The 72089-nt window shown below is 37.0% G+C and overlaps 8 protein-coding genes and 1 pseudogene across 8 annotated transcripts; all 9 read right to left on the reverse strand.

Moving 5' to 3' along the window:
- Positions 1 to 13182: 13182 nt before the first annotated feature.
- Positions 13183 to 13808, reverse strand: LOC111093552 (keratin-associated protein 21-1-like). The gene has a single exon (XM_038581136.1). The coding sequence runs from the start codon at positions 13771 to 13773 to the stop codon at positions 13492 to 13494; it is 282 nt and encodes a 93-aa protein (XP_038437064.1). The 5' UTR covers positions 13774 to 13808; the 3' UTR covers positions 13183 to 13491.
- A 3390-nt stretch (positions 13809 to 17198) lies between these two features.
- LOC119867015 (keratin-associated protein 6-2-like) lies at positions 17199 to 17864 on the reverse strand. Its single transcript, XM_038581137.1, has one exon. The coding sequence runs from the start codon at positions 17827 to 17829 to the stop codon at positions 17488 to 17490; it is 342 nt and encodes a 113-aa protein (XP_038437065.1). The 5' UTR covers positions 17830 to 17864; the 3' UTR covers positions 17199 to 17487.
- A 3634-nt stretch (positions 17865 to 21498) lies between these two features.
- Positions 21499 to 22126, reverse strand: LOC111093544 (keratin-associated protein 21-2-like). Its single transcript, XM_038581138.1, has one exon. It carries the CDS (start codon positions 22087 to 22089, stop codon positions 21808 to 21810), a length of 282 nt encoding a protein of 93 aa, XP_038437066.1. The 5' UTR covers positions 22090 to 22126; the 3' UTR covers positions 21499 to 21807.
- A 3972-nt stretch (positions 22127 to 26098) lies between these two features.
- On the reverse strand, positions 26099 to 26810 carry LOC119867016 (keratin-associated protein 6-2-like). The gene has a single exon (XM_038581139.1). The coding sequence runs from the start codon at positions 26771 to 26773 to the stop codon at positions 26396 to 26398; it is 378 nt and encodes a 125-aa protein (XP_038437067.1). The 5' UTR covers positions 26774 to 26810; the 3' UTR covers positions 26099 to 26395.
- Positions 26811 to 30506: 3696 nt separating this feature from the next.
- LOC111093547 (keratin-associated protein 21-2-like) lies at positions 30507 to 31140 on the reverse strand. Its single transcript, XM_038581140.1, has one exon. The coding sequence runs from the start codon at positions 31103 to 31105 to the stop codon at positions 30812 to 30814; it is 294 nt and encodes a 97-aa protein (XP_038437068.1). The 5' UTR covers positions 31106 to 31140; the 3' UTR covers positions 30507 to 30811.
- Positions 31141 to 34682: 3542 nt separating this feature from the next.
- LOC119867017 (keratin-associated protein 21-1-like) lies at positions 34683 to 35270 on the reverse strand. The gene has a single exon (XM_038581141.1). The coding sequence runs from the start codon at positions 35253 to 35255 to the stop codon at positions 34944 to 34946; it is 312 nt and encodes a 103-aa protein (XP_038437069.1). The 5' UTR covers positions 35256 to 35270; the 3' UTR covers positions 34683 to 34943.
- Positions 35271 to 38743: 3473 nt separating this feature from the next.
- LOC111093568 (keratin-associated protein 21-1-like) lies at positions 38744 to 39304 on the reverse strand. The gene has a single exon (XM_038581142.1). The coding sequence runs from the start codon at positions 39302 to 39304 to the stop codon at positions 38999 to 39001; it is 306 nt and encodes a 101-aa protein (XP_038437070.1). The 3' UTR covers positions 38744 to 38998.
- A 3317-nt stretch (positions 39305 to 42621) lies between these two features.
- LOC111093530 (keratin-associated protein 6-2-like) lies at positions 42622 to 43647 on the reverse strand. Its single transcript, XM_038581143.1, has one exon. It carries the CDS (start codon positions 43172 to 43174, stop codon positions 42869 to 42871), a length of 306 nt encoding a protein of 101 aa, XP_038437071.1. The 5' UTR covers positions 43175 to 43647; the 3' UTR covers positions 42622 to 42868.
- A 20776-nt stretch (positions 43648 to 64423) lies between these two features.
- Positions 64424 to 65140, reverse strand: LOC106558088 (annotated as a pseudogene).
- Between the last annotated feature and the right edge of the window lie 6949 nt (positions 65141 to 72089).

A 72089-nucleotide genomic window follows, 5' to 3' on the forward strand; every position in this document is an offset into this window, starting at 1 on the left:
TCCCCAGCACTTGTTTACCTGTTTTCACACATCCCCCATCTACCTCCCCTCTGGTACCATCACTTTGTTCTTTGTTAAGAGTCTGTTTCTTGGTCTCTCTCTCTCTCTCTCTCTCTTCTCTATTTGTTTTACTTCTGCACAGTGAAGGAAACAATCAACAAAACTAAAAGACAACCTGCTGAATGGGAGAAGATATTTGTAAATGACATATCCAGTAAAAGGCTAGTATCTAAAATATATAAAGTATATTAGTATATAAAATATATAAAGAACTTAGACAACTCAATGCCCAAAAAATAAATAATCCAATTGAAAATTGGAAGAAAAATGAACAGACAGTACTCTAAAGAAGACATACAGATGGCCAACAGACACATGAAAAGATGCTCAACGTCACTCAACAGGGAAGTACTGATAACAATGAGATACTACCTGACATTTGTCAAAATCAGCAAGTATTGGTGAGGATGTGAAGAAAAAGGAACCCTCATGTATTGTTGGTAGGAATGCAAACTGGTACTACCTTGTCCAGGTTTAGCTTCTGCTGATACTAGAGCCTTACTTTGCTAACCTGGTTACTATTACCATACCTCCACCTTGTCTCTCTCCTATAGGATAAAATATTAAAATACATTCATCCCTGGTCATCTCTGGCCATCTTCCAAACCTATAAGAGTTGTGTTGTTTTTTTTTTTTTCACTTGTTTCCTATCATTAAGACCATTACCACTTTTTTTCAGTGACTCTGACTCTGTGCCTTGCAGGAATCATTTAAATTACAGGATCAACACTTTAAAAAAAAAAAAAAAACAGAATAAGAAGTGGTAAGGGTCAGACAGATCTAACGGCTCCTATGTGTTTTAATCTTTCTGTAACATCCAAAATATGTAGCAATATAGCCCATCCTCAGACACCCTCAGAGCTGAATAACCTCTCTGGCACCAAAATCCATTTTTGTCTCTTAAGTTTAGAAAACTGTCACAAAAAAGAAAAGAAAAGAAAAGAAAACTGTCACATGTTGAGAAGTTAGCCTCCTTGTAATTCCACACATGTTCATCTAATTTTGATTCTGGAACCAGGAAACCAATATTAATCTATCTTCCATGTAATAAATGTTTTAAAATATGGGGAAAAATAGTGCTCTCAACACAAAGTGCTGTGAGGTACACACTTGTGATACTCCCCCTCATAGCCTCTTTCTCCCTTCCTTTCAGTCTCTGAACTGCCCTTGCAAATTTTGAAGTCCAAACCAGAGAAAATACCCCCTTCAATTATTCCAATAACCTCCAAACTAGACACTCTCCTTCCTTTCTTCCATAGTCCAATGCACACACACAGAAACTATGAATATGTTGATATGAAAGATGATAAAGAAGCAGAAAAGGAATAAAGAAGTTGCAAACCCAAGAACAAATGGCTAGGCAAACCAATATGCATCTTAAAATAAAATCCAAACAAATCTTAACACCTCATAATACAAGGCTTTTTTGGTGATCTGGCCCCTACTTACCTCTCCAGCCTAGATTCTTTCTGCTTTCCTGTTCCTGGACCTCTTTACAGTCCCTAAGCATACTAAACTATCTGTTGAGAGCTTTGCACCTGTTCTCCCATCTGCCTCCAACTCTCTTTTCCTTTTTTAAAAAGTTTTTATTTATTTATTCATGAGAGACACAGAGAGGCAGAGACATAGAGGGAGAAGCAGGCTCCTCGCAGGGAGCCCAATGCAGGACTTGATCCTTGGACCTGGAATCACAACCTGAGCAGAAGGCAGATGCTCAACCGCTGATCCACCCAGGCATCCCTGCCTCCAATTTTCTTCCCCCTGTTCTAACATCTACCCATTTGCCAAATACCAGCTTAGCTGTCACTTCTTTAGACATTTAACTTGATTTTCCTATCTGAAACTGCACCATATGATTTTTTTAAATGAACTTTACATTTTATTTTATTAAGTAGGCTCCATGCCCAACATAGGGCTTGAACTCACAACCCCAAAATCAAGTAACATGCTCTACCAATTAAGCTACCTAGACACCCCTGGAATCTACATTTTAGAGCAGTTTTATGCTCACAGCAAAGTCAAGTAGAAGCTCAGGTAACATAGTGGTTGTCTAGCCTTCGAGGGAGACCACAAATACTAACATTGGTGATGAATCTGGCCCAAAGACACAATAACTTACAGGAGCACATGAAATTTGTTTATTGAAAAAATATTATTTTCTCCAGGTATGAAGTTTTTATGCTCTTGGACAATACAAAGCCATGAAATAGGATAAGCAAGAATTTATATTTTGAACATGACCAAAAATCAAATCTTCTGTCTTCTGGTAACATAATGGAAACATTCATAATTCTTCAATAACAAGTTCTTTGAAGTATACACAGGTATTTTATTTTATTTTATTTTTTATAAATTTATTTTTTATTGGTGTTCAATTTGCCAACATATAGAATAACACCCAGTGCTCATCCCATCAAGTGCCCACCTCAGTGCCTGTCACCCAGTCACCCCCATGCCCCACCCACCTCTCCTTCCACCACCCCTAGTTCGTTTCCCAGAGTTAAGAGTCTCTCGTGTTCTGTCTCCCTTTCTGATATTTCCCACTCATTTTTTCTTCTTTCCCCTTTATTCCCTTTCACTATTCTTTATATTCCCCAAATGAATGAGACCATATAATGTTTGTCCTTCTCCGATTGACTTATTTCACTCAACATAATACCCTCCAGTTCCATCCACTTTGAAGCAAATGGTGGGTATTTGTCATTTCTAATGGCTGAGTAATATTCCACTGTATACATAAACCACATCTTCTTTATCCATTCACCTTTTGATGGACACTGAGGCTCCTTCCACAGTTTGGCTATTGTGGACATTTCTGCTAGAAACATCGGGGTGCAGGTGTCCTGGCATTTCACTGCATCTGTATGTTTGGGGTAAATCCCCAGCATTGCAATTGCTGGGTTGTAGGGCAGGTCTATTTTTAACTCTGGGGAACCTCCACACGGTTTTCCAGAGTGGCTGCACCAGTTCACATTCCCACCAACAGTGTAGGAGGGTTCCCCTTTCTCCACATCCTCTCCAACATTTGTGGTTTCCTGCTTTGTTAATTTTCCCCATTCTCACTGGTGTGAGGTGGGATCTCATTGTGGTTTTGATTTGTATTTCCCTGATGGCCAGTGATGCGGATCATTTTCTCATGTGCTTGCTGGCTATGTCTATGTCTTCCTCTGTGAGATTTCTGTTTATGTCTTTTGCCCATTTCATGATTGGATTGTTTGTTTCTTTGGTGTTGAGTTTAATAAGTTCTTTATAGATCTTGGAAACTAGTCCTTTATCTGATACGTCATTTGCAAATATCTTCTCCCATTCTGTAGATTGTCTTTGAGTTTTGTTGACGGTATCTTTTGCTGTGCAAAAGCTTCTTATCTACACACAGGTATTTTAAATGAGCCAAGTATTATACTCTCCAGTTTTATTGAGAAACCATATTCATTTTTGTCACCCAGGCCTTGTCTTGAGCCAATGACAAATTTGTAAAGAAAGTTTCCAAATTACTCAATCATCTCAGCACATGATTCCAAAGACATATTTTATATAATAAGAGTCTGTGGAGGGTAGAAAAGTTTGTTTGGAAATGCAACTATTAAAATGAGCTTGACTAATTTCCTTGACTTACTAATTAATAATTACTGCATAGGGGATTTAATTAGAACCCAATTCTGCCCTATACAGAAACTTATTTTATGTTATAGAATTCCTATGAATCCAAATACCTATGAATGACGTTCTGATGGCATATTTTTACCTCAGGAGGCATTCCTCAATAAATTTTTATCAACTTTAAGTGTTCATTTAGTTCAAGCCAGAACCACACACATACATACAGATATCCTTTTTGATAAGATTGTTGAAATTTTTGCAAATCTCAAATTTCCTTCAGAAATTTTAATCTATTTTATCCCAATAAAAATGTGAAAGATGTAGATAGCTTATAATATAAAGAAGTTAGGAAACTTACTAAAAGTCTCCTAGCTGATACATTATTGAAGATCAAGTATCTGCTCTTTGTTACACTACATAAAGTGTCCCTTCCCAATCATTGGAGGCTTGAATACTTGCTGTAACAAGCAAGGAGTTCACTGTTTCTTACAGTGACCCATTTCATTGTGAAATTACTCTGTTATACAATCCCCACATGCTTCAGAGTCTCTTATTATTTCCTGTATCACTTTGGGTCTTAGATAAAATTTTATTTCAATGTTATGTTCATTGAGTGTGTCTGCTGTTGCCGCTCACCCTTTCATTCACCTTCTCTCCAGAGGGGTCTATCTTTGGTACCCATTGTTAGGACTCCTTTCTAATCTTTATTGATAGACAGAAATGATATATAGTTCACCCAAATCAACCACATCTCTTACCAGATAATTTAGAGAGCAGTAGAGGAAGCCTGTTGTAAATTATCACAAAAAATAGCATCTTAGGAAAACATCCACTTACTGTTTCCAGTCTGAGTGGGTCAGGAATCTGAGCCCAGCCTAACTGGGATCTTTGTTCAGGGCCTCATGATATGGCTGATATAAAGGTATCAGCCATCCTTTCTGTATAATGTAACTAGAGCTGTCAGGTTTAGCAGGTATGTCCCAAATGTTGAATGAAACATATTTATACTACAAAGTTATCTGGTTTTCATCTAAATTCAAATTTATCTATCTTGAGTTTTAGCCACCAATCTCAAACAACATAATCACAGGAAGGATATTCCATTCATCTTTGCCAAGGTAAGAGTCAAGTTACAAGTCCTGCTCACATTGAAAAGGGGGAAGCATACAAGGATGCATGTCATCAGAGGTCACCTTAGAATTCAGCCTACCCAAGCCTGTGAATTTATTCCTTTAGCCCAACTAGTGATTACATTTCTTCCAGGCTTGATGATATCTATTACAATAAGGTTCCAAGATATGGACACTTTCTGAAATGTATTACATCTTTTCACCCTGTCCAAAGGCTATTTCCCCTTATAATGGACCAACTTCTACCCATCTTTCATATTTCAGCTAGAAGTTTGTCTGTCTTTCATAAATATGCCTGACTCTTTGTTATTAGTCTTGGCCTCTCTTCTGGTTTTTTACTCTGTGTTTCTGAAACACTCTGTTATAATTGTATTATAGCAATATTCTGATCTTTGAAGCTTGTGTGTTTGCGTGTGTGTGTGTGTATGTGTGTCTTTATCAGACTTTTAGAAAACAGGGATAAATATTTTAGTTCTCTGTTCACAGCACATGGTGAAATGTCCCTTCTTAAGAGCTCAACAAATGTTTGATGATTAAAAATACTCATTCCTCTAATTCATAAGAAGTGATTCCATTTCTTCAAGGAGAATAATCTGTCCATTCATCCTCTTGGGTCCTTCCTCTTTCCAAGCCTGCAATTTCTTTCAAGATTTAAGGGATACTAGGAACATTAAATTTATTTAATCATGGATGGTTGAATTTTGGCTCCAATATTAACAGTCTTTCTACATTCCCAATGAAGATAGGATTTCTCAATCCAAAACATATTATACCTGGCTTCTCCTCCTAGATATAGCAACAAAAAAGTTTCTGGTTTTATATTTTCCTGGTGTCAGCATCACCATTTTCACAATCGGGCTTCAAAGCTCAAATCCATTCCTAATCTATAGCATCCTAGAATAGAAGAGGAAATGGATATGTAAAACTGGTTAATTCCACACCTTCCCTAAAGTAACCCTAGTAATAGGTGATTCTGCTGGGTTTTAGATCCATCCAGTGACAGAGCATCTAATGTGGAAATCACTCTTGTTTCACATAGTGTCACATAAAAAGAACCCTTGTGTTAAGAAATCAGAATATGGTCATGAATATATATAGTCATAAATCAGAATGGAAACCAGACATACATAATTGGAATGCACACTTGAGCATGAGCCTGTCAATCTCTGAAGAGGTCACAGAAATAATAGACAAAATGTACATTAATAGCATGTCTGGCACAAAAGGTACACAAACTTGTAAGGAGCAGTTAAATAGGTTTATTTGGAAATCACCACAATATAGAAACATAGAATAAGAAAGTAATGGGTTTAACCTTGGACTACGGCCATGATAAGGTCTTCCTCCTTCCAGAAACATCATAGAGTAACTCAGGAGCCCTGACTACAAAGAAGACTTTCAAGAAGATAATCAGTTTTCTGCAGACTCTGACTACGCTTTTTAATTGGATCTGATGGGACATTGAAACAAAAAGAGCCTTGGAATAATCCTCTTAGAAGAAAAGGTGTATTTCAGTTATGCTGTAGCAGAAAGATGAATAGAATAACACCTTCTGTAGGAAAATGGCCTGCATCCACAGCAGGCAGAGCCATATCCACAGCCATATCCACAGCCAGAGCTAGAGCTGTATCCACAGCCACAGCCAGAGCCATAGCCACAGCCACAGCCACAGCTATCACATGAGTTTCTAGAATAGTTGCAACACATGGTGGCAAGAAATGGAGGTTCAGCAGCTCTTTAGAATAGCAGATGGCAGTTTCTGAAGCCTGAATATCATTTCTTGCTCTGAGACCTTTATATACTGATAGAAATGAGTAGAACACATTGTCTTCTTACCACAGCAATTTTCATTTTTATAAAGCTCATCATTCTAAGGACAATTTTTTTTTCAGGCAGTTATGTCCAGGATTTGTTCCTCACTAGTCATGAGAATTATAAGAAAACAGATGTAACCTACATATTGAATAAGTATGTTTGTGGAATGTAATCAAACCCAATCTAAATTTTTCACTCTAAGGGGCACTAACCCTCCTGCAATTCCAGGTAAACACACAGGCACTGAGAGATGCTCTAGCATCTCCTGGGGTTCGACAGGAAAACACCCTGGCTGGAGGTGAGAGGCAAACAGCAGGTGTATAAGGTGAAACGTTCTCAAGTTATATCTACAAGAAAGTGGATGAAGCTCACTGTGGTGATGAGAAGATCTAAATTGGTGCAAATTAGGAGTCTGATGCAATATGCTAAAATAAAAGCAACCATGATTTTCACCAATACAACATAATCTACTCTATTTAAGACATTTTTCAGAATGATACTTTCTTTGAAACACCTGCAACTTACATCACCAAAGTTTTATCTCCTCCAAATCCTACGGATTCTTCAAAGCACAGCTTAGACTATACCTTATATAGGAAGCATTCCTGGACATTGAAAACAAGTATTAGGCATAATTCCTCTGGTTTTCCATGGCTTCTCTGTACTATGATACTGAATGTTATATTAGCACACACTGTTTTAATTATCTGATTCCCTCAGTCAATTGTGAGTTATTTAAGACCAATAACTTTGTCTTTATTTTATGTGAACATAAAGAACTAGGCAAGGAGATCAAAGCTCCTTCCCTCCTTCCTGCTCTTTCCACATCCCTAGCATCCAAAGGGCCACAGCAGAGGGGCTGCAGCCCCTAGGACCTGGCCATACCCTTGCAGGGGGGCACAGTCATGGTGGCTGGGGGAGGTGCCGGGCCACTTCTCATGGGGCCAGATTCAGTAACTGTTGAATGACGGTCTGAGATTTCATCCACCCGTAAAAATGGTTCTTTTATTGATTTGCACTTTTAGTCCAAAGTGGTTAAAGAACATGCTTTGTATGATTTGAGTCCTACTAAATTTATTGAGATTTGTTTTATGGTGTAACAACTGATCAATCCTGGAGAATGTTCCATGGGCACTTGGGAAGAAAGTGTGTTCTGCTATTGTTGTGTAGAGTGTTTTAGAGATTCTGTTAAATCTAATTGGTTTCCAGTTTTGTTCACATCTTCTGTTCTCTGTTTAGTTATTCTGTTATTAAAAGTGAGGTATCAAAGCAAAAAAAAAAGGTTCTTTTAATGTATAGGATGTCATATAAGAAAAAATAATAAGAATAACAATTATTAACATTTATATTTCCTTCCACAGCTTTTGAGATATACTCACATTTATCACTTCATCTGATTCTGACTAAAACAACATAAAGTAGGACATTGTGCTGTGTATTTTCATATACATTACAAATGGGAAAAGGGAGGCTGAGGATAGTTAAGTCTTGCCCAAGAACTATGAGTTTTTAGGGGTAAAGTTGAATTTTTTCAATCTCCCCTTATAACATATAAGCTAGGGCAGGACCTGTGAATTATTTTTCATGAATTATTTTTTCCAGTAGTTTCTCAAATGTAAAATATTCATATTTTCTGGCTAAAATCACCAATATTTTACACTTCCATCATCTGGATTTTCTTTCTTTGTGATCTTCACCTCACAGCCACAGCAGACAACTCAGCCCTCTCTCAAACCTGCTCCATGACCCCTCTTAAGCATCACACTGCAGTACTAGAGCTGCCTCTCAGCATCTGCAATCTGTCTACTGAGAGTACAATCTTGGTAATATTCTGTAAATTAGAATTTAAGTAGAAATGATGATAGCTTTTCTAGACATCTCCAATTTTAGTCTATAGTGTAAAAGCACCTGGACCTACAAATCCCGTGTCACAATTAAAACCTCAGATTCTAATTGCCTTCTAATTATGACTCTCCTAATTTCACAGATCTTTCCACTAAACTATATTCAATATTGGCTCCATTCCTACAAACTCCATGACCCCTCCACATTTCACATCACCTGCTTTCTTTCTAAGATATCTTTGACATGACTGTTTTTCCCTTCATTGTTCCATTGAGTCTTTTTCCTGACAGTGACTGAACAGTGCAACTAAATTTTACAAGAATTTTTGAAAACCTACTTCATGCATATTCCAGAGCAGAGAATATTGAATAAAAAGTAGATATCAAAAGCTCAATGATGAGCTCTGTGCTTTAAAAACTCTGGGGAGGGACATATGTATGTGTGGTTCAGTGGTTGAGCATCTGCCTTTGGCTCAGGGTATGATCCCAGTGTCCTGGGATCCAGTCCCACATGAGGCTCCCCATAGGGAGCCTGCTTCTCCCTCTACTTATGTCTCTGCCTCTCTCTCCGTGTCTCTTATTAATAAATAAACAAAATCTTAAAAAAAATCTGGGGAGCCTGAATCATCATTTCCATTGTACCATTCTCTATCCTACCACCTCATGCTACATGAAAGATTAGACTATTTTCAATTTTGCTCTTCCTTACCCATTCACTTTTCAATATACTGCAGCCAATACCTACTATTATCACTTCCCCATTAAAAAAAGCTTTTTTTCATGATAGATCCCATACTATCTGCCAAATCTAATGGAAACTTCTCTAGTAATTAATAGAATTTGGTGATAAAATAAAAAGCAGGACCCAATTATCAGAAAATAAACTACTTCACTAAAACTCATTAATTTATTATGAAAAATACATTGACAAACACTGTTAATTTACTTGGTATCAGAACATTTGTTAGGGTTCATAACTATGGAATACATGTATGATAAATGTACAAAACATCTAACTTGGGAGTGTACCTATGTATTTGACATGAGAAAATTAAGATGAAGGATTATGAAATTCTGGAATTATCAAAATATTGCCAGTATAATAAAAATAATATGTAAGGCTGAGCCATAAAAATTTTTGTTATGATTGTGTCAGCAATTCATATGGAGCAACCTAATAATAAATATAATAACAAAAATCTACTGAGTTCTCACAGTGGTAGGGTTTTGCATATTTTATTTGTTTTGTACTCTCAACAATCCTGACCTAGCACTATTTTATCATTTTACCTCTGAATATCCAGAGACTCAGTGGAGTTAAATGAGTTAACTAATGTACCATGATCACACAGCTAATAGCTGATGAGGATTACACCAGAGGACAAGTAGTGTGACTCTGGAACCTAGACTTTTAATCACTATCTTCATAATTTTCTTCCTAGAGTGGAGTCATTGGGATGACCTGGAGGGAATGATATCTTGCAGAAGGAGAGTGTAGTTAAATAAAATGGGTCATGTACAGGGAAACATAGGTCAATTTAACATAGGCTCTAAAGATTTTTGGACATAAAGCAATATTGTAACCTGTCATCAATTTCTATGGTTTGTTTTCAGGCTCATAAATAATACATCCATATTGTAAAATTTTCAAAAAATATATTCTCAATAACAAGAGGGATGTGGACAGTGGTCTGCTGTTATTTGTTTAATGACCTCTGCTGAAGGTAGGGAGTCGGAATTGCCAATTTCCATGGTGTAAATATTCTTAGGATGACTAATTTCAAATTAACTGGCTTACAAAATTCCTGAAAGTTTATAACATCTTTTAATACTTTAATAAATTAACTTCCATGTTTACAACTTCAACATGGCATTTCTTTTGTGTATGGTATAAGGTAGGTATCTATCTTTTCTTTAATCCCATTTATTGAATAAACTGTTTAAGATAATCAATTTGCTATCTCAGATGAAAACTTTTATTAGGCAGCCTCTGAAGTTTTTAGCACTGGCTATTGTGTTCTTACTGTCTCAGAATAATCTATTCCTTATACCTGGATAACAGATTGTTGTGACCTTTATAAAACTAAACTGTACAATAGAAATGTATCATGAAACACATAAAATTTAGAATTTTCCAGTAGTCACATTTGGAAAAGATAAAACAGATGAATCGACTTTATAGCATATTCTATTTAACTTTATATATTGTGGTAATATTTTGGATATATTATCAATATTTTTAATTATTTGATATAGTTTTCATTACTTTTTATACTAAGTTTTTGAAATCTAGTGTGTATTTTATACTTACGATGTGTTTCATTTTGGACTAGCCACATTTCAAGTGCTCAGTGCCATATCTGTCTAGTGGCTACCATGTTAAACAATGCAACTAAAAGAGAATTTCAGAATTCCCATAGGGGAGTCATGCTGATTATAAGTTCTCCAATAGAGGTTGCCACTTAAAACGTAAATAAGTTGGCAGTTACTATTTTTTTTTTAATACCTCTTCCTTGAATTTTATTTTCCAGCTCATGTAACAGACCAATTTTCAGTCATCCCTTATGGCTCTTCTTATATGTCATTCTCCTTTAGAAGCTATTTCTAACTCTTTTGGAGTCTTCTCTTTCTGTCATGACGCATTTTGGTTTCCCCCTCGAATTCTTTCTCAGGAGCCCTGTAACACCTATAAACATATATACTATAATGGGAATGTGTGATTTACTATTTTGTACCCAAGGAACATTTTTAATTGTTGAAAGAAAGAATTACGTGTTTTGGGCTTCTATCTGCAACGCCAAACATAACATGAAGCTAGAACATGGATGTTAAGGTTTTTTTAAATGACCATAACAACAAATGAATGATTTTAAAACTTAGTACCTTGATAATATGCAATAGCTCTTCAAAGAAAAAGATTTTGTGTTCCTTCATGAAGAATTTTAAAAACTTAAATCATTTCCTGACTACAGAAAGTATTCAGTTTTATTGTGATCCATATGTGAAACTGTATTTTCACTTTTCCCAGCCTTCATCCACCAATGAGACATACATAACACACACATATTTTCTCTAATTTTATCATAATGAACTCTCTTTTAACATTATCATCATTTCCTCATTTCACTTGGCTGAAAGTCACAATTGTTTTCTAAGACAGTAATGATATTGGAGGTTTAAACATAAATGTTAAATTATGAAGATTCTTTTCTGGAATATAAATTACCTTTTACATGCTTAATAAATAGTAGTCTTGGATTGTTAAAAAATGCCTTCGAAAACAAAGGTCATTGTGAAAAAGAGTATATTTTCAGCCAATAATTATTAGAATTGCCTTCTCTGTAAGAATAACAGATTTACCCGAAGCAGTCATTCCTTATCTCTAAGAAGGAATGTTCCATCTGTGAAAAGTGTTCAACTCTTACAAGAGCTTCCATTTCATCATCAGTAAGACACATTATATCCTGGGTATAACCTCGCTGCAAGCTGGACTTTGATGGCAGAATCATCTTCCTTGAAAACAGCCATTCTGTGGAGTCTCCGAGATCTAGAGATCTCAGGACTCAGATTTGGTGCAGTGACCTTCATCATGAAGATGAGACAGTAAGTCATTTTTCACTGCCCATGAAAACTGATCCTGAGAAAACATTCTTTGTTGTCTGATCCAATGTTAGAGATCTGGAAAGTCACATGAGGAAAGGACACTGAACTCAGAACCCACATGGCAGTAGGATCTCAAATCCGAAAGTAGACTTGGCCGTTCATCCGATTTTTATATCTGCACCAATTAAGGCACTAGAGAACACCATTAAGCATAAGCACCTTTCTCATTTCCACTAAAAATTGTGGCACCACTGATCATCCCCAAAACATAATGAATTTCTCTTCTTCCTTTACCCTTACTACCTACTGTCTTTTCTAGTTTTTCTTGCAATGAGCACCAGTTCATTTGACTGAAAATGTCAAAATACCTATTTGAACCCTAACTCCAATGCTTCAACATTTACTCTTCCCCAGGAAGCTGCCATATTCCTTCCATAGCAATTATGTCTAAATGTATCTCAATTAATGCTTTTTTTATTATCACCTTTTAGAATATAAACATTCTGAGAGCAAGAAAGTGGCCTACAATTTTGATACTATGTCTTCAGTGTGTAAGGGAGTACCCTTACAAAAACACCCAAAACTATTTGTCAAACAAGTGGCTTAAATCAATTACCTCAAATTCAATATATGCAAACAAATATATACTTCCATCAAAATGCATGATATGCTACCATATTTTTCCTCTAATTTATCCTTTGCTTAGTTCTTCATGTGTCACCTGAGTGTTCTTCTAATTTCTCGTTAATCCTGAAAAATTTCACTTCCATGCTATTCATTTATCCATTTAGCACTCAGGACACCCCTCTTCTCCCTTGGACTTCTGTCACAACCTCCCAAATAGGTATCATTCCTTCTTCTCTTTCTCCTCCGGCTCCATTCTAGACATAGTGTAATTCCAGGGCAGAGTTCTGAAATACTGTGTGATTGCTGTAGGGTTATGAGTACCTGACAATGGGGGAATAAGAAATAGGTGGAGAAGACATTATCTCTGATGCACTTATGACAAGAAATGCTTGTATTATATCAAGGAAGAACCCCCTAATTCATAAAATATGTTGTCAGCCCAATTTACAAGAGAAGTCCTAAAACCTCAAAAAAAAAGTAATTCATAAACAAGAACACAGAGATCAGTTAGAAACAAAGAACCATTTTTATTGACAATAAGTGATTTCCCCAACTGTGAGATGTTAGGATTGCTTGCACACAACAAACACAATCCAGATTAAGAGAGTATAGAACATTTGGAAATGGTCAGATGATACCACATAGATTCAAGCCATGAGATGCCATATTAAAAAAAAAATGTTCACTGGAGGAAAAAGGCTCTGTCAAGTATGCCATTTCCTAGGCATAGAAATCTTGGATTTGGAGGCTTGAATCAGGCATCTCACTAAATGCATCCTTTCAGAAACAAACAGGGCTTGGAGAGTGATGGTCTAGCAGCAAGAAGAATAACATCTTCTGTAGCAAAGGGGTCGGTAGCCCCAGCAGCCAGAGCCATATCCACACCCAGAGCTGAAGCCTCTTCCACAGCCCCATCCTGAGCCATAGCCACAGCCACAACCATAACCTGAGCCATAGCCACAGCCACAGCCATAGTCTGAGCCATAGCCACAGCCATAGCCAGTTCTATAACCACAGCCAGAATAGGGGCCGCATCCATAGCCATAGCCGCATCCGCAGCCATAGCCACAGGAGTTCCCGTAGTTGCAACACATGTTGTCAGGAGAAGAGAATTCGGGTGGTTTGCAAGTGGATGTGGTAAAGTATGGTCCCTACTTGCCTTGGACCTTTATATACTGTTGGTAATTGGCAGAGCATGCCATTCATTCCCTGACTTACCCAAACAAATATGAAAGCAACTTTCATGTGACAGTCACTGTCAACAATCAATAATGTCTTGGGAAAAGTGAGCTCATTATTTGGAGTCTCCCGTTTTATTTAAAGAGCAGCAATTTAATTCCCTCTGCCAAAGAATTGTCTCAGAATCATGTGCTCTACATACCACTGAGACCCAACTTCAAACCTCCTATCATTTAATGTAACTGATATGACAAGATTGGGGAAATTTAGGACAATTTTGTGCCTCTTGATCTCTCCTCTTGCCCAAAAAAATCTACCTCTGCCCATAGAGAAGAAAATAACTCCCATCTCCTTTCTGGAATCATTTCAACATTTTACCAGGCTTCTTGCACCCAGATACCTACTGCAGATACCTACTAGCTCCTTGTGGTTCAAGCCAGGGAAAATGCTAGTATCAGGACAGAGGATAGTCCTCAACAACATTGAAACATTTGATAGAAAATATCAGATTAGAATCTTTAGTTTGTAACTTGGTAGAAATAAATTATTTTCTCTCTTTACTGATGTCTAATTCCAAATATTTCCTTTCTTTTCATCTAAACCAAGCATCCAAACATTCCATTACCAGACATGCAGCCAATGAAGAGGGAGGAGGAGGAGAAGGAAGGTATTACATGACCTTTTTTTTTTTAATGATTTTTTGCTTATCTTGTTTGTCTAGGTTTTACCTATGCCCATTGTCTGAAACAGGCAGATCCAAAATTTAAATTAATTTTTACCATAAAACTATGACATCTGACTCAGAAGTACAAACTCAGGAAGATCATTCCTTCTACTCTACACTCAAATTTCGACAGTGAAATCAGTGCCATCTATTCCTTTCTGAAAGCCTTCAACAGGGATTTTCATAATTCTACTGAAATCCTTTTTTGAGAACTTTCATTATTAGACATTTTTCCTTCAGTTGAATGTATTATGACTATTTTTTCTATACTTGGATGCTGGTCTATCTGATCATTGTTAGGTTTCATCTCTAAAAAAAGCTAAAAAAAATACATCCTACTATATTTGTTCCTTATTTTCTCTTTTTCTGTCATTCTTGATATTCAAAACTATAAATTTTAATGCATAAGTTCTCTAGAATAGACCCATTACTTTTCAAGCATCCACCTTCCAATCAAAATAGCCCTGAACAATTGAAAATGTTTTCTACCTTTATTGCATTGTTTGTAGTACCTCTCCATTCAGATCTCTGGGTATTGAACCATGATGGCCCCCAAAAATCTCTTACTCTGTGCATCCCTGAATCACCACTTAGTTCTGAGTACCCAGTACATAGTTTGATGTCTATCAATATTTCCCCTATAAAAATAGATACATTAAAACAAATATATGTTCAAGAATCAGTGTGCCCCTTGGAAGCTATAAGATATTTGGATACATTCTCACAATGTTCTGATTTCATTGAAGTAGAAAGTCTCAAATGTTCTTTGACTAAAATAGTCTCAAATTTCACATTTCGAAGATGTGTGTTACTTTATGAAGGTATTTTTCCAGATGCATTAATTATCTTATATGCCTAATAAATGAATGGATATATAAATTAACAATATTGGTGCTTAATGGATGATGTTCTTCCCTCGTTCACAAAGCCTTCAAGGACAGGGATCATAATACAACAATGAGTTGATTTTCAAAAACTGTAATTATACAAATTTCATTCTCCTCTTAGTAGGATTTCCCCACCTCAGATTTACCCAGAGTACAGTCCTCACATCAGACATACAAATATTCCATGTATGAAAACTGCCCAACTCTTTAAGAACCCCTATTTCTTCAAGAGCAGGAGACATTCTATCCTGGACACCATCATATTCTGAGGCTGAGTTTGATGACAGATCCATTTTCCTTGAAACTGGCCATTTTGTAGAGGTTCTTGGCTCCAGGGACCTCAGACTCAGATCTTGCAGTGACCCTGGTCATGGAAATAAAACAGGCCCAACGAAACTGAGCCTGACAAGAATTCTATGTGATAGGATACGGTATTAGAGATTTGGAAAGTCATGTGAGGAAAGGACACTGAGTTCAGAACCCAACAAAGTGGTAGGCTCTCAAACTCAGAAAGCAGACGCAACTGTCATCTCATTCTTAGATCTGCAACCACTAAGGCAGTAGAGTACACCATTAAACACTAGTCCTAGCTCATTTCCATTAAAAATTGTGGCACCACTGATCATCCCCAAAACAATCCATTTCTCTTTATCCTTTACACTTATTACAGCCCTTTCTAGTGTTTTTTTTTTGTAACAAACAGTTCATTTGACACAAAATATCAAAATACCTCCTTGAACTCTCTCTCTAATACTTCAATCTTTACTCTCTTCTCCAGAATGCTGTTTTATTCCTTCCATAGCAATTATCTGTCTAAATTTATCTCAATTAATTGTTAGTTTTTCTTATTATCACCTACTAGAATATAAATACTCTGAAAGCAGGAAATTCATCTACAGTATGTCTTAAGTATGTAGGACATTTCCTTTCAGAAATAATAACTTGGGCACCTGGGTGGTACAGTCACTTAAGCATCCAACTCCTGATTTAGAATCAGGTCATGATCTAAGGATGCTGGGGTGGAGCTAGGTGTCAGGATACCTGCACAGCAGGAGTCTGCTTATCTCCCTCTCTCTCAGACCCCCCTACTTGTGTTCACTCTCTATCCCCCCTCTCTCTCTGACAAATAAAATAAATATATCTTTGTAATAAAAACATTCAAAACTATTTGTAAAGTGAGTGACTTAAATCAATTTCTTAAACTTAAAAATCCAAACAAATATGTTTATACTTTCATCAAAATGCATATATACCACATTTTTCTTCTAATTTATCCTTCCCCTAGTTCTTCATTAGACTCCTGAGTCTGCTTCTAATTCCTCGTTAATTCTGGAAACACTCTCTCCCATGCTATTCATCCATCCATTCAGCACTCAGGCCACACCTCCTCTCCCTTGGGCTTCTGTCACAACCTCCTGAATAGGTGTCATTCCTTCTCCTCTTTCCCCTCCAGCTCCATTCCAGAGTCGATGTGATTTCCTAGGGCACAGTACTAAAACACTGTATTATTTGTGAGTCCCTCAGAATGGGGGTGGGGTACAAGACATAGGTTGGGAAAACATTATCTCTGATGTACCTTTGACAAGAAATGTTCATATTATATCAAGGAAGTGTCCCCACGTTGATGAAATGTATTGTCAACCCAGTTTTCAAGAGGGGTCACCACACCTCAAGAAAGGAATAATTCACAAGCAAGAACACAGAGATTTGTTAGAAGCAAGGAACCATTTTTATTGAGAATAAGTTTTTTGCCCAACTGTAGGATGTTAAGATTGCTGGCACAGTCACAACACGGAATCCAGATTAAGGGAGTAAAAACCAACTTTTGGGAAATAGTCAGATGATGCCACACAGCCTCTAGGCACAAGAAGCCATCCTAACAAATGTTCACTGGGGCTCAAAGACTCTGTCAAGCATGCAGTTTCCTGGACATAGAAATCCTGGAGTATGGATCCTTGAATCAATTGTCTCTTTAGATGTGTCATTTCAGAAGCTAGTGGTGCTTGGAGAGTGGTGGTCTAGCAGCAAGAAGAATAACATCTTCTGTAGCAAAGGGGCTGGTAGCCCCAGCATCCAGAGCCATATCCACATCCATAGCTGGAGCCTCTTCCACAGCCCCATCCTGAGCCATAGCCACAGCCACAGCCATAACCTGAGCCATAGCCACAGCCACAACCATAACCTGAGCCATAGCCACAGCCACAGCCATAGCCTGAGCCATAGCCACAGCCACAGCCATAGCCTGAGCCATAGCCACAGCCATAACCAGTTCTATAACCACAGCCAGAATAGGGGCCACATCCATAGCCATAGCCGCATCCGCAGCCATAGCCATAGGAGGTCCCGTAGTTGCAACACATGTTGTCAGGAGAAGAGAATTCGGGTGGTTTGCAAGTGGATGTGGTGAAGTATGGTCTCTACTTCTCTTGGACCCTTATATACTGTCAGTAATTGGCAGAGCATGCCATTCATTCCTTGACTTACCCAACAAATATGAAAGCAACTTTCATGTGACTGTCACTGTCAACAATCAATAATGTCTTGTGAAAAGTAAGTTCATTATTTGGAGCCTCCCATTTTATTTAAAGACATCATTTTAATTCCCTCCGCCAAAGAATTGTCTCAGTAGAATCATGTGGTCTATATACCACTGAAACCCAACTTTATAAACTCCTATCATTGAATATAGCATTTATAACAAGGTTCCAGAGAATTTAGAAAACTACATCCCTCTTGATTTCTCCTCTTTCCTAAAATATTTACCTCTGCCCATAGGGGAGGAAATAACTGCCATCTTCTTTCTGGAATCCTTGCAAATATTTGCCAGGCTTCTTGTACCTGGATTCTTACTGCAGATACCTTCTGGCTACTTGTGTGAGAAACCAGGGAAGAAGCTAATCTCAGGGCACAGAACAGCCACCAAAAACATTGAAACATCTGACATAAAATGTGAATACTGCTGAGATCTAGAAAACTTGCTATGTAGCTTCACATTGATAAATTACATTCTCTCTTTACTGGTGTTTAATACCAAATATTTCCTTTCTTCTCCACTAAACCAAACATCCAACCCTTCCACCGTTTAACATGCAGACCAAAAGACAAACAGGCAAACAACCAACAAAGATGTTATATGTTTGTTTGTGATGTTTTTGTTTATCTTGGTTGTCTAGGTTTACCTAAATCAACAATCTCCAAAATGGGAAGAAACCAAAATTTAAATTATTTTTTTACTCTAACTATGAAATCCAAGTTGAAAGGCAATACTAACTCAGATCATATCTTCTACTCAACATTCAAATTTCAACAACAAAATTAAATCCATCCAGTTCTTTATAAAAGGCCTTCAAAAGGGATTTTCATAAAGCTGCTGAATCCCTTTTCTGAGACCTTTTATTATTACACATTTTTCCTTCATTTGAGAGTATTTTCAACTAGTTTTTCTACCATTTGTTTCTGATATATCTCATCTCTCTGTTTCATCCCTAATGAGAAGTTTAAAATATATATACGATATATATTTAGAAATGTGCATATTCTATACATATATATGTATATCCCATTCCAGTTGTTCTTTACCTTTATTTTCTCTACTTTTCTGTCAAATCTCGAATTTCAAAACTATAAATTCTAATACACAAGTTCCCTAGAATAGACAAGTTACTTTTTAAGCACCAACTTTCTGGTCACAATACCCCTGAGTAATCAAAAATTTTTCTATCTTTATTGCATAATTTCTAGTACCTTTTCATTGGGATGTCGGGATACTGATCTATAAGGCAAAAAAAAAAATCTGTCATTCTGTATTTCTCTAAATCACCACTTAGTTCAAAGTAGAGTGCCTGGTATATAATCTGAACTCAATATTTCCCCAATTAAAAAATATATGGATTAAAACAAAAATATGTTCAAGCTCTAAGATATTTGGATACATTATCACAATGTTCTCATTTCATGCAAGCTGGAAGTCTCAAATTTTGTTCTTTACTAATATACACACATTTCACTTTTTGAAGATAGTGTAAATTACAAAGACATTTTTCCAGATGTATATTCTTGTATGCCTAAAATGATCGACCCTTTATTAAATATATGTTATGATATAGATGTCTAATTGATGATATTCTTCTGTCTTTCAAAAGCCTTCAAGCACAAGAAACATAATGGACCGTGAATAGACTTTCAACAAAATGTAATTATTAGAATTCCATTCCCTTGTTTCTAAGATTTTCTAAGATTTCCCCAACTCAAATTTATTCAGAGCACAGTCTATCCTCAGACCTGCCTTACACATATTCCATGTGTAGAAACTGTCCAAATCTTGAAGAATTCCTGTTTTTTCATCAGTAGGACACATTATATATCCTAGGCATAGCCTCACTCCAGGGCTGACTTTGGAAGAGCCATTTTCCTTGCAACTGGCCATTTTGTGGAGTCTCCGAGCTCTAGGGACCTCAGACTCAGATTTGTGCAGTGACCCTTGTCATGGAGATAAAACAGTGAATCATTTTTCACTGCCTATGGAAAAAGAGCATGACAAGACATTCTATGTTTATTTAATTTAAATTCAATTAACCAACATGTAGAACATCACTATTTTCAGATGTAGAGTTCAGTAATTCATCAGTTGCATATAACACCCAGTGCTTATCACATCACATACCCTTCTTAATGCCTCTAACCCAATTATCCCATTCCCCAACCCAGCTACCCTGGACATTCTATGTTATAAGATACAGTGTTAGAGATCTAGAAAGTCACATGAGGAAAGGAAACTGAACTCAGAACCCACAAAGTGGTAAGATCTCAAACACGGAAAGTAGACAGCTTTTCAACACATTCTTATATTTGTACCAATTAAGGCTCTAGAGAACACCGTTAAGCACTAGTCCTTACAATTATTAAAATAAATTTATTTTATTTATTTATGAGAGACACAGAAAGAGAGGGACAGAGACAGAGACATAGGCAGAAGGAGAAACAGGCTCCCAGCATGGAGTCCAATGTGGGACTCTATCCTGGGATCCTGGGGTCACACCCTGAGCCAAAGGCAGACACTCAACCACTGAACCACGCAGGCATCCCAGTCCTTACACTTTTGCACTAAAAATTGTGGCATCACCGATCATTGCCAAAACATGATGAATTTCTCTTCATCATTACACTTGCTACCACTATTTCTAGTGTTTCTTGTGACAAACATAAGTTCATTTGACACAAAATGCCAAATAACTCCCTGAACTATCTCTCCAATATTTCCACCTTCACACTTTTCCCAGGAAGTCGTTTTATTCCTTCCATAGCAATTATCAGCCTAAAAGTATCTTGTTGTTTTTTTTTTTTTTTCATTTTCACTTATTAGAATGCAAACATTCTGAGAGCAGGAAACTCCTCTAAAAATTTGTTACTGTATTGTCAGTATGTAGGACAGTTCCCTTTCAACACATTCAAAGCCATTTCTCAAACAAGTGTCTTAAATAAATTCTTCAAACTTAAGGTATGCAAACAAATATATTTGCACTTCCAACAAAATGCAGAGGTGATAATATCACATTTTTCCTCCATCCTACCCTTCCATTAATTGTTCATGTGTCACCTGAGTCTGCTTCTAATTTCTCCTTGATCCTGGAAACTCTCTTTCATGACATCTATCCATGCAGCACTCAGGCTACACCTCCTCTCCCTTGGGCTTCTCTCACAGACTCCTTAAAAAGGTGTCTTTCCTTCTCCTCTTTCCCCTCCAACTTCATTTTAGACATAGGGTTATTTCCAGGGCACAGTTCTGAAATACTGTGTGATTGCTGTTGGGTTGAGTGCCTGAGCATGAGGGATATGAGAAATAGGTAGAGAAGACATTATCTCTGATGTACATATGACAAGAAATGCTTGTATTATATCAAGGAAGAACCCCAGGTTTATAAAACATATTGTGAGTGAATTTTCAAGAGTGGCCATAACAAACACACACACATACATACATACATACATACATACATACATACATACATAAATCACAAACAAAAACAGAATTTTAAAAGGAAAAAACTATTTTTATTGAGAATAAATTTTTGCCCAACTGTGAGACGTGAAGATTACTGGCACAGTCACAACACAGAATCCAGATTAAGGGAGTATAGAGCAACTTCTGGAAATGGTCAGATGATACCACATAAACTCAAGCCATAAGACGCCATCCTAAAAAAAATGTTCACTGGAAGACAAAGCCTCTGTCAAGTATGCCATTTCCTAGACATAGAAATCTTGGATTTGGAGGCTTGAATCAGCTATCCCACTAAATGTATCCTTTCAGAAGTAAATGGGGCTTGGAGAGTGATGGTCTAACAGCAAGAAGAATAACATCTTCTGTAGCAAAGGGGCCGGTAGCCCCAGCAGCCAGAGCCATATCCACATCCATAGCTGGAGCCTCTTCCACAGCCCCATCCTGAGCCATAGCCACAGCCACAGCCATAACCTGAGCCATAGCCACAGCCACAGCCATAACCTGAGCCATAGCCACAGCCATAGCCAGTTCTATAACCACAGCCAGAATAGGGGCCACATCCATAGCCATAGCCACATCCGCAGCCATAGCCACAGGAGTTCCCGTAGTTGCAACACATGTTGTCAGGAGAAGAGAATTCGGGTGGTTTGCAAGTGGATGTGGTCAAGTGTGGTCTCTACTTGCCTTGGACCTTTATATACTGTCAGTAATTGGCAGAGCATGCCATTCATTCCCTGACTTACCCAATAAATATGTAAGCAACTGTGCTGTGACAGTCACTGTCAACAATCATTAATGTCTTTGGGAAAGTTAGTTCATTATTTGGAGTCTCCTGCTTTATTTAAAGAGCAGCAATTTAATTCCCTCTGCCAAAGAATTGTCTCAGAATCATGTGCTCTACATACCACTGAGACCCAACTTCACAACCTATCATTTAATATACTTTTTATAATAGGGTTGGGGGAATTTAGGATAATTATATCCCTCCTCATTTCTCATCTTTCCTCAAAAATCTACTTCTGCCCATACTGGAGGATGTAACTACTATCTCTTTTCTGGAATCCTTGCAATTCATACCAGGCTTCTCAAAACCAGATACCTACTTCAGATACCTACTATCTCCTTGTGGTAGAGAGGAAAGAAGATGCTAATCTCAGGGCACAGAACAGCCCCCAACAACACTAAAACATTGAAACATCTGATATGAAATGTTAGTAGTGCTGAGATATAGAAACCTTGATGTGTAGCTTCACAACAATAAATTAGGTTCTCTCTTTACTGGTGTCTAATTCCAAATATTCCTTTCTTCTCAACTAAACCAAACATCTAAACTTTCTGTCCCTTAACATGCACACACACAAAAAAAAGATAGAAAGGTGTTATGTTTGTTTGTGATGTTTTTATCTTGGTTGTCTAGGTTTACCTAAATCACCAATTTCCAAAATGGGAAGAAACCAAAATTTAAATCATTTTTTACTATAACTATGAAATCCAAGTTGGAAGGCAGTACAAACTCAGAAAGATCATATCTTCTACTCAACACTCAAATTTCAACAACAAAATGAAATCCATTCAGCTCTTTATAAAAGGCCTTCAATGGGGATTTTCATAAAGCTTCTGAATTCTTTTTCTTACTTTCATTATTACACATTTTTCCTTCAGTTGAAAATATTTTTGACTAGTTTTTCTACCATTGGTTACTAGTACGTCTTATCTCTCTGTTTCATCCTTAAGAAGTTTAAGAAAAAATATATCCCATTCCAGTTGTTCTTTACCCTTATTTTCTCTACTTTTCCATCAACTCTTGAAATTCAAAACTATAAATTCTAGTACACGAGTTCCCTCAAGTAGACATGTTACTTTCCAAACCCCCATCTTCTGGTCACAATATCCCTAAACTACTGAAAAATTTTTCTAGCTCTATTGCATAATGAATAATACCTTTCCATTCAGATGTCAGGATACTGATCCATGATGGCAGAAAAAAATTATTATTCTGTGCATCCGGAATTACCACTTAGTTCTAAGTAGCATGGCCAGTACATAATTTGAACTCAACACTTCCCCAATAAAAAACAGATGCATTAAAACAAATATATGTTCTAAGGTCAGTGTGGCCCTTAGAAACTGTAAGATATTTGGATACATTATCACAATGTTCTCATTTCATGCAAGCTGAAAGTCTCAAATGTTCTTTGAGTCTCTAATTTCACATTTTGAAGATATGTGTTAGCTTATGAAGACACTTATCTAGATGTACAAATTATCTTATATGCCTAATAAATGATCAACCCTTTACTGAATATAAATTACAATACAGGTGCCAAGTTGACCACTCGGTCATTTAGGAACTTGTGGGCTGTTCCATAATTCCATATGCTGTTTCAGAGTCCTGCAAGTACCCCAGCTCTGCTTGCTGAAACTGGAAGTTATTTATTTTTTAATGACCCTCGAAAGTCATGAACACATCAGCTAGCAAAAGTAACAAGAGTGATTCTTGCTGCTATTACTGTTAAAAAAATAATAATAATCAAGACTTGGAACACCCTTTTACTAAACTTGACAAAGGTTCAGTAAATTCTTACCGTCAAAATGATGGGTTATTATTTATAAATCAAGTTTGATGGAGTGATCACTGTCTACAGTGGTTCAACTTTTAAGTTAAGGGAAAAACTTTTACTTTGTAGATAATATAAAATAAAAACTTAAAAAAATTTTAAAAAGTTTTAAAAACTGAAAAAAAAATTTTCTTTCAAATCCTTCAAGTACAAGAAACATAATGAAACATGAGTATATTTTCAACAAACTGTAATTATTAGAATTCCCTTCCCTTCTATGTAGGATTTCCCCATCTCAGATTTCATCAAGCACAGTCATTCCCTAGATCCCGCTAACAGATATTCCATCTGTGAACTGTCCAAGCGTTGAAGAACCCCTGTTCCTTCATCAATAGGACACATTATATCCTGGGAATAGCCTTACTGTAGGGCTGACTTGAATGGCAGAGCCATCTTCCTTAGAATTGGCCATTTGGTGGACTCTCCTCACTTCTAGCTGACCTCAGACTCAGACTTTATGCAGTGACCCTTGTCATGAAGATGAGACAAAGACTCATTTATCTTTCATGGTGGAAATTGAGTCTGAAAAGTCATCTTCTATTACAAGATCTAAATGTGAGAGTTCTGGAAAGTCTCATGAGGAAAGGACACTGAAGTCAGAACCCAACAAACTAGTTGACTCTCAAACTCCTAAAGTCAACCAGACATTTTCATCCCATTCTCATATATTCCCCGAACAAAGTGAGCCCATTTAAGGAAGTAGGCCTTCTCTTTTCCACAAAAATTGTGGCACCACTCATCACCCCTAAAAGTTGATGCATTTTTCTTCTCTCTTTGTACTTACTACCTTCCTTGCTAGTGTTTCTTGTAACAGGCATCAGTTCATTTGATGCAAAATGCCAAAATACCTCCCTGAACCCTCTCTCCAATATTCCAACTTTCAATTTCTTCCCCAAGAAGCTGCTTTATTGCTTCCAACGCAATTATCTATCTAAATTTAATTATTACCTTTTTTTTTATTATCACCTGTTAGAATATAAACACTCTGAGAACAAAAAACTCATCTGCAGCTTTGTACTATATAGCACAGTTCCCTTTCAAAAACATTCAAAGACATGGAAAGGGACACCTGGGTGGCTCAGTCAATTAAACAGCTGCCTTTGACTGAGGTTATGATGCCAGGATCCTGGGTTAGAGCCCAGCATAGGGCTCCCTTCTCACTGGGGAGTCTGCTTCTCCCTCTCCCTCTGACCCTAGCCCCTTGCTCACTCGCTCACTCACACAAATATTAAATAAAATCTTTAAAAATAACAAAAATAAAAAAGCATACAAAGAGATGGGGTGTCAGGGTGGCTCAGTCAGTTAAGCATCTGACTCCTGATTTCAGCTCAGGTCATGATCTCGGGGTCATGAGAATGAGCCCCACATTGAACTCTGTGCTCAACTTGGAGTACTTAGGAGATTCTCTGACTCTCCAGCTTCCCCTAGCCCTGCTCATGCTCTCTATATAAATAAAATTTAAAAAAAATCCAAAGCTACATATCATTAAGTGACTAAAATCAAATTCCTAAACTTGATATACACAAATATTTTTGCCCTTTCCTCAAAATGCACATAATATAATTCCACCTTATTCTTCTAATTTATCCTTTCCTTAGCTATTCATGTGTCACCTGAGTCTGCTTCCAATTTCTCATTAATCTCAGAAATTCTTTTCCATGCCATTCATCTGTTCAGCACTCAGGACACATCTCCTCACCCTTGGACTTCTGTCACAACCTCCTGAATAGGTGCCATTCCTTTTCTTTCACCATCATCTCAGTTCTACATACATAGTGGTTTCCAAGGCATGGTTCTGAAATACTGTATGATTTCTATTGGATTCTGAATGCCTGTTCATGAGGGATACAAGATATTGAAGAAGACATTAACTCTAATTCATGTATGAAAAGAAATGCTTGTATTATGTCAAGGAAGGAACCCCAGGTTTAGGAAACATATTGCCAGCCCAATTTTCAAAAGGGGTCATAACATCTCAAAAAAGGAATAATTTATAAACAAGAACACAGATTTGTTAGAAGCAAAGAACCATTTTTATTGAGAACAACAATTTTGCCAATTGTGGGACATTAGGATCTCTGGCATTGTCACAACACAGAATCCAGATAAGAGAATAAAGACTAACATTGGGGAAACACTCAGATGATGCTACATAGCATCCAGGCACAAAAATGTTTACTGAAGATCAAAACCTCTGTCAAGCATGCAGTTTCCCGGAGGTAGAAATCGTGGGGTTTGGATCCCTGAATCAATTGTCACTTTAGATGTGACATTTCAGAAGCAAATGGTGCTTGGAGCAGCATTGGTCTAGCAGCAAGAAGAATAACATCTTCTGTAGCAAAGGGGCCGGTAGCCCCAGCAGCCAGAGCCATATCCACACCCACAGCTGGAGCCTTTTCCACAGCCCCATCCTGAGCCATAGCCATAGCCACAGCCACAGCCATAGCCTGAGCCATAGCCACAGCCACAGCCATAGCCTGAGCCATAGCCACAGCCACACCCATAGCCTGAGCCATAGCCACAGCCACAGCCATAGCCTGAGCCATAGCCACAGCCACAGCCATAACCTGAGCCATAGCCACAGCCATAGCCAGTTCTATAACCACACCCAGAATAGGGGCCACATCCATAGCCATAGCCGCATCCGCAGCCATAGCCACAGGAGTTCCCGTAGTTGCAACACATGTTGTCAGGAGAAGAGAATTCGGGTGGTTTGCAAGTGGATGTGGTCAAGTGTGGTCTCTACTTCTCTTGGACCCTTATATACTGTCAGTAATTGGCAGACCATGCCATTCATTCCCTGACTTACCCAACAAATATGAAAGCAACTTTCATGTGACAGTCACTGTCAACAATCAACAATGTTTTGTGAAAAATAAGCTCATTATTTTAAGACTCTCATTTTATTTTAAGAGCAGCAATTTAATTCCCTCTGCCAGAGAATTGTCTCAGTAGAATCATGTGCTCTACATACAACTGGTACCCTATTTCCCAATTTCCTATCATTTACGATATCTTATATAACTAACAATGTTGGTGGAATTTAGGAAAATTTTTCCAGTCTTGATCTCTGCTCATCCTAAAACATCTACCTCTGCCCACGGGGTGCGGGGGGAGGTGGGGGAATAACTGCCATCTCCTTTCTGGAATTACTGTAACTTTTTTTCAGGCTTCTTGCATCTTGGATACCTACTACAGATACCTGTTGGCTCCTTATGGTAGAAAGGAGAGAAGATACTAATCTCAGGACACAGAATAGTACCCCAAACTGTGAAACATGTAATATAAAATGTCAATAGTGCTGAGATCTAGAATCCTTGGTGTGTATAACTTCACATCAATAAATTAGGTTTTCTCTTACTGGTGTCTAGTATCAAATATTTATTTTCCAAATATCCAACCATTCCATCAACATAAATCAATCAAAAATGTAGAAAGAAAGAGAAAAACAAAGAAATGAACCAAGAAAAAAGAAAAAACTCTTTTGGAATTTGTTTGGCTATTTGTTGTTATTGTTGTTTTTGTTTCTTTGATTTTTCTTTTTTTTGGGTTACCTTCATTGTCCATTTTCCAAATCAAGAAGGATCCAATATTTAAAATACTTTCTTTATAACAGCTATGAAATCCAAATTGGAAGGGAGTACAAACTAGGAAGATCATTCCTTCCTCTCTACACTCAAATTTTAACAAGGAAAAGAACACCATCCAGTCCTTTATTAAAGATCTTCAACAGGAATGTTCATAATTCTCCTGAAATCCTTTTCTGAGAACTATCACTATGAGACATTTTTCCTTCGGTTGATAGTATTATGACTCATTTTTCTACAGTTGGACACTGGTCTACTTGATCACTCTGTTATGTTTCATCTCTAACAAGAAACTTAAAGAAAAATACATGCCACTACACATGTTCTTTAACTTTATTTTCTCAACTTTTCTGTCAACTCTTGAAATTCTAATGCACAAGTTCCCTAGAATAGCTACTTTGCTTTTCAAACACCTACCTTCTGATCAAAATGCCCCTGAACTACTGAAAATGTTTTCTGTCTTTATGGCATTATTTGTAGTACCTTTCCATTCAGATCTCTGGGTATTGAACTATGATGGCCGAAAAAAAATCTCTTCTGTGCATCCCTGAATCACCACTTAGCTCAAAGTAGAGTACCCAGTGCATAATTTGACCTCTATCAATACTTCTGTCACTAAAAAAAGGGTACATTAAAACAAAAACATTTTCAAGCACTGTTGTGCCAGTTAGAAGCTATAAGGTATTTGGATACATTATCACAATGTTCTCATTTCATTTATGCTGTAAGTCCCAAATGTTGAGTAAAAGGTTCACAAATTTCATAATTTGATTATGTGTTAGTTTATAAAGGCACTTTTCTAGTTGTATAAATTATCCAATAGTCCTAATAAATGATCAGCTCTTTACTGGGTATGTAAATTATGATACTCATGCCTAATAGATGATACTCTGCCCTCTTTCAGAAAGCCTTCAAGGACAAGAATCATAATAAATTAGTTAAGTAAATTTTAAGTAAAATGTATTTTTTTAGTATCCCATTCCCTTGTTTCTAGGATTTCTCCCAACTCAGATTTATCCATAGCACAGTCTATCCTCAGATCTGACTTATACATATTCCACCTGCAGAAACTGTCCAAATCTTGAAGAATTCCTGTTTTTTCATCAGTAGGACACATTATATCCTGGGCATCAGTAGGACACATTATATACTTTAGGGGTTCTTTCAAGATTTGGACAGTTTTCATGGACGGTATATCTGTAAGTCAGATCTGAGGACTGAAATTGTTCTGGGTATATCTGAGGTTGGGAAATCCCACAAAGAGAGCAATGGAATTCTAAGTATTACAGTTTGCTCTGCCATCAAAGTCGGCCCTAAAGTGAAAAATGAGCCAGGAGCCTCCACCCAATAGCCAATGGCAAGGAAGATGGCTCTGCCATCAATGTCAGCCCTGGAGTGAGGCTATGACTAGGATATAATGTGTCCTACTGATGAAGAAATAGTGGGCTCCTGGCTCCAGAACCTCAGACTCAGATTTTGTTCAGTAACCTTTGTCATGAAGACAAAACAGTGAGTCATTTTTCACTGCCCATGGAAACTGAGCCTGACAAGACATTCTATGTGATAGGATACAGTGTTAGAGATCTGGAAAGTCACATGAGGAAAGGACACTGAACTCAAAACCCAACAAAGTGGTAGGCTCTCAAACTCAAGAAAGTGGACCTGGCTTTTCATCCCATTCTTTTTTTTTTTTTTTTTAAGACTGTTTTTATTATACTCATTAGAGACACATGATACATAGGCAGAGGGAGAAGCAGGCTCTTCACAGGAAGCCCAATGTGGGACTCGATCCCCAGACCCCAGGATTACACTCTGAGCCCAAGGCAGACACGTAACCCCTGAGCCACCCAGGTGTCCCTCCATCCCATTCTTATATCTGTACCAATTAAGGCATTAGAGAACACCATTAACCACTACTCCTTGCTCATTTCCACTAAAAATTGTGGCACCACTGATCATCCCCAAAACATAATAAATTTCTCTTCTTCCCTTACATTTACTACTGCCCCTTCTAGTGTTTCTTGTAACAAAGATTAGTTCATTTGACACAAAATGTCAAAATATCTCCCTGAACTGTGTCTCCAATACTTCCACCTTTACTCTCTTCCCCAGGAAGTTGTTTTGTTCCTTCCATGGCAATTATCTGTCTAAATGTATCTTAATTAATTGTTCTTTTTTATATCACCTATTAGAATATGAACACTATGAGAGCAGGGAACTCTTCTAAAATTTTGTTACTGTATCTTCAGTGTGTGGGGAAGTTTTCTTTCAAAAACATTCAAAGGTATTTATCAAACAAGTGACTTAAATCAATTTCCTCAAACACAATATATAAAAATTATATATACACACTTCCAAAAATGCAATGTGATATGATACCATATTTTCTCTCTAATTTATCTATCCTCAGTTCTTCATTAGTCAACTGAGTCTACTTCTAATTTCTCATTGATCCTGGAAATACTCTTTTCCATCCCATTCTTCCATCTATTCAGTAGTCAGGACCACACCTCCTCTCCTTTTGGCTTCTGTCACAAGTACCTGAATAGGTGTCATTCCTTCCCTTTCTTCCCCTTCAGCTCCATTGTACACTCAGTGTGATTTCCAAGACATGATTCTAAAATACTGTGTGATTTCTGTTGGGTTGTAAGTGCCTAGCATGAGAGATTTAAGAATTAGGTGAAGATGACATTATCTCTGAAGCATGATGAGAAGAAAAGCTAGTATTACATCAAGGAAGACCACAGGGTCATGACATATTGTCAGCCCAATTTTCAAGAGTGGTCCTAACACCTCAAAAGGAGTAATTTACAAATAAGAACACAGATTAGTCAAAAGAAAAGAAGCATTTTTATTGAGAATAAGCTTTTGCCCAACTGTGGGATGTTAGGATCACTGGCACAGTCACAACACAGCATCTAGATTAAGGGAACAATGACCAACATTTGGAAAATAGTCAGATGATGCCACACGGCCCAGAGCCACAATATGCCATCTTAACAAATCTTCATTGGATGACAAAGGCTATGTCAAGTATGCAGTTTTCTGAACGTAGAAATCTTGGGGTATGGATCCTTAAATCAATTGTCTCTTTAGATGTCATTTCAGAAGATAATGGTGCTTGGAGAGTGGTGATCTAGCAGCAAGAAGAATAACATCTTCTATAGCAAAGGGGCCGGTAGCCCCAGCAGCCAGAGCCATATCCACATCCATAGCTGGAGCCTCTTCCACAGCCCCATCCTGAGCCATAGCCACAGCCACAGCCATAGCCTGAGCCATAGACACAGCCACAGCCATAACCTGAGCCATAGCCACAGCCATAGCCACAGCCATAGCCAGTTCTATAACCACAGCCAGAATAGGGGCCACATCCATAGCCATAGCCGCATCCGCAGCCATAGCCACAGGAGTTCCCGTAGTTGCAACACATGTTGTCAGGAGAAGAGAATTCAGGTGGTTTGCAAGTGGATGTGGTGAAGTGTGGTCTCTACTTCTCTTGGACCTTTATATACTGTCAGTAATTGGCAGAGCATGCCATTCATTCCCTGACCCAACCAACAAATATGAAAGCAACTTTCATGTGACAGTCACTGTCAACAATTAATAATGTCTTGGGAAAAATCAGCTCACTAATTGCAGTCTCCTCTTTTATTTATTTTTCCCCCCCATTTCATTTAAGGAGCCACATTTTAATTCACTCTGCCATAAAATTATCTCAGTGAATCATGTGGTCTATACACCCCTGATACCGAACTTCTCAACCCACTATCATTTATAATACCTAATATAAAAAGGATGAGAAATATAGGAAAATTTTGCCAATCTTGATCCCTGCTCTTCCTAAAACGTCTACCTCTGCACATAGGGAAAGAAATACTCCCTTCTGTAATCATTTCAACTTCCTGCCAGACTTCTTGCACCCAGATAAGTTATTGCAGATATCTTTTGGGTCCTTGTAGGAAAGATGAAGGAAGGTGCTAATATCAGGGCACAGAACAGCCTGCAACCACATTGGAACATCTGATATAAAATGTCAATAGTGAGGGATCCCTGGGTGGCGCAGCGGTTTGGCGCCTGCCTTTGGCCGAGGGCGCGATCCTGGAGACACGGGATCGAATCCCACGTCGGGCTCCCGGTGCATGGAGCCTGCTTCTCCCTCTGCCTATGTCTCTGCCTCTCTCTCTCTCTCTCTGTGACTATCATAAATAAAAAAAAAAAAAAAAAAAATTGTCAATAGTGATGAGATCTAGAAACCTTGAGTATAGGTTCACATCAATAAATTAAGTTCTCTCTTTGCTGGTCTCTAATACCAAATAATTCCTTTCTTCTCAACTAAAGGAAACATTCAACCTTTCTGTAACTTAACATGAAAGAAAAAAGAGAGAAAGAAAAAGAGAGAAAGAGAGAGAGAGAGAGAAAGAAAAGAAAGAAAGATGTTATATATTTGTTTATGATGTTTTTGCTTATGATGCTTGTCTAGGTTTTAACTAAATCATTATTTTCTGACACAAGCAGAATTTAAGATTTAAATTAATTTTTGCTGTGACAGTTAACAAATACAAGTTGCAAGGGAATACAAACTCAGAAGATCATCCCTTCTACTCCACACTCGAATTTTAACAACAATGAAATGAATGCCAGAAATGAGTGCCATCCAGTCCTTTATTGAAAGCCTTCAACATAGATTTTCATAAGTCTACTGAATTTGTTTTCTGAGAATTTTCATTATCAGACATTTTTCCATCAGTTGAGATTATTTCTTAATCTCACTTTTTCTACTGTTGGCCAATGGTCTATCAGATCACTCTGTTTCATCCCTACAAGAAGCTTAAAGAAAAATACATCCCACTGTACTTGTTCTTTATTTTCTCTACTTCTCTGTCATTCTTAAAATTCAAAACTCTATATTCTAATGCACATGTTCCCTAGAAGCATCGCCTTATTTTTTAAACACTCACCTTCCATTCACAATACCCCTAAATTATTGCAAAATATTCTATCTTTATTTTAAATAAATAAATTTATTTCTAGTACCTTTCCATTCAGATATCTGGGTATTGATTTATGGCAACAGAAACTCTCTTATTCTGTGCATCCCTGAATCACAACTTAATTCTAAGTAGAGTTCCTGGTACATAATCTGAACTCAATCGATATTTCCCAACACAAATCAAATACATGAAGACAAAAACATGTTCAAAGGTCAGTGTGCCCCTTAGAAGCTAGAAGATATTTGGATACATTCACACAATGTCTCATTTCATTCAAGCTGAAAGTCTCAAATGTTCTTTGAGTCTCAAATTTCAGATTTTGAAATATGTGATAGTTTATGAAGACATTTTTTCCAGATGTACAAGTTACCTTATATGCCTAATAAGTAACTGGCCTTTTACTGCATCTATAAGTTACCATATTCATGCCTAATTAATGATTTTCTTCCCTTTTATAAAGCCTTCAAGCACAGGAACATAATGAAACATGAGTAGACTGTGAAAAAACTGTAATTCTTAGAGGTCCCTTCCCCTCTTTGTTGGATTTAACCACCTTTGATTTACACACTTGAGATTTACCCAGAGCATGGACAGTAGTCAGATCAGACTCATAGATATATCATCTGTGAAAACTATCCAATTCTTGAAAGAACCCCTATTTCTTTATCACAAGAACACATTATATCCTGGGCATAACCTCACTCCAGGGTTGACTTTAATGGCAGAGCCATCTTCCTTGCCATTGGCCATTGGATGGGGAAGCTCCTGGCTCCAGGGACCTCAGACTCAGATTTGTCCAGTGACATGGTCTTAGAAATAAAACCATGAGTCATTTTTCACTGCCCATGGAAACTGAGCCTGACAAGGCATTCTATATGATAGGATATAGTGTTAGAGATCTGAAAAAGTCACGTGAGGAAAGGACACTGACCTCAGAACCCAACAAGGTGGTAGGCTCTCAAACTCAGAAAGTAAACTTGGCTTTCCATTCTATTCTTGTATCTGCACTGAGTAGAGCACTAGAGAACTCCATTAAGCACTAGTCCTTACTCTTTTCTGCTAAAAATTGTGGCACCACTGATCATCTCCAAAACATAATAAATTTCTCCTCTTCCTTTACATTTACTACTGCCCCTTCTGGTGTTTCTTGTAACAAAGATTAGTTCATTTGACACAAAATGTCAAAATACCTCCCTGAACTATCTCCAATATATCAAAATTTACTCTCTTCCCCCAGGAAGATGTTTTATTCTTTCCATAGCAATTATCTCTCTAAATATATCGTAATTAATCTTTATTTTTCCTTTCTCCTTTTATAATGTAAATTTTCTGAGAGCAGGAAACTCATCTATGATATTGCTCCTGTGTCGAAAGTGTATAAGACAGCTCTCTTTCAAAAACCTTTAAAACTATTTGTAAATTAAGTGGCTTAAATCAATTTCCTTAAATTCAACATATGTAAAAAAAATGTATTTGCACTTTCATCAAAATGCACATGATGATACCACATTTTTCCTCTAACTTATCTGTCCTTAGTTCTTCATGGGTCACCTGAGTTTGCTTCTAATTTCTCATTGATCCTTGAAACTCTCTTCCATGCCATTCATCCACCCTTTCGGCACTCAGGCCACACCTCCTCCACCTTGGGTTTCTGTCACAACCTCCTGAATAAATATCATTCCTTCTCCTCTCACCCACCCCACCACCACCACCTAGCTTAATTCTGAAGGCAGTGTGATTTCCAGGGCACAGTTTCTAAACACTGTATGATTTATGTTGGGTTCTGAGTGCCTAGGCATGAAGGATCTGTGAATTAGGTAGAGACATTATCTCTGATGCATGTATGAGAAGAAAAGCTTGTATTATATCACAGCAGACACCCCAGGTTGATGAAATTATTGTCAGCCCAATTGTCAAATGGTCCCTAACACCTAAAGAAAAGGAGTAAATCACAAGCAAAGACAGATTTGTTAGAAGCAAAGAACCATTTTTATTGAGAATAAGTTTTTTGCCCAACTGTAGGATGTTAAGATTGCTGGCACAGTCGCAACACGGAATCCAGATTGAGGGAATATAGACCAACTTCTGGAAAATAGTCAGATGATACCACACAGCTCAGAGCCACAATACGCCATCTTAACAAATTTTCATTGGATGCAAAGGCTATGTCAAGTATGCAGTTTCCTGAACATAGAAATCTTGGGGTTTGGATCCTTATGTCAATTGTCTCTTTAGATGTGTCATTTCAGAAGCTAATGGTGCTTGGAGAGTGGTGGTCTAGCAGCAAGAAGAATAACATCTTCTGTAGCAAAGGGGCTGGTAGCCCCAGCAGCCAGAGCCATATCCACATCCATAGCAGGAGCCTCTTCCACAGCCCCATCCTGAGCCGTAGCCACAGCCACAGCCATAACCTGAGCCACAGCCACAGCCACAGCCATAGCCTGAGCCATAGCCACAGCCATAGCCATAACCTGAGCCATAGCCACAGCCATAGCCAGTTCTATAACCACAGCCAGAATAGGGGCCACATCCATAGCCGTAGCCACATCCGCAGCCATAGCCACAGGAGTTCCCGTAGTTGCAACACATGTTGTCAGGAGAAGAGAATTCGGGTGGTTTGCAAGTGGATGTGGTGAAGTGTGGTCCCTACTTGCCTTGGACCTTTATATACTGTTGGTAATTGGCAGAGCATGCCATTCATTCCCTGACTTACCCAAACAAATATGAAAGCAACTTTCATGTGACAGTCACTGTCAACAATCAATAATGTCTTGGGAAAAGTGAGCTCATTATTTGGAGTCTCCCATTTTATTTAAAGAGCAGCAATTTAATTCCCTCTGCCAAAGAATTGTCTCAGAATTATGTGCTCTACATATCACTGAGACCCAACTTCAAACCTCCTATCATTTAATGTAACTGATATGACAAGATTGGGGGAATTTAGGACAATTTTGTGCCTCTTGATCTCTCCTCTTGCCCAAAAAATCTACCTCTGCCCATAGAGAAGAAAATAACTCCCATCTCCTTTCTGGAATCATTTCAACATTTTGCCAGGCTTCTTGCACCCAGATACCTACTGCAGATACCTACTAGCTCCTTGTGGTTCAAGCCAGGGAAAATGCTAGTATCAGGACAGAGGAACAACATTGAAACATTTGATAAAAAGTGTCAAGTGAAAGAAAAAATGTCAAGTGATGAGATTAGAATCTTTAGTTTGTAACTTGGTAGAAATAAATTAGTTTCTCTCTTTACTGATGTCTAATTCCAAATATTTCTTTTCTTCTAATCTAAACCAAATATCCAAACATTCTATTACCAGACATGTAGCCAATGAAGAGGGAAGAGGAGGAGAAGGAAGGTATTACATGACTGTTTTTTTCTTTTTTTAATGATTTTTTGCTTATCTTGTTTGTCTAGGTTTTACCTATTCCCATTTTCTGAAACAGGCAGATCCAAAATTTAAATTAATTTTTACCATAAAACTATGATATCTGACTCAGAAGTACAAACTCAGGAAGATCATTCCTTCTACACCACACTCAAATTTCAACAATGAAATCAGTGCCATCTATTCCTTTCTGAAAGCCTTCAACAGGGATTTTCATAATTCTACTGAAATCCTTTTTTGAGAACTTTCATTATTAGACATTTTTCCTTCAGTTGAATGTATTATGACTATTTTTTCTATACTTGGATGCTGGTCTATCTGATCATTGTTAGGTTTCATCTCTTAAAAAAGCTCAAAAAAATACATCCTACTATATTTGTTCCTTATTTTCTCTTTTTCTGTCATTCTTGATATTCAAAACTATAAATTCTAATGCATAAGTTCTCTAGAATAGACCCATTACTTTTCAAGCATCCACCTTCCAATCAAAATAGCCCTGAACAATTGAAAATGTTTTCTACCTTTATTGCATTGTTTGTAGTACCTCTTCCATTCAGATCTCTGGATATTGAACCATGATGGCCCCCAAAAATCTCTTACTCTGTGCATCCCTGAATCACCACTTAGTTCTGAGTACCCAGAACATAGTTTGATGTCTATCAATATTTCCCCTATAAAAATAGATACATTAAAACAAATATATGTTCAAGAATCAGTGTGCCCCTTGGAAGCTATAAGATATTTGGATACATTCTCACAATGTTCTGATTTCATTGAAGTAGAAAGTCTCAAATGTTCTTTGACTAAAATAGTCTCAAATTTCACATTTCGAAGATGTGTGTTACTTTATGAAGGTATTTTTCCAGATGCATTAATTATCTTATATGCCTAATAAATGAATGGATATATAAATTAACAATATTGGTGCTTAATGGATGATGTTCTTCCCTCATTCACAAAGCCTTCAAGGACAGGGATCATAATACAACAATAAGTGGATTTTCAAAAACTGTAATTATACAAATTTCATTCTCCTCTTAGTAGGATTTCCCCACCTCAGATTTACCCAGAGTACAGTCCTCACATCAGACATACAAATATTCCATGTATGAAAACTGCCCAACTCTTTAAGACCCCCTATTTCTTCAAGAGTAGGAGACATTATATCCTGGACACTGTCACATTCCGAGGCTGAGTTTGATGACAGATCCATTTTCCTTGAAACTGGCCATTTTGTAGAGGTTCTTGGCTCCAGGGACCTCAGACTCAGATCTTGCAGTGACCCTGGTCATGGAAATAAAACAGGCCCAACGAAACTGAGCCTGACAAGAATTCTATGTGATAGGATACGGTATTAGAGATTTGGAAAGTCATGTGAGGAAAGGACACTGAGTTCAGAACCCAACAAAGTGGTAGGCTCTCAAACTCAGAAAGCAGACGCAACTGTCATCTCATTCTTAGATCTGCAACCATTAAGGCAGTAGAGTACACCATTAAACACTAGTCCTAGCTCATTTCCATTAAAAATTGTGGCACCACTGATCATCCCCAAAACAATCCATTTCTCTTTATCCTTTACACTTATTACAGCCCTTTCTAGTGTTTTTTTTTGTAACAAACAGTTCATTTGACACAAAATATCAAAATACCTCCTTGAACTCTCTCTCTAATACTTCAATCTTCACTCTCTTCTCCAGAAAGCTGTTTTATTCCTTCCATAGCAATTATCTGTCTAAATTTATCTCAATTAATTGTTAGTTTTTCTTATTATCACGTACTAGAATATAAATACTCTGAAAGCAGGAAATTCATCTACAGTATGTCTTAAGTATGTAGGACATTTCCTTTCAGAAATAATAATAACTTGGGCACCTGGGTGGTACAGTCACTTAAGCATCCAACTCCTGATTTAGAATCAGGTCATGATCTAAGGATGCTGGGGTGGAGCTAGGTGTCAGGATACCTGCACAGCAGGAGTCTGCTTATCTCCCTCTCTCTCAGACCCCCCCTACTTGTGTTCACTCTCTATCCCCCCTCTCTCTCTGACAAATGAAATAAATATATCTTTGTAATAAAAACATTCAAAACTATTTGAAAAGTGAGTGACTTAAATCAATTAATTAAACTTAAAAATCCAAACAAATATGTTTATACTTTCATCAAAATGCACATATGATACCACATTTTTCTTCTAATTTATCCTTCCCCTAGTTCGTCATTAGACTCCCGAGTCTGCTTCTAATTCCTCATTAATTCTGGAAACACTCTCTCCCATGCTATTCATCCATCCATTCAGCACTCAGGCCACACCTCCTCTCCCTTGGGCTTCTGTCACAACCTCCTGAATAGGTGTCATTCCTTCTCCTCTTTCCCCTCTAGCTCCGTTCCAGAGTCAATGTGATTTCCAGGGCACAGTACTAAAGCACTGTATGATTTGTGAGTACCTCAGAATGGGGGTGGGGTACAAGACATAGGTCGGGAAAACATTATCTCTGATGTACCTGTGACAAGAAATGCCTGTATTATATCAAGGAAGTGCCCCCACGTTGATGAAATGTATTGTCAAGCCCAGTTTTCAAGAGGGGTCACCACACCTCAAGAAAGGAATAATTCACAAGCAAGAACACAGAGATTTGTTAGAAGCAAGGAACCATTTTTATTGAGAATAAGTTTTTTGCCCAACTGTAGGATATTAAGATTGCTGGCACAGTCACAATACGGAATCCAGATTAAGGGAGTAAAAACCAACTTTTGGGAAATAGTCAGATGATGCCACACAACCTCCAGGCACAAGAAGCCATCGTAACAAATGTTCACTGGGGCTCAAAGACTCTGTCAAGCATGCAGTTTCCTGGACATAGAAATCCTGGAGTATGGATCCTTGAATCAATTGTCTCTTTAGATGTGTCATTTCAGAAGCTAGTGGTGCTTGGAGAGTGGTGGTCTAGCAGCAAGAAGAATAACATCTTCTGTAGCAAAGGGGCTGGTAGCCCCAGCAGCCAGAGCCATATCCACATCCATAGCTGGAGCCTCTTCCACAGCCCCACCCTGAGCCATAGCCACAGCCACAGCCATAACCTGAGCCATAGCCACAGCCACAGCCATACCCTGAGCCATAGCCACAGCCATACTTGGAGCCATAGCCACAGCCATATCCTGAGCCATAGCCACAGCCATAACCTGAGCCATAGCCACAGCCATAGCCGCATCTGCAGCCATAGCCACAGGAGTTCCCATAGTTGCAACACATGTTGTCAGGAGAAGAGAATTCAGGTGGTTTGCAAGTGGATGTGGTCAAGTGTGGTCTCTACTTCCCTTAGACCCTTATATACTGCCAGTAATTGGCAGAGCACGCCATTCATTCCCTGACTTACCCAACAAATATGAAAGCGACTTTCATGTGATAGTCAACTGTCAATAATCTTTATGTCTTCAGTAAAGTGAGCTCATTATTTAGAGACTCCTTTTTATATAAGGGGCAACATCTTATTGTACTCTTAACGTCTATCATTTAATATACCTTATATAACAAGGTTTGGGGGAATTTAGAAAAATTTTGTCCCTCTTGACCCTTTCCTAAAGCATCTACTTCTCCCTGTAGGGAAGGGAAAAACTGCCATCTTCTTTCTGGAATCATTGCAACTCTTTGCCAAGCTTCTTTTACCCAGATACCTACTGCAGATACCTACTGGCTCCTTGTGCTAGAAACATGGGGAAATGCTAGTCTCAGGGTGCACCATGGCCCCCAACAACATTGAAACTTCTAACATAAAATGTCAATGTGCTGAAACCTAGAAACTTTGGTGTGTAGCTTTAACTCAATTAATTGGGTTCTCTCTTTACTGGTGTCTAATTCCAAATATTCCTGTTCTTCCCAACTAAACCAAATATCTACTCATTCCATCACCAGACATGAAGTGAAGGGGGGAAAAAAAGAACAAAAAAAATATAGTCTATTCTTTTGTTTGCTTGGTTTTTTGTTGGGATATTTTGCTTATCTTAGTTCTCTAGGTTTTACTTAAATCACCATTTACAAATCAGAAATATTCAAAATTTAAATTACTTTTTGCTATAACAGCTATGAAACTCAAGATGGAAAGAAGTACAAACTCAGGAAGATGATTCCTTGTACTCAATACTCTATTATCAATAACAATGAAATGTGTGGCATTTGGTCCTTTAAGGAATGCTTTCAACAAAGATTTACATAAAGCTCCTTATTTCCTTTTCTGAGAACTTTTATGCCTAGATATTTTTTCTTTAGTGAGAGTACTTCTGACTACTTTTTTTTCCATTGCTCACTGGTCTATCTGATCACTCTCCTGTGTTCCATCCCTTGTAAGAAGCTCGGAGAAAATATATCCCATACCATTTGACCTTTATTTTCTCTACTTTTCTGTCATTCTTGAAATTCAAAACTATAAATTCTAATGCATAAATTCCCTAAAATAGACACATTACTTTTCAAGCATCCACCTTCTGGTCACAATACTCGTAACTATTGGAAAATTTTTCTGACTTGATTGCATAATTTCTAGTACCTTTCCATTCAGATCTCTGCATACTGATCCATGATGGCAGGAAAAAAAATATTATTCTGTGCATCCCTGAATTACCACTTAGTTCTAAGTAGTATGCCTAGTACATAATTTGAACTCAACATTTTCCCAATAAAAAATATATGTATTAAAACAAATATATGTTCTAATGTCAGTGTGCCCCTTAGAAGATATTTGGATACATTCTCACAATGTCTCATTTCATTCAAGCTGAAAGTCTCAAATGTTCTTTGACTAAATGAGTCTCAAATTTCACATTTTAAAAACTGTGTTTGCACATTTTTCCAGATGTACAAATTACCTTACATGCCTAATAAACAATTGACCCTTTACTGGATATGTGTTTGCACATTTTTCCAGATGTACAAATTACCTTACATGCCTAATAAACAATTGACCCTTTACTGGATATAAATTATGATACAGATGCCTAACAGTTGATATTCTTTAGTTTCAAAGAATTCAAGTACAAGAAACATAATGAAATGAGTAGATTTTCAGCAAACTGTAATATTTAGAATTCCATTGCCCTCTTTGTGGGATTTCCCAACCTCAGATATACCCAGAACAATTTCAGTCCTCAGATCTGACTTACAGATATACCATCCATGAAAACTGTCCAAATCTGGAAAGAACCCCTATTTCTTCATCAGTAGGACACATTATATCCTAGGCATAGCCTTACTCCAGGGCTGACATTGATGGCAGAGACATTTTCCTTGCAATTGGCCATTGGGTAGAGGCTCCAAGCTCCAAGGACCTCAGACTCAGATTTTGTGCAGTAACCTTTTTCATGAAGACAAAATAGTGAGTCATTTTTCACTGCCCAAGAAAACTAAGACTGACAAGACATTCATATGATAGGATAGAGTGTTTGAGATCTGGAAAGTCACATGAGGAAAGGACACTGAATTTAGAATCCAGCAAAATGGTAGGCTCTCAAACTCAGAAAGTAGACTCAGCTATTCATCCCATTCTTATATCTGCACTGATTAAGGCACTAGAGCACACCATTAAGCACTAGTCTTTGCTGGTTTCCATTAAAAATTGTGGCACCATTGATCATTCCCAAAACTTAATCCATTTCTCTTCTTCTTTTACACTACTACCATACTTTCTAGTGTTTCTTATACCAGACATCAGTTCATGTGACTCAAAATGTCAAAATACCTCCCTGAACTATCTCTCTAATATTTCACTCTTTTCCCCTGGGAAACTGTTTAATTCCCTCCATAGAATTATCTATCTTAATTATTTTGTTGTTATTGTTATCACTTTTTAGAATGTAAACATTCTGAGAGCAGGAAACGCACCTAAAATTTTCCTATATCTTCAGTATGTAGGACAGTTCCCTTTCAGTCACAGTCAAAGCTATTTGTAAAACAAGTGATTTAAATCAATTGCTTCAAACTCAATATATGCAAGATATATATATATATATATATTTATATATACATATATATATTTCCATCAAAATGCACATGATATGATACCACATTTTTCTCTAACATATCCTTCCCTTAGTTCTTCATCAGTCTCCTGAGTCTGCTTCTAATTCCTCGTTAATTCTGGAAACACTCTCTCCCATGCTATTCATCCATCCATTCAGCACTCAGGCCACACCTCCTCTCCCTTGGGCTTCTGTCACAACCTCCTGAATAGGTGTCATTCCTTCTCCTCTTTCCCCTCCAGCTCCATTCTAGAGTCGATGTGATTTCCTAGGGCACAGTACTAAAACAGTATGATGTGTGAGTACCTCAGAATGGGGGTGGGGTACAAGACATAGGTTGGGAAAACATTATCTCTGATGTACCTGTGACAAGAAATGCTTGTATTATATCAAGGAAGTGCCCCCACGTTGATGAAATGTATTGTCAGCCCAGTTTTCAAGAGGGGTCACCACACCTCAAGAAAGGAATAATTCACAAGCAAGAACACAGAGATTTGTTAGAAGCAAGGAACCATTTTTATTGAGAATAAGTTTTTTGCCCAACTGTAGGATGTTAAGATTGCTGGCACAGTCACAATACGGAATCCAGATTAAGGAAGTAAAAACCAACTTTTGGGAAATAGTCAGATGATGCCACACAACCTCCAGGCACAAGAAGCCATCGTAACAAATGTTCACTGGGGCTCAAAGACTCTGTCAAGCATGCAGTTTCCTGGACATAGAAATCCTGGAGTATGGATCCTTGAATCAATTGTCTCTTTAGATGTGTCATTTCAGAAGCTAGTGGTGCTTGGAGAGTGGTGGTCTAGCAGCAAGAAGAATAACATCTTCTGTAGCAAAGGGGCCGGTAGCCCCAGCAGCCAGAGCCATATCCACATCCATAGCAGGAGCCTCTTCCACAACCCCATCCTGAGCCATAGCCACAGCCACAGCCATAACCTGAGCCACAGCCACAGCCATAACCTGAGCCATAGCCACAGCCACAGCCATAACCTGAGCCATAGCCACAGCCATAACCAGTTCTATAACCACAGCCAGAATAGGGGCCACATCTGTAGCCATAGCCGCATCCGCAGCCATAGCCATAGGAGTTCCCGTAGTTGCAACACATGTTGTCAGGAGAAGAGAATTCAGGTGGTTTGCAAGTGGATGTGGTGAAGTGCAGTCTCTACTTCCCTTGGACCTTTATATACTGCCAGCAATTGGCAGAGCATCCCATTCATTCCCTGACACAACCAACAAATATGTAAGCAACTGTGCTGTACCTGTCCATGTCAATGATCAAGAATGCCTGGGAACAAATGAGCTCATTATTTTGGAGACTCCCATTTTATTTTATTTAAAGAGCAGCATTTTAATTCACTCTGCCAAATAATTGTCTCAGTAGTATCATGTGCTCTACATACCACTAAGACACAACTTCCTATCATTTAATATACCTTATATAACAAAGTTGAGGGAATTTAGGAAAATTTTATCCCTCTTGATCTCTCTTCATTCCTATAATATCTATATCTGCCTGTAGGAAAGGTAATCTCTCCCATATCCTTTATGGACTCATTACAACTTTTGCCAGGCTTTCCTACCCACTCTGACTCCCATACCCACCCTTGTTGAATTCTCCTCAAATTCCAAGAAGCAGCTCAGCATCTGATAAGTCACTCACTTTCATTGGAACAGTGACGACTTATAAGTGTAGAGTTGTTATCTCATATTTTCTTCTTCCATATACCCAATGAGGCCAAACAAGATCCTGGGAGTGGGGCAGCCTCCTAATTGTCCCATTTTTTTGTAGCTATATAAATGTTATTATGCAGAGCCTTTTACAACTTTATTTGGATGAGAAAATAAAGTACCTCAATTAAGCCAAAAATTAAACTTTTTTTTTCCAATGCACATCTTCTAAGTTTCTCATCATGAGATATTATTAGCACATTTATTAAATTTAACACACTAGTATTTCCTTCTTCTACCACTATTCTTCATTGCATTTTTAGTTCAGAAACTGAAGGTGACTGAATGATTTTAAGATATCTACTGCAAAGCCCACTCTCAACTCCTGACACTATCATGACTTAAAGTACCACATAAATCAACTTTAGCCCCTATTTATATGTCCATTTTACTGTATTCAAAGTTCTCCAAATTAGCCATTTAACATAAGTTCTCAATCTATGACAAAAAGGTTCATTGTGATTTACCTTTTCAACAAAGAAAAGTGGAAAGTGAATGTCATTTCTAAGGCCAGTAATATTTTTCCTGCTATCCTTAATTTTCAGTTATAAAACTTTTCTTTATATTCAAATTTGTGATAACTTCCTACAGGATGCCTTTCCTTACTGCTAGTTTCTGGACTGAATGATCTTCCTCTTTGCATATATGAAGACAAATGTCATAGCACTTGCCCAGATTAATTTGTGATAATACTAATGACCACATAACATTCTTAAGGAAGCACATTCCCTTCCACATTAGAACTTTTATGCAGAGCTGGTGTTTGATCCACATTTTATATAAGATAAATTTAAGGAATAGTGGAAGTTAAAGTATACATCCAAATTGAAGCCATTTCTGGGAGAAAGAACTGTAGCAAGGTGTTTTGATGCCACATTAAATAAATGGTTTTTCTACTGAAGACCAAAACATGACCAGGATGTAGAACATTTGTTTGTTTTTAACCTTCAAATTTCTATCACATTCCAAAAATGTATAATATGTATGACTTGCTTATTTTCTCTAATCTGTTTAATTGATATTTACAGCCCCAGCTGAACCATTATAACTCTGCAGGAAGATACCTGTAATTAGCACTTGGATCTGATTTTATATATATACACATATAAAACCATCCATATATTACCACATTTGCAAAATTCCACAACACTCAGCACTCCACTGCAAAATGTCCTTCAGATATACTAAAAGCAACTTAGATAAGCAAAGAACTCATGGGGAAAATAAATTTTTCAATGAACTTCAACTTTATCCCTATCACTAAAAAATTAGAAAATTTACCCACATCCATAATACAGTAAATACTAGAGTTCAACATTGTTTTTCAGAATTTCTCAGACTGTTTTTCCCCTCTCTGACCCTCTCTTAGACTTGTCATGTGTGATTTTCCTTACAATGATATAGTTGGTTTAGGTAAGTGGGAAGTGATCAGTAAGACACCTGCTCCAAGTTCTTGATATTTCAGGAAAGATTTAGAACTTAGTAGAAAATGAGGTGCTCTGCAGAACTCAGCATCGTGTCTTGCCTTGCCCTTTCCTACTTACCTTGTTTGTTCCATAGGGTACATTACTGTCAATGACACTTTTTATGCAATAAGGTCCTGTCAGAATCAAGTAAATGGAAAAGTCCTCTCCTGTTGCTTCCTTCTGCACTTGCCTTTAATCACCATCTCAGAAGAACTCACACTTAATCTCTATGAACTTCCATTTAATTGAATATAAACTCTAAAGACAACTGGTTCTTGAAGCAAACTTAGGAAGACCACACACTCTACTTGTTGGATGTGGAGCAGTAAAGAAACAATATCAGGACCCCCAGTGCTTTGGTCTCTGCAATATGTAGTCCCTCCAAGATTTTCAGTCCCAAAAAGCCTGTAGCCCTAAAATCCCAATAGTGCATTTAATCCAAAGAACAGGGCTACAAATCTATTCACCTGCTTCCCCTCTTCCAAGGAAAATATATTAAATTTTCACTCGGCCTACCCAGAATCCCATTATTTTCCTGATTGAGTTTTTCTCATTTCCACACATAGTTCTAACATGATAATAGTTTTTAAATGATAACTTGCAAATTTGGTTGATTGCGTTGCTTGCTAGGAATTCCTTCAGCAACTTAGCTGAATTCCACAGACACTCAGTAACACACACCACAGCGGAGGTGCTGTCTTGGGAAATGGAAATTTGCAAAGATGGTCACACATTGTTCTTGTCCCAGGATTAAGCATCTGCACACATAAAGAGACTCTTCCAAAGAAGATTCAGTGTTTCTCTCTGGACCACTCTACCTTTACACCACATCTACCTTAGTGCTCATCTGCTTTCCCCACCACAAGAGAAACAGAAACAATGATGCTATTAACATATCTGTATCAATAGTTCTCAACCTGGAGTGATTTTGCCACCTGGACGCTTGGAAACAATTGACAATATCTGGAGACACTGTCAAGACTTGGTCATGGTAGGGTAGAAACCAGGGATGCTGCTATTTTTTAGGGCACAGAACAGCCCTCAAAAACAAAGAAATATCTGGTCCAAAATATCAATAGCACTGAGATCTAGAAATTCTAGTTTCTAGCTAGTCATCTAATAAGCTTCTATACCCACAAGTGTATAAATCCAAATATACTCTTCCTTCTCAGTCTATAGCAAATACCTGACCTTTCCATCAACAATATGCAGTTATAAAAAAAAAAAAAAAGTAGGGTTTTGTTTGTTTGTTTGCGGAAGATTTTTTTGGCTTATCTTCTCTAGGTTTTACCTGGATCAACATTTTCAGAATCCAGAACGATCCAAAATTTAAATTTACTGTAACAACTCTGAAATCCAAGTTGGAAAAGTGCTTCTCCCAAAGGGGAACCCTCTTGCACTGTTGGTGGGAATGTGAACTGGTACAGTCACTCTGGAAAACTGTGTGGAAGTTCCTAAAAGAGTTAAAAATAGATCTGCCCTACGACCCAGGAATTGCACTGCTGGGGATTTACCCCAAAGATACAGATGCAGTGAAACGCCGGGACACCTACACCCCGATGTTTATAGCAGCAATGTCCACAATAGCCAAACTGCAGAAGGAGCCTCAGTGTCCACTGACAGATGAATGGGTAAGAAGCTGTGGTCTATGTATACAATGGAATATTCCTCAGCCATTAGAAACGACAAATACCCACCATTTGCTTCAATGTGGATGGATCTGGAGGGTATTATGCTGAGTGAAATAAGTCAATCAGAGAAGGACAAACATTATATGGTCTCATTCATTTGGGGAAAATAAAAATTAGTGAATGGGAATAAAGGGAAAAGAGAGAAAATGAGTGAAAATATCAGTGAGGGTGACAAAACATGAGAGACACCTAACGCTGGAAAATGAACAAAGGGTAGTGGAAGGGGAGGTGGGCAGGGGGTTGGGGTGACTGGGTGATGGGCACTGAGGGGGGCACTTAGTGGGATGAGCACTGGGTGTTATGCTATATGTTGGCAAATTGAACTCCAATTAAAAAAATTTTAAAGTGCTTCTCCCTCTTCCGCCACTTTGTGCTTTTCATCTCTCTCTCTTGCTCTTTCTCAAATACATTAATAATAAAATCTTTGCGGGGGGGGGGCGGTAAATGAGTAGATGGGTTAATTCAAACACATGGTCAAATACTGATGTGCCACTTATAAGCTATACAAAATTTGGATATATGCTTAAATCCTCTGAACACTGTATCTTCTTTATAAAATTGGGTCTAAGCATATTACACAATTGTTTTCTATATTTTTTGTGCTTAGTCAGTGTTTGGGGGCAGGAATTGTACTCAATGTTATTTCCTTCATCTTATTTTTCTCACACCATAGTTTTAAATTCTCACCTAATAATTTTTTTCAAATATCTATATTTATCTGTACTGAAAGACTGATTTTTGTCGGCACTTAATGTAATAACTTGTAGTTTGGAGCATATATATATATATGTATATACACACACTCTAATTAAAAACATCTTTATGATGAAGAAGCAAAACCCCTCAGAAAATAAATTACTCTCCTATTGGCATTTTTATACCCTGACATAGCCATTCTGTATAGTAATTTGTTACTAAAAATACAGTGTCAACATAATGTCATTAGATATAGTATCCTGCATATTTTCAAGTTCAGCAATTAGAGAATGATTTTATGTTGTATTTACAAAATACATCCTTTGAGAACATGTTTCTGTACACATCATATACAAAGTTGATGTGGGTTTTTTGAAATTCCAGAAAGGTCAAAAGATCAGTCCATAGTAGAAATGCACTTAATTTTTAGGACTATGTCTCTTTGGTAAGCTTGATTAAGAATCATCTTATAATAAGAGATTTTGGTCAAGATTAAAGATTTATTAAACAGCAAATCCTTAATATCCATGTGAAATATATTCTACAGATCCCCATAATCTGTGATGTACATTAATTTTCTTCTTATGGTATAATTATTTCTAGCTTCTAACCCCCCAAAATGTTCTTATCTAAACTCTCATTAAACAATGGACAATTCTCGCTAAACAATGCTTCTATATTATAGTTTGTAAAGTGTTTTTACACGTGTTATCTCAATTCATTCTCATACCATCTGAAACGAAAAGAACAGATACTTGACAAAAAGTGTTCACAGAAGGAAGCTAAGGCATAGTGATTATGTCACTAGCCTGAAGTCACACAGCAGATGAGTGTCAGAGCCAAATTGTCTTAGTCTTCTGCTGATGGGCTCATCAGCCTATGCTTCTTGGCCTGCCCTCTCCTATTCACAGAAGAGCAGGTGCTGCCTCTCTAGATACTCAGGAGAGCAGGGAAAGCCTGGGAATTCCTCTCCAGATCTGCTTAGTGATTACAGTTCTCTGAGCAGTGATCGTAAATGCACATGAAGACTGATTATCCTGCTTTCCTGTCTGACTGGCCAAGTCCTATTCATCCTTCAGGCCTCACATGTCCTCTTTGCTTGGAACTCTTCTCACTCTTACACTACTAAACAACTACCCTATATTGTATAACCCTGATAGTATACCACTATAAAAATAATTACTTCATTCTACTGCCAATCTTGGTATATTACTTAGACGAGATTACAAAATCATTGAACACTGGGTCCATTTAGATAGATAATACATGATAAATAGAGAGATTATCCACAATATCTACCATAATACAAGCTTTTTCTTCTTTTTCCTAAGTGTCTAAATTGGAGAACAACTCCTTTTTACACTGCTGAGCATCCAGAAGACCTGATTTCATTTGAAGAAAAAATGACTGAAATTCACACCAGCCATGATAATCTTCCTATTTTTCTACAATACTTTGCAGTGTAAAGAGCTGACTCCCCAATTTGTACATACTCCCTACTACAAATACAGGAGACAGCAAATCAAAGAGAGAAAGAGAGAATATTCCTCCTTTCTTCTTCTTTTTTTTGTCTCTGTAAGTGCCAACATCATTTTCTCTGCCAGCCAGGCTCTATATTTCCATGTCATTCTTTTTTTTTTTTTTTTTTTTTTTCCATGTCATTCTTGATGAACAGTTCTCAGGCTCTTAGGCCACCACATAACTGGAATTCTTGCTGTGGTAGTCTTGCTTGCAATACCTGTAGTTGGGCAGCTGCCATCATGTGAATTCCCAGAGAGTAGATAATTTGACTCTTACATCTACAGTTACTGGAAAGATGTCTTACATTTTGAAGTTATTCTTCCTATAACTATTATCTTTTGGTTCTAATTGTGATCTCTGGGGTACAAGAAGCAAATAAAACCCTCTTGCTACATAAGACTTTAGATATAATAGATGATTTAAAGTAACCCATGTCACTTCTTTCCTCATGAGTCTAAATATTCTAAGTGTACAATTCCACTAAGTTTCTCTTCTCTTCTATCTTCCCCCTCATTATACCCAGAATTCAGGGATTTGACCTCCAGAGGGGTTCAGAAGGGGTTCCCCTTTATTGGTGCCAATACTCCATTCAGGCCCACATGACATCTTCCCTGCATTCTCCCGACTCATATAATTCCCTCTTCCAGTGCATTCTATTCTATAAGACATTATCAGTTTCATTTCCCATAAACACAACACTGATTTCTGTGCATATATATATATATATATATATGTACATATATATATAATGTGGGGTATCTTTGTTATTTTAGGTGTAATTACTCACTAAACAGTAAATTATTGAAAAAAAACTTTGAGAAATGTTTGAAAAAACTCATAAAGTCATGGGGAAGATAAAAAGATAGGGAAATTACAAAACCTGTACTCACTGATGATTTAAAGTGAGATGATTTAAAGTGACAGACTTAACAGATTCAAAGAAGCATTTCTCTGGGTAGCTGATTTGCTCCAGTGTAGAGCATTAATGCTTATGGTTAAGGCTACAGCATGGAAAGAAATCATAAGGCAGAAGGGTTAAATTTCAGAAAACAATTAGAATTTTTATCTTCTTTCTTCCATGGACCTTAAAGCCCATCTGGGGCAAAAACTGTTAAAAGAAATAACTATTTTTAGTTATTGGACTACTCCTTGGAACAGATTTCCTATTGCCACTTCAGCAGCAAAGGATGTTCTGGTAGTGATTTTCTAACAGCAAGAGAAAAAGCATCTCCTGTAGCAAAATGAATGGTAGCCATGGCAACGGTAGTCAGAACCCGAGCTTGACCCATTTGGCCACAGCCAGAGCCAGATCCATATCCCAATTCTTGAGAGTTCTCGCACCCCCAGACATTCCCCTAGTCAGAGCTACATCTACAGCCTCTATAGGAATCTCCAGAGTAGTAGCAGCTCATGGTGTTTAGGGGGTGAAAATGTCAATGAGGTGTAAATATATGGAGGAGGAGCAGGTGCAGTATAGTTCTGCAAGTCTGAATGTTAGTCTCAGACCTTTACATACTGTCAGGGCTGGGTTGGAAATACAAAGTCTGACTACTTAGTCACATAATAATTTGTTTCAAATGAGTTCATATTACTAGGCATTCCAATTTTGTTGGGAAGTCATGAATTTGCTCTTAACCAGGGTTTATCTCTAGTTAATAATGAGCCTGGAAAAAAATAACTTCTTTTTCATCACCCCAATTCTACTAAAAACCTATCTCTCATGTAACTCATGACCTTACATAGACCAAAATATGTGTTGTTTCATCCTCTAATGAAATTCAGTGGCTTTGAAATTGTATCTGCATGTGTATATATGCTCATGTATGTTGTGTATGTGTATTTATCCTTATTGGGCAATATTAGTAATATTATTATCATTATTTTCATTTTATACAAAACAATATTACAGGACTAGCATTAAAGGGGGGGATGTGGGGATCCCTGGATGGCTCAGCGGTTTGGCACCTGCCTTTGCCCCAGGATGTAATCCTGGAGTCCCGGGATCGAGTCCCATATCGGGCTCCCTGCATGGAGCCTGCTTCTCCCTCTTCCTGTGTCTCTGCTTCTCTGTATATATATCTCTCATGAATAAATAAATAAAATATTTTTTTAAAAAGTGGGGGGGATGGACTTGGCCAGAATCACACACCTGTATAAGATATAACTTAGTCTTTTGATTTCAAATTCAATAGTCTTTATGTTTGACCTCAAAAGACAAGCAGAATCCAATAAATTAGTTTTCATTAAAAAGCAAAATGCCAATATTTATTTCATAAATTGTCAGCCTCTATGACTTGCTTTTTTATATTAATGGATCCATTTCATACATTGTGTTTTGACCTTCACAGGTTTATGTAAACCAAATGTGAGTTGTTTTTAACTATGCTTCTGTGAATTCCAAGTATCCCTTAATGACCAAGGTACCATTATTACCTATTCCTCCAGGTTTTGTATCTTGAAATCAGAATTGCTTAATTCTGACTTTCAGTAATTCTAATCAGAATTACTCTTCTTCTCCTGGAAAAAAAAAAAAAAGACAACTTAGGTTTAAGAGAGAATGAATATAGCTCTTTACAAGCACTTTAATTCTGAACCTAAGCCTGTGTAAAAATACATTAACTTTAATCCCATTCATCTAAAATTAAGCCAGAAGATAAAAACCATCTTGAAGCTTAGACTTCCACCATGATTGTCAGTGGCAATTCCCACCCTACCTCCAAATCCTCAATACACACACAATCCTTTAAAATTTTCTGATGCCATCAGATCAAAAGGTCTTGCCTGCCTTCTCCCCAGACAAGTCTCGAATGATGTCAACTTGCACAAGTGTAATCACATTCTTCCCTAGATAATCAGTAGACAAATCAATTCAATTTCTCAAACATGTACTGGGTGCACACTATACATGAAGCACAAGTTCTTAATACTTCTATCTTTGAATTTACAGCTTGTAAGTGAAGTCTTCGGTACCATGGGACATGTATTAGGGACTTCAGGTATCTTCTCATAGGCAGTGCCACCTCCCACAACCTACTACCTCCCCAAATGGGTCCACTGCCCCATCCCCACCAGTGACTACTGCCACCTGCTGCCCCTCACGGGCACAGGCATGGGAGAGGTTGGGGTCTAGGTTCTGTGAGAATCTAGGCTCACTCAAGAGACATCCCTCTGCCCAAGAGCAAATGACACTAAAGAGTGAACAAAAAATCATCATGACATGTCAAAAGAGACCACAGAATACAGGAAAAAGATTTTCCTTCAGCTTTTTTAACAAGGGGTATTGCATGTTCAGTTTACACTGAGTTTGCAAATCATGTAGCTGGCCCTGGACACAAAGTTAAGGACCACAAGGATGTAAGTAGGAAAAACGTGTTCTCAAGTTTCCATAAATATTTTAGGAATTAGTCCTTGGCCCTGAATCTGGTCCACTGTCACTCTACCTCACTGCTTTTCTTCAAAATGAAACTTCTTCAAAGAGTTGGCTGTGCCCTGTGTGTGGCCTATTACCCATTAATTTTTCAATTCATTGCAATTTGCATTCCAACCCATTGAAGCTCCAAAGCTACTACTCTCAGCAAGTCACCAAGGATGGCCATATTATTTAACCTCCCTGGAGCATTTAACATAAACCTTCACCTACTTATTGCATTTTGATTCCTTACTTAACAATTTTCACCTCAAAATACTCTCATCCCCCCAAAATACAACTAACCAATATTTGCTGGTAATAGCTCTACTGATCTCACCATAATATATTCTTTTTTATGATTTATTTATTTCTAGAAAGAGAGAGGTGTGCATAGGGGTGGGGGAGGAGGCAGGCTCTGATCCCACAACCCGTGAGATCATAACCTGAGCTGACAAGAGTCAGATGTTTAACCTACTGAGCCACCCAGGCACCTCACACCCTAATATATTCTTAAATATATTTTCAAATTGATATGTTAAAGTCTTGTCATTTTATTATAAAAGTATCTTACTTAATATTTTGAGAATGAATGAGACCAAATATTCAGGTAATAAACTAGCCTTAGAAGTTTTATAACACATTGCATGAGCATTTTGTACAATAATTTATTACCAAAAATAAATGCTAAACAATATGTTACTAGGCTTGGCATCATAACATAATTCAGAGTTCATTAACCTTGATGTGAATAGTTGTTGCCTGCTAAATACTTCTGACCTAGGAACATTACTATATATAGTACACAGGAAGCAAAGTACTGCATTGATACTAAATATACTCTTTACCTCATGGCAACTCACCAAATGCCATCAATGTTAAGTCAAGAAACTATTGAGTCATTATCTTACACAAAGAAATATCCTCCAACAGAAATATCTGTGTATGCTTAAATCATGCAGTAACTTTACAAATAAAAAACAAAATTATATGACCCCAGTAAAAAAAAATATTGTAAAAGATACAGCAGTCACTTGGATCCCAGTTTTACAAAGACGATAAAAAGGAAACTGAAGGAGAATGGACTTTTCCCAAAGTTTCTCAGCTCAAAAGTAACTACACAATAGTTTCCAGATCCAGAGCTCATTCTCTTGATCCATGTCTTACAAAATGATTTCCCAGTCTCTTACCAAAGACTTGTTATAACAAAGAGATAATTAGTTCCCAAGCATATCCATTCATTTATTGAGAAATAGTTCCAACTTCCCCAGAGTCTCTCAGTATTCAACAATGAATAGTCTCCAGTGTACTTAGGATTTTTTTAAAAGATTTTATTTATTTATTCATGAGACACACAGGGAGAGAGAGAGGCAGAGGGAGAAGCGGGCTCCATGCAGGGAGCCCGACATGGGACTCGATCCAGGGTCCTCAGGATCAGGCCCCGGGCTGAAGGTGGTGCTAAACTGCTGGGTCACCAGAGCTGCCCCTGTACTTAAGATTCTTGATGGAAATATTGTCTACTAGGTTCCTCTCAGAGCTATTTTTATGGATTTTGATGCAACACTCTTGCCTAATGTGATCTTTCTCTGTTTCCACTTGCATATTGACAAGGCAGGTCCTGCTGACTGCTGTAGATCAGCTGAGATGACATCTTATAGGCCAGGCCTTCCAAGATACCCAGACCCTGAGAATATTTGTAGAGAAACCTAGGACTGTCTCTCCTAATCTGGCCCTTCCAGGAGAGGCCAGACATCTGTCAATAAGGTGACAACTTACTGATTCTATTTCCTTTCTTTGGCCTATGAGGTCATTTCCCCAGTCATCTGATAGTCTGCCTCCCATTCATTCTTCAAGAATGAATTACAAAATTCTATATCCAAAATTAATATTACCCTGTATGTTCACTAACTGGAATTTTAATAAAAATTTGGGAAAAGAAATGAATGAACTCAAGTATCCTGAACTTCACATTCCCCATTATGTCAGATTTCAATGCCTATCTTTTGATTCCCCCCCTCAAACACCCCATGTGTAACATTTAGAGCAATCACGTCACTTGTACCATAAACTGCCAATAGAGTGCTGCCAAACTGACTAGCTGGAAAAAAATTTTAATAAATGTTTCCATCCTAGCCAATTTCAAACTATCAACATGATGTCCGTGGTGTGAGTTTGGGAAGAGGCACACATAGTTACTCATGAGCTGGTGTAAGCTGGCCATGGCACACCTCTGAAAGAGAGGTCTCTTGGTGTGGCACTTGAAAAAGATGGATCCTCGTTCAAACTCTGGCTCTGACACTTAATAGTGCTAGTATCTTAGACAATTCTATTTACTTTCTGTGCTTCAGTTTTCTCATCTATGGAAGGACTATAATGGTAGTATCTACCTCTTAAGGTTGTGGAAGAGAACTTGAGTTAGTATCTATAAACCCAGACTCTAGTAAGTGCTATTTAAGAGATTTTATTTTTGATATAAGATTAAAGGTATGGTCTTGTTATCTCCCCTATACAGGGCACCAAACTGAGAACTCATCAGAGTCTAAAACTTTATCTTTTACCATTAAATCCACAGCCCCTCCTAAAGTTCAATATACATCTCATAAATGTTGATAAAAGAATATTTATAGTTCAGAAACTAGAATAGAGATTGGCCCATTGAAGGCGAATTTTTGGATTTCCTCAAAACAGACATACACACACATCATCTGCTCCCTACTTTGGATCTCAAATTATTCAATGCTAGAAGGTATCTCTCCACAATGTGATAAAGTTTCTAAAACCAACTACAACTATTTGACCTCTCCCTCCATTACACAAACTTGTACAAAATCGTGTTAATTTTTTTCTGTTTCTAGATTCAGCATCATCATTCTTCTCAAGGTTTTATATTTCAATGCCACTCTTTGCATACAGAATTCCAGAGTGCTCTAGTAAGAAGACATTTAAGAGGGCAATGAGTCCTGACTCTCTCCTGGACACTGGAATTCCATCCACAACATGTCTAAAGATTGGTGCCATGGACTGCTTTAATACCTTCAGGAACATGAACCAGGCATGCTGCCAATCTACTCTGTAGACAGAACTAATTTTTAGAGGAATTCCTTATGTCAAGAAGTCCAGTCCCTTGAATCTTCCATATATTCATTATGATTATAGTCTCTTGAGTTAGACAAAGCAAATGAAATGCAGTACCTAATAGTCTTCAGATATATATCACAACAGACACTGTTTCCTGCTCCTATTCCTTTTTTTTTTTTTTAATTTCTGTTTTATTTTATTTTTTAAGTAAGCTCCACACTGGACATGGAGCCCAGCTTAGGGCTTGAACTCACAACCTTGAGATCAAGACCTGAACTGAGATCAAGAGCCGGACACTTAACCAACTAAGTCACCCAGGGGCCCCTCATTCCAACCATTTTAAATACTATGAAACAGGCCTTTTTTAATTCTAGAATCTTGAGCAATTGTCCATGCTTTCATTTTCAAATGCCAATACTCAACATATCTGGTAATTTAATACTAAATTATTTTCTTGTATTTCCCACATTATGGTCTTCTATTTTTATTTTTAAGGATTTAATCATAGTTTGTTTTGCAAGTTGGTCACTATGACTAGCTCATAAACCTGTTGTACATCTTCTCTGAGGTACAGAAGAACATTATCATTTTGTTCTCTTATAAACATTAAACTAAAGTAGAATATATAGAGAGAAAAAGGGGGATCACTCTAAGAGTTTTTTTCTTTTCTTTTCTTTTTTGGTTGTTTGTTTATAGTATAGTACCAAAGATCAAAAATACTCAAGCAAAAGACAAAGCTTCCAGTTTTCAAATATTTGTAAAAATTCTTTATTCAATCATGATTGGTAAACAAAAGTCTTTATTATTGAATCATGATTGGTAGACTTTGATAATTTCTAACCATTACAAAGTAGCCATCTTCCCTCCATTCTTCCTGAACCCAAGTATTTTTCTGCGTTTGTTTATCACATTTCTTTTCTCCCAAAGTTTTACAATGTCAGTATTTTTAATTAATGTTGTTGGATGTCTCAAGAAGCAACAAGCTCTTGTTAAACATAGATAACACATAAGGTGGCAGGCAATGGCTGACAAAACTCTAAGATGGCCTTCGTGATTCTCATCAGGTAATATCTATGCTTTTTTATAATCTTCCTACCTTGAATATAGGCAGGACCTGTAACATTCTTGTAACCAGTAGATTATTATAAAAGTGATGGGATATCATTCCCAGGGTTGGGTTACCTCATATAGCAAAAGTGAAGGGATTTTGCTGAAGTAATTAAGATCTCTGAATAGTTGACTTTTAGTTAATCAAAAGGGAGGTCATACTGAATATACCTCACTAATCTAAAGCAGTATTCATTCTCTCTTTCTCTTTCTCTCTCTCTCCCTCTATCTCTCTATCTCTGTCTCTCGCCTCTCTCTCCATCTCTCCATTCCTGGCTTTGAAGAACCAAATTACATGTGTGAATTCTACAGCATGAAGAAAATGAATTTTGCCCCAAACCCAAGGAAACTTGAAGTAGATCCTTCTAGTTCAGCCTCTAGTTGAAAACCAAAACAACTAGACCAAAAACTTGACCAAAACAACTTAACCAAAAACTTGTTCTTAGCCTTGTAAGACCCTGACCATAATTCCAGTCAAGTTGTTCTGAAACTTCTGACCAACTGGCAGCTGGTGAATATATATTGTTTTAATCAACTAAATCTGTAGTAATTTGCTATATAGCAATAAATTATTAGTACACGTGCAAAGTCCTGGGGAGTCGCAACATTGAAGAATATGTATTTTAGTCTTCTGTTTCCAGATATGTTTTGGAAGTTCCTCTTTACCCAAATGATTAATGACCACTAGTCACTCTTTCTCTTAACCATGAAGCTTCTTAAAACAGTAGCCTATACTCATTTTGTTCTCTTTACTATTCATTCTCTCACAAATTAGGTGAAGCATATTCAATTTCACCACTCTGCTTAAGTATTCAACATTCTCATTAATATCACCATAATTGAACTAATTGCCAAATGCAATCAACATTTTTTTAAGGTTTTATTTATTCATGAGAGACACACAGAGAGAGAGAGAGAGAGAGAGAGAGAGAGGCGGAGACACTGGCAGAGGGAGAAGCAGGCTCCATGAAGGGACCCCAACATGGGACTGGATCTGGGTGTCTAGGATCATGCCCTGGACTGAAGGCAGCGCTAAACCACTGAGCCACCCGGGCTGCTCTATAATGGACATTTTGAAATAATTACTATATTATTTTATGAAGAAGCAGAAAATAAAAAGGATCAAACCACGGAAATATAATCTCTTACTTTAGTGGCCTTTTTTCTCCTGAAAACCTTTTAATAATTATTTATGATTTAAAATATAAGGAAAGCAATCTGGTATCATATGATACTTTGGAGTTCAGTAACTAAGGGATGAATTACTTTTATTCTAATATAACATTCTATTTGGAGATATTTCTATGTGTTTGATTGGGAGTAGTTACAATTCTGCCTTGAAATTCTATTACCATCAAATGATTTTGATGACATTTTGATAATTAGCTCTTAGACTGTAATAAACTCTACTCTATAAAGCTATGCTTAATCTTCACAACATTCTTATAAACAGCCATTATTATTCCCTGTAATTTATTTCCTCAAATAAGTTTAGAGAAGAAAATAAATTTTCCAAGATTACAAATCAAGTAAGCGATAGAAGATTTGAACATTGAAATCAGGAATGTTTATTCCGGATAGATTCTGGAATTTTAATCATTATATGTCATTAAGTTTAAGCTCGGAAATGTCCCATTTTAACAAACTGAAATCATTTCTTGTAACAGGAGATTTTAGTAGTAATCAATGTTCCTTATGAATTAGAGTATTACAAATATCACATGATTATAAATATATCATTCCCTTATATCCTCCTCACTGCTCTCCATGGCATTTTGTTTTAATCCATGTCGATACCTATTTAGTTTAATTAATTCAATCGTGAATCTTACTAAGTAAAAATGAAAATCTCCCCTAGGCCCATCCTGAATGCCACTTCTCAAAGGGATCTACAATTAAAAAGGTGGTATAATTAATTAATTCCACCTCTCTAGGAGATGACGGAGTGGAGAGAATTCATCTCCAGGAAATAAATATTTCTGAATTTAGAAGTGCAAATTTGTGGACTGTTTTTATTTTTAGTGGAGAAAAGTAAGAGCCTAAAAAGCATCCTGGGTGATGGCTACAATGAGAACTAAATTACCCTGAGTATTAAAAGGGTCAGAGAAAGGGAGAAAGTTTAGAAATAGAGGACAGAAATGGCATAATGAATTGTCGTTAATGAGTCGATAGTTGGCTGGAGATAAATCCCCTGTGACACAGATGACAGAATATTTATAGACCTTCCATTGCAGCATAACATGCATGCAGAAGATACAAAATCAAAGTGTGCTGCTCAATAACCTCTCACAAAGTGAGCGCAGTTGAGTAACCATTACCCAGATCTAGAAATTAACATTAATTTCTCAAAACCCCCCTCATACATGCCCCAATTCTCTTCCCAAAAAAGAGAGCAAAAGTACAGCCAATATCCCAACTCTTCATACCATCAATTAGTTTTGCCTGTTTTTAAATATTACACAAATGGAATGACACCCCTCCATTATTTTGTGACTGACTTCCTTTGTTCATCATTATATATTTGTGTAATTCTTTCCACTTTGCATACATAAAAGCCATGAGTTTGTTCTCCTTTCCTCACAGTAAACCACTTTATGAAAAGACCATATTTCATTTGTGCATTTTACTGTTGATGAACATGTGAGTGGCTTCAGGTGTTAGCTACTAAAAATAAGGCCACCAAGAGCATCCCTGTGTACATCCTTTGATAAGCATAATATGTATTTCTTTGCAGGATAATCAAGGATAGAATTATTAGATCATAAGATAGGGATAAAACTCATTTTAAAAGACACTGCCAAAATTGTTGGATCACTATAGAGACTTCTAGTAGTTAAGTGGAAGGGTCATTTATCCGTATCTTCAATAAGACTTGATATTGTCTGTTACACTTTTGCCATTCTGATTGATATGTAATAGTATCACACTGTAGTTTTAATTTGCATACCCTTAATGACTAGTGAAGATAAACACATTTTACAACATATATTGGCTATTTGATATCCTTTTTTGATGAAGTATATAAGTTCTGCATTAATTTTTCTACTAGATTGTGTTTTCTCCTGATAAATTTATAATTCTTTATGTGTTTTGGACACGTCCTTCACAAATATAAATAATTATTGCAAATACATTCTTCCACCCTATAGCTTTCCTTTTATTCTTTTAACGGATGTTTTTAATTAAACAAAAATTCTCAATTCTAATATAGTCCCATATATCTACTTTTCCTTGATGTTTTATACTTCTTGCATCTGTAAGAAATCTTTGCCTACTCCAAGATCCTGAAGATATTCTCCAATGTTTTCGTCAAAATCTCTCGTTTTACCTTTTGCACTTTAAATCTATGCTTCTTGGGGCACTTAGCCACTTAGGTGGCTCCATGAGCTAAGCATACAACTCTTGGTTTCAGTTCAGGTCATGATCTTGGGGTCATGAGATTGAGCCCCCATAGGGCTCTGCACTCAGTGCACAATCTGCTAGGGATTTTCTCCCTCTCCCTTCTTCTCTGCCCCTCCCCCCATTTATATTCTATCTTTCAAATAAATAAATAAAATCTTTTTTTTTCCCTTTTCTCCAAATTGTTATTTAAATTCCAGTTAATATACAGTATCAGTATATACTATATTAGTTTCAGGTATAGAATTTAGTGATTCATCATTTACATACAATATTCAGTGTACTCAGTGCTATGCTTCTTTTTAAGGGACTTTTGTGTATGGCTTAAGACAGGTGTTAGTTTCTTTTTCAAAACTGTGGATATTCAATGACTAGTATAATTTATTAAATAATCCTTAAATCACATGCAGAGTCATTTTTGTCATAATGGAAAATGAAAAATAATAGCATTATGTTTATATTTATTATAATAATAATAAAAATAATCCAACTGAGATCTCCAATCTTCACTGACTTCAAAGTCTGTGACTTAGACTCTATTCATGAGAACAACTATTTAAGCCCAAATGGGTTCAAGTAGGTGGTGACCTAGTTCTAAGCTGGACATAGCTTTGTCAGATAAGGACCTTGATATAGATTTGACTGGGAAGAATCACTTCAAAAGCAAAGGATGTGCTTGATCTAAGAGCAAGAAAAATACCATCTTCTGCAGCAAAATGGCCAGAACCATATCCACAGGCATATCTGGATCCAAATCCATGGCCATATCTGGAACTATAGCCACAATCATTCCTCTGTAGCTCCGTCCACAGCCCCAGCTAGGTACATAACCACAGCCTCTATAGTAGTTTCCATAACAGTAACAGCCCACAGTTTCAGGATTAGTAAATTGTAGTAGGAACTTCTTAACACCTGGATGTCACCCACACACCTGGGACTTTTCCATACTGTGAGAAATGGGTGGGACTTACTTCAGTAGGACTCTGCTTTTCATCACCACAGTAATTTGCATAATATGATCTCATTATTTTGGAGACTCCAAATTCGTTGTAAAGTTTCAGTTTAATTTGCTGTTATTGAAAAAGTATGTCAAGCCAGTCACCAGCCTTGAAGGTCATCGACATCACCCATGTCTGTGCTATTAAAACATATTCAACAACCTTGGTTTTAAACATCAACATTCATTAGCCTCCACAGCACTTTCAGGAATGCCAAAAACTGACTTCAGCATTTCCTACATGCCTATATGATGCTCCAAATGCCTAAGACATACTTCCACCAGAGTAATTTCTAGCAGATTCCAACATCATTTGAGTCTCAACAGACTTCACCTTCTCCAGGAGGCCCTCTCTGATTCCCACAATTTGATCCACATACCCCTTCTCTGAGGTTATAGCCTAATACTATCTCTATGATGATCCCTGCATATTACACTATAATTTTTGCTTTATCAATTTTTCTTGCCAAATATCATTTGCTTACCAGAAATACCTTTTATTTTATTTATCCCTAAGACCTAACCCAATGTGTGATTCAAAGAAGGCACTGAGCAATGAAGTTTTAAATGAAAGAATGAGTGAGAAAATGAATTAGTTGATGAATGAAAGACAGGAATCATTAGATTTGATAATATTGAAGATCCTTTCAATTCTAATTTCCATTTTGTCATTTTAATATAGAGACAAAAACACAAATTTCAACAGTAATAGTTAAAATAACCACAAATATGAACAATTTTATTTGATCAGTAAACACTCCCATACATGTTAGCCCATGTTATTTTCAGAGTTCTGTATGAAATGTTTTCTAATTTGTTCTTCTCATTTTATAAATGAACAGACTGACAAGGGTGACTGGGTAGCTCTGTCGGTTAAGCGCCTGCCTTCAGCTCAGTTCATAATCTCAGCGTCCTGGGATCCAGCCTGAGTCATAGGTTCCCTGCTCAGCAGGGAATCTACTTCTCTCTGTCCCTCTGCCCCTCCCTCCTCTCATGGGCACTCTCTCAGATAAATAAATAAAATCTTTAAAAAGTAAAGAAATTTTTTTTAAAAAAAGGAAGAAACTGGTGTCAGAGATTAAGTCACTGACAAGATCACAAACACTGTCACTGACAAGTAACAAACACTGATGACTTTTTTCATTTATATCCCAAATCTTTTTTTTTTTTTTTAAGCTCTTTTTTTGATCTTCACCACTATAGTTGAACCATTAACACTTCATATCTGGACCACCTTGACTAACTCTTACACTTGCTACAAAGTGAACACTTCAAACTCAAGGCATTCTGTGTTTGTGGTAACACTATGCTATTCTCTAGTTTTGGAGGAAGGGGCCCCATTTTTTTTTCTTAAAGATTTTATTTATTTATTCATAGAGACAGAGAGAGAGAGAGAGGCAGAGACACAGGCAGAGGGAGAAGCAGGCATCATACAGAGAGCCTGACGTGGGACTCGATCCAGGGTCTCCAGGATACTCCCTGGGCTGCAGGCAAGGGGCTCCATTTTTATGACAAGGAGGTGTGTAACAAAGAGTTAGGGACAAAGAACATTGACTTTTCTAGAAGTTTTGACTTTGAAACATATAAAGTGTCATAAATCCACGACCTCCCTCTGAAAGACACACCTTTTATTCAAAGCTTCCTCATCTTTGTTTAATTATTATAGGTGCTATGATTATTCTTTCTTATAATCTTCTGAAATATCAATCCTTCTAGACTCCAGGATTTAATATAAATGTATTTTTCCATTATCATTACCACAAAGTAGATTTTATTACAATACTCTTTATTTGCATTAATTTTCTTACTTGCTTTTCTATGGTCATCAGACAACTGGTAAGCATGTATTAAACATGTACAATATAAGAGGCATCAGGATTTGAATTTTAAAAATATGTGTCTCTGCTGCTAGGTTTAAATTTGTATTTCAGGAACTCTCCTTTGACCCTGCGCACCACCTATCTGTGACCCAGCAGTGCTTCTTTTTCACATTGTCTCCACACCAGAATTGTACTCCAATCCTATCATCCACTGCAACTGCTCTTGGTAAAAATGCTAATTATGACCCATGTTCCAATCTTCAGTACCTCTTTTATCTGTCTGATTTGTCTTAAACACTTGCAATCCTTGGTTTCTTGATAACAGGCTTTTCTAGCTCCAATCTTACTACTCTGAAAAATTATTTTTCATTGTCTCACTTTAATGTACCTTCTGCTCATCCTTTAACTATTTAATTAAGGGCTGCCTTAACTCGGCCTTCACCAGTTATTTCTCATTCTCTACAAGCTTATCACTATGTGTGAGTTAAAGTAACACTCAGTCACTCAAGCCACAAACCTCCAAGTCATGCTTCACAATATTTCCACCAACTACCAACAAGTAAGCAGTCATCAAACCCTGACTCTACCTCCTACATTTATCTCTAAAATCTGTACCACCTTCTCAGGCAATCCTCTATTTATATATCATCATTATCATCTTTTCCACATTATTTTTTAAAGATCTATTTATTTACTTGAGAGACAGAGTAAAGAGAGAGAAGGAGAGAGAGAGAGAGAGAATCTCAAACAGGCCCTATGCCCAGTTAGTGAGCCCTAAACAGAGCTTGATCTCAACCCCAAGATCATGATCTGAGCTGAAATCCAGAGTTGTCTGCTTAAAAGACTGAGCCACCTAAGTGCCCCATCTTTCCCACATTATTGAAACAAATTATTTGATCATTCTGGCACCAATCCATCCTATAAACCACCACCATAATTTTTCCAAGCTATAAATTTGATGGTGTGTTTTCATGAATTCAATACTCCCCATCACCATAACAGTGAAACACAAATTCTGAACTTAAAATGACATACTCTGTATATTCTTGACCTTACCAAACTTCTCACAGGACAATGATGTGAATCATAGACTGCAGGAGTTTCTTAATAAATTACCATTGACCTTGGTTGGAGGAAGAACCCCAGTTTTTCCACACTTGCATACCTTTTCACCAGCTACTTTGCCTGCCTAGAATGTCACCATCAGGTGGCTGTCTGGCAAACCCAGGCTTCACCTCTTTGGTGAAGTTTTTAGGACCTCCTTTTTTCATACCAGGCAGTGTCCACCTGCGACATTACATTAATGACTTTCAGAAGAGTAAACACATGAATTAAGAAGAGGAATTACTTTTATCTGTTGTTTTATTACATTTTGAATCTAATATACAGAGTGAAGATTCATAGAGAAGTCTTTTTTTTTTCCACCTGAAAGCAGTCATTTATTAACTGACCAGATTACAAAAATAATCATGGTAGATACCTTAGTTCATCCTTTTAATAAGCCTATTGATCTGGTCTTCCCTGTTGCCAGCATCTCCACTTTCTATAAAATGAGTGATCTTTTTCTTCATTCCACTGTGTGGAGAAGATAATTTGAAGGGCCATAAAAAGCTGTTTGCTTCTTTGAAACGTTTTCCAGTGGTATAGATCTTGTGAATCAGATCCTCCATGCAGATGATGCCATATTTACCAAGAGATTGGGCAATCAATGTGTTATCTGTCAGGGAATTTCACTTCTTGTTGATCTTGCCATAACCACGCTTGTAGATCAATTCATTCACTGGCTTCAGGTTTGGGTACCCCCCATGCTATATAGGGTTCCACAATCCTTAGTATGTTAACTGAAGCCTTGTTGAGCTTAACAAAGGTGCCATTGAAGATCTGGCGAAGGCGAAGTAGCTGCAACACCTTTCAAACCTTTGGGCTCACACCACTGATACCTATGATCCTGATGACAAATGCCAATTTGGGTTCTGCAGGCACATAGAAGTTGCCAGCTTTTCTCACTATCCTCACCATTCGAATCTCAGTTCTGTACATCTGCCTGTATTCCTTGTGGTAATGCTTAGCTTTTTCATAGATAAGCTTCCTCCTTGCCTTTCGAAGCATCTTTTGGGCAAACTTTTTTCTCAGATGCTTGTTCTTCAACTCTGTGAAATTCTTTTGCTTTTTCTTAAGGGTTTCTGGCACCACAGGAAACTTCTTTTTCTTCTCTTCTGTATCCTCCGTGGTTCCAGCCAGAAAAGAGGAACCATAGAGAAGTCTTAATTAAAAACAACTACATAGGAGCACCTGGGTGGCTGAGTAGGTTAAGCATCCAACTCTTGGTTTGGGCTTAGGCCACAATCCCAGAGCAATGAGATCAAGCCCCACATGGGGCCCACACTCAGCATAGAGTCTGCTTAAGACTCTCTTCTCTCTTCCTCTACCCCCCCCCCCAAATAAATGAATTCTTTAATGTAAAAAAATAAAAATAAAACAATCACATAGCATTCTGGGTTTAACTTTGTTAAAATCTTCATCTTATTTTTATGTTTCTTTTCTTAAGTCTGTCAATACCATGGATACAATGTGGTTTTTTTCTGTTTATCTAATATTCTCCCATTGCCTATCAAATGCAGCAACTGGGTGTGTGTGTGTGTGTGTGTGTGTGTGTGTTCATTAATTATTTGTGGAATAGAATGGAATTGGGTTGGATACAAAAATTATTTCTTGCCATAATGTCTAGTATAAATTGGTGACAACCTGAAGTCACAGAGAAACTTTATGAGGTTATTGCACAAAATAAAAGGCAAGAAATTTCTAGTGAAGAACAGTTGAACTGGCATTCCAAAGAAGAGGAAGTTATAAAAAAATACAAACCAAATTTGGCAAAAGATTGGTCCTGGTAGTGAAGAAAAAGGAGAAATAAATGACAGTGTTAAATTTTCAGAACTTTGCAACTTGGCAATGATAACAATTTTAATATTTATTCTTTTACTTTACAGTAAAGACAATTTCAACTCTCTATGTGTAAGCTCTTTGGTATCAAGGAAGGATTCCCACAAAGCATGGTGAGAAAATGGCCTAGACGTTATATTACTTGGCAATAACAATAATTAAAATGAGTAATGAAAGCTCTGATAATTCATCTCCGCTAGGTATTCCACACCCAGGAAATGCTCATAAAAAGAATGATCTAGTTATTAACTTTACACCTCTGGCTATTGTTGTAATCACCACAATTCCTTATTATAAACACAGTTATAGTCATTATATCATTTATTTTGTCATCTTAGTATAACAGCAAGTGGAGCAATCATGACAAAGTATAATTTAGGCTTCTCTAAGTATTCCTGTTAGGAATGACACTACCAGTTTTATATCAGACAATTTATTTCTTAGAAGCTTCAGATCACCAACAAACTGTAATTGGTTAAATTTCGGGAAGACCATAAATTTCAATAACTTGTCATTACTTCTTTTAAAAAAAATTATAGGAGAGTCCAGGGAAGCCAGTTGCACCGTGCTCCCAAATTGTGCAGAACAGAAATGCAAGGAAGGGCATGTCTCGTGGCCTAAATTGTGCTGATACTGATGTCAGAAAAGCAAGAAATGTTTTTTTCACAAGCTCCAACATTGTGTTTTCAACCAACAACTCTCCAAAATTAGGACTGAATGGCAAACTATGTGACATTTTATAGCCAGAATATATTTTTTGTCAATTAAATAATTTTGCTGGCTTTTTCAAGAGGAAACTATGGCAACACACTGTACGTGATACTGAAAGAAAAACAAATTATCTCAAAGAAGATACAACTGTGCCCTTATAATCCTAGGAAATGTTCTGTATATAGCCAAGAATTGAAATCCATGAAAAGACTCACAATAAACTAGACTTTAAAACGGACTGTAAGCACTATCAACAACAGCTAAATTATAGAAAGAGCCCAAATGTCCATCGACTGATTAATGGATAGAGAAGAGGTGGTGTGAATATTACCTGATGATCAAAAAAGAATGAAATCTTGCCAATTGCAATGATGTGAACAGAAGTAGAGGATATGATACTAAGTGAAATAAGTCAGTTAAAGCAAAGCAAGTATCACTATTTCACTTATATGTAGAATTTAAAAAAACAAAAAAGAAGGGGAGGCAAACCATAAGAGACTCTTAACTGTAGGAAATAAACTGAGGGTTGCTAGAGGGACGTGGGTGGAAGGGATAGGGTATAGGGTATCTGGGTGATGGGCATTAAGGAAGGCACGTGTTGTGACAAGCACTGGGTGTCATATGCAAGTGATGAATAACTGAATTCTACTCTTGAAATCAATACTACATTATATTTAATTACCTTGAATTTAAACAAATAAGCAAAAACCTATAAGGAAGTCAGTAGGAATATCATGCCTAGAAAACATGATCCAAAGTAAGAAATGGAAAATTCATAAAGGTCTCCACTGTCTGGAGAGGAAGGCAGATGACAAGTTTGTTCCTAGCTTACCCACTGAGGCCACTGTAATGCTGTCAGCAACAACTGACACCGTGGAAACATGACCCTTCAGGAGCTGCCATTTTCAGGGCCAATGTGGAGGGAAGGGGGCAATTTCAGGCCTGGCTTCCAGAGCTTTCTAAAACCATGAAGTTACCACTGGGTCTCCCCTCCACCCCAGAGGGCACTGATAGGTGCAACATTCCCAAATCTGCACCCAACCCTGCTGATGGGGAAGGGAGGAGGAATGGTCAAAAGAGGGGTTTATCCATGTTTTACAATGTCCATGATAAAATGCTAAAATTTAGATTACTCAGAAAAATAAAAGGATTCTCTTCCTTTTTTCACACCAATTAGGAATGCTGCAAAATAGTCAAAAAATACTAAAAAAACAACAAAAACAAAACAAAAAGAACAGGCTGTAAGAGTGATCATGATTCTCTATACTATCTATGACACTTGGTAAACTAGCCTGATTTTTCATTTAACATAAGGTTATTGCTATGAATTGAATTGTGTCTCTTCCACCCTCAAATGCATATGTTGAAACCCTAACCCCCCATGTGATAGTATTTAGAGATGGGGCTTGGGGGAGCTAATTAAGTTTAGATAACATCATGAGGAGGTCCCTTGTGAAAAGATTAGTGTCCTTATAAGAACAGATACTAGAGAGTTCACTTTCTCTCTCCCTACCATGTAAAAGACATGGGAAGAAGCAGGCCATCTAGCAAGCCAAGAAGACACTTGATCTTTGACTTCTCAGCCTCCAGAACTATGAAAAATAAATTCCTATTGTTTAAGTCTATGGGTATTTTGTTAATATTTTAACAGGTAATTGGAATAATTACATCCAAAACCAAATTTTGTTTTTGCAAGTCCACAGAATTCAGAAACACATGAAGAAATTGCAAGGCTACCTTTAATTTATTTGACTCTTCCTAAACTTTCATCTTAACAAGAACCAAATTGATTTACTTTCTATTTAAAAATTGCATGCAGAAAGCAACAAATCAATTTCCTATCAAGAATCGTTAGAAATAGTTAGAAAGTTACTATAGTTAAACAGAAATACTTAAAAGAAACTAGAAAGTCAAAAAAGAGAGAATCGTTGAGTGAGACAAAAGGAGCAGAGATAGGTGGAGATTATTGTTTACTTTTTGTTTTATTTATTTTAGATGAAAAATAGTATAAACATTGTCCAAAGGGAAAATAGTTTCTGAATGTGATACAATTTGGCAGATGAATTTTTTTTTTTCATACCAGTAAGTACCTTTGTTTCCTTCCCTGTGACACTAGCAAGATTTTATCTTCTTACCTAGGTTTTAAGTTGTGAACTATTACTTCAGGTAATATATATTACAAAATAAATGCTTGATTAAATATAAGATAAATTGAAATAATTATCAGCATCTCAGATAATCCAACTCATTGAAAGGTTTGAGCCTTTCATCAACTTAAACTAGGAAAATACCAGGGCTCAGTGGATTGAACATCCACCTCTTGATTTCAGCTCAGGTCATGATCTCAGAGTGGTGGGATCAAGCCTTGCATGGGGTTCTGTGCTGCACATGGAGCCTGCTTGAAATTCTCTCTCTTTCCCTTTCCCTCTGCCCTTCTGCCCATCCCCTGCTCGTACATGTTCTCTCTCTCTTTCTATCCCTCTCTCTCTCTCTCTCAAATAAATAAATAAGCAAACAAACTAGGAAAATACCCAGGCCCTGTCTTTACATGATCAAATTCTTATCTGAGATCCAAAAAAATGTGTTAGACAGTATTATAGCTATTTCAAAATCTGAATGTTTACTTCTTTCTACATTTGCTAAAATTTCTAATTTTCAAATATTTGTCATGCTTCCTACCCCCCCCCACACACATAAAAAAAAAAAATCAGTGAGACCATGTGATGGAGTACTGTAACATACCACTTCCAAGGAACCCCTCCAGCCATTGATTAAAGCAATCAATTGAGTACCACACCATTACATCTGATTAAGCACTCCCTGATTTTATTGGCAATTTAAGAACTCCAGCTTAAAGCTGAGGAGGAATAAAATAGTATTAAATCTCATATCTTTTCTTTTTCCAGAAGGGAAAACTTCATTTGGTATTCAGTCCACACTAAGTACAGGGTGATCTATGGAGACAGACATCCTGAAATATAGGCATACATAAAATGAATAAATAAAGGGAAAATCTTCCACAAAAACACAAGATTTGAAACATCAGCCTGTTAAGTCAACTGCTTCCCAATAAATTCCTTTGGAAATCAAATGATAATAGTGCCAACAATAACTAATGAAATGAGATCTCTCTTTCTTGCTATCTTAGGAATCACCATATTATTTAATAGTCTTTTTTGATTTCTTCAATATCACCTTGTGGATGAATAACACAAACTTCTGCAAGAATTGCCAGAGACCCAAGAAACACTTGAACATAAACAAAAGAAAAAAGAGGGAGGATATACCAAGGACTTATGGAGATGTGGGGCATCTCTCCCTTAGATGTAGGAAGAAATAACTCCTATAAAATAGAGATTTTGGTATTAGCAGCAAGCCTAATTTAACTTTAGGGAAAAAAATAGGGCTTATTTATCAAGTGTCACAATGCAGTGTCAAGTATCATAGTGCAGAGAGAACCATCATGAATCCTCTTTCTACCTATCTTATGAAGAATAGCTTATTGTGAGTCTTACAGCCTTTAATGCTCAGGTATATATATACACAATGCTTCCTATGGCGGGTAGGGGCACAATTACATTTTCTTCAATCAGTACTTCATTTTTTTATTGCTAAATAATATTCCATTGTATGGATATATCACATCTATTTATCCATTCATAAGTTGGAAGACACTTTGTTTTGTCTAATTTTTGGCTAATATGAATAAGGCTATGTTCAAGTATACAAATGTTTTGTGTGGACATATGTTTTCATTTCTCTTGAATATATACCTAGGAGTTAATTGGCTGGGTCATATGGTATCTTTCTGTTTAAAACTTTTAAGAAACCTCTAGAATATTTTCCAAAACACCAGCACCATTTTATATTCCCACCAGCATGGGAATGAGGTGTTCCAATTTCTGTACATCCTCACCAATGCTTATTACCTGACTTTTTTATTATAGTCAGCCTACTGGCTATGAAATAAATGTTTCATTGGGATTTTGGTTTGCCGGTCTATGATGACTAATGATGTTGAGCATCTTTTCATGTGTTTATTAGTCATTTGTATAAACAGATGCTATTTGTAATCAGATGTTATGCCCATATTTTAATTGGGTTATTTGTCTTTTATTATTGAGTTATAGGAGTTCCTTATATATTCTAGATAAATTCCTTCATAAGATCTATGATCTGAAGTATTTTCTCCCATTCTGTGAGTTATCTTGATCATGTCCATTGAAAAAAGAAATTTTTAATTTGATAAAGTCCAATTTATCTATTTGTTTCTTTTGTCACTTGTGTTTTCAGGATCTTAACTAATGTTTTGCCTAAATATCATAAAGATTTACTGCTATATTTTCTTCTATTTACTGCTATATTTTACTGCTATATTTTAGTTCTAGGATCATCCAGTTGTTCTGGCATTCTTTGTCGAATGAAGTATTCTTTTATAACTATGAAAAGGATATACTGACAGTCACAAAATATGCAACTTATAGCAACATGTTTTATAAGGATTCTATAGTATCTAAGGATACTATTTTAATTTATTCAATCATTCTCTTTTATTCAACTAATACTGAATTTTATGCAGAGGACTAAAGTTAAAACATACAAATTTTTAAGATTAAAATGTACAGGGGGAATCAGCACACAAAAAATTATTATTTTAATATTTTTAAGACACATGAAATAATGTCCTAGAATTCCATAATAATTAGTCATATAGTGAAGTGACCATGGCTTTGGAAATCAGAAAGTCACACTGAAGCTAAAGTCATTTTTATATGACATTAAATAAGTCATTCAAGTTCACTGAGATGTAGTTTCTCCATTTTTAAAATGAGTGAGGGGAAGGGGACAGCATATTGTGGGGGAATTAAAATGTGAGATGTTAAGGCCAATCTTGCCTATGTCATTAGATTATTATGAGGAAAAAAATGAAATGTGTTTTGCAAATGTGTTTTGTATTAAAAATTGAAGACAATACAATTTGCATCATTATAATAAAGAATTCATACATGAATTTATCTCTCAAAAGTGGATTGAGTCCATATCTACCAGACACTGTGCTGGGGCTGGGGATACAAATGTAAACAAGAAATAAGACCTAATCTCTGACTTTATAGAGCTTCCAATTAGAAGACAAACTTTCAGTCTCTTGATGGCTGTAAATTTAGACCTTGTGCCCCTTTGTTTTTCAAATTTGCATACATTAACAATTACTCAAAAATCTAAATGGCTAATAAGGCAATAAACAAAATGGTAAAAATAGGGGGTGGAGAAGCCCCAATGTTTGGTCCTATACATACAAACTTGGTTTTTAAGTGAACTTTTGCTGTAAAATTCATTGTTTATTGGAACACATTATTTTTGAAAGCCTTAATAAAGGCTTCTCACATTTTACTTTTAACATGCCATTTTCTTCTTTCATAAGCATACTCTCTCATGTTCTCTTTTTCTCAAGGATCTGGG

The sequence above is a fragment of the Canis lupus genome, chromosome 31 (assembly GCF_011100685.1).
Source record: "Canis lupus familiaris isolate Mischka breed German Shepherd chromosome 31, alternate assembly UU_Cfam_GSD_1.0, whole genome shotgun sequence".
NCBI lineage: Eukaryota > Metazoa > Chordata > Mammalia > Carnivora > Canidae > Canis > Canis lupus.

What these genes read in the sequence shown, in the direction of transcription:
- LOC111093544 (XM_038581138.1), bottom strand. Translation starts at nt 22,089, where the DNA reads ATGTGTTGCAACTACGGGAACTCCTGTGGCTATGGCTGCGGATGTGGC.
- LOC119867017 (XM_038581141.1), bottom strand. Translation starts at nt 35,255, where the DNA reads ATGTGTTGCAACTACGGGAACTCCTGTGGCTATGGCTGCGGATGTGGC.
- LOC119867016 (XM_038581139.1), bottom strand. Translation starts at nt 26,773, where the DNA reads ATGTGTTGCAACTACGGGAACTCCTGTGGCTATGGCTGCGGATGCGGC.
- LOC111093568 (XM_038581142.1), bottom strand. Translation starts at nt 39,304, where the DNA reads ATGTGTTGCAACTATGGGAACTCCTGTGGCTATGGCTGCAGATGCGGC.
- LOC119867015 (XM_038581137.1), bottom strand. Translation starts at nt 17,829, where the DNA reads ATGTGTTGCAACTACGGGACCTCCTATGGCTATGGCTGCGGATGCGGC.
- LOC111093552 (XM_038581136.1), bottom strand. Translation starts at nt 13,773, where the DNA reads ATGTGTTGCAACTACGGGAACTCCTGTGGCTATGGCTGCGGATGCGGC.
- LOC111093530 (XM_038581143.1), bottom strand. Translation starts at nt 43,174, where the DNA reads ATGTGTTGCAACTACGGGAACTCCTATGGCTATGGCTGCGGATGCGGC.
- LOC111093547 (XM_038581140.1), bottom strand. Translation starts at nt 31,105, where the DNA reads ATGTGTTGCAACTACGGGAACTCCTGTGGCTATGGCTGCGGATGCGGC.